General features: G+C 33.5%; 3 protein-coding genes across 3 annotated transcripts; 2 read left to right on the top strand and 1 right to left on the bottom strand.

Moving 5' to 3' along the window:
* Positions 1-24,506: 24,506 nt before the first annotated feature.
* On the bottom strand, positions 24,507-25,406 carry LOC129289227 (uncharacterized). The gene is made up of 2 exons (XM_054926017.1): positions 24,891-25,406; positions 24,507-24,818 (listed from the first exon to the last, which is right to left on the bottom strand). The coding sequence occupies exons 1-2, from the start codon at positions 25,404-25,406 to the stop codon at positions 24,507-24,509; spliced, it is 828 nt and encodes a 275-aa protein (XP_054781992.1).
* Positions 25,407-29,552: 4,146 nt separating this feature from the next.
* Positions 29,553-54,975, top strand: LOC129289422 (putative acyl-activating enzyme 19). Its single transcript, XM_054926192.1, is given in 18 exon segments — positions 29,553-29,992; positions 30,532-31,032; positions 31,839-32,000; positions 32,003-32,034; positions 33,184-33,387; positions 33,770-34,492; positions 35,992-36,647; positions 38,128-38,203; positions 38,295-38,381; positions 49,482-49,525; positions 51,314-51,422; positions 53,210-53,269; positions 53,344-53,425; positions 53,530-53,594; positions 53,661-53,720; positions 53,831-53,875; positions 54,050-54,159; positions 54,570-54,975. Coding segments are annotated over 18 exon segments (3,588 nt in total). The 5' UTR covers positions 29,553-29,646; the 3' UTR covers positions 54,796-54,975.
* A 3,630-nt stretch (positions 54,976-58,605) lies between these two features.
* On the top strand, positions 58,606-59,922 carry LOC129289424 (cucumber peeling cupredoxin-like). Its single transcript, XM_054926195.1, has 2 exons — positions 58,606-58,934; positions 59,258-59,922. The coding sequence occupies exons 1-2, from the start codon at positions 58,739-58,741 to the stop codon at positions 59,689-59,691; spliced, it is 630 nt and encodes a 209-aa protein (XP_054782170.1). The 5' UTR covers positions 58,606-58,738; the 3' UTR covers positions 59,692-59,922.
* Positions 59,923-72,089: the final 12,167 nt, after the last annotated feature.

Below are 72,089 nucleotides of genomic sequence, written 5' to 3' on the forward strand. Positions count from 1 at the left end.
TAGTAAATGAAGGGAGATTCAAAAAGGAAAAACTTTAATACCAAGGATTTTCAACTATAATCATAAACTTAAGTGGGTACTTGCAATCTCAGTAGAACTCACAAGATATGACTAGTTTTAATTAACCAATCTTACTACAACTAGCAAGTTATCACAATTCACTTAAAAAATCTCTTTTAACTAATTTTAACTTTAATTCAATGAAAAGTTCTCTCAAAAATAAACTCTCTGTAAATAATAAATTAAATACAATAGAAGCTAAAGAATTAATGAGAGCTTTTTTACAAAGTTTATCAAGAATGTTATATGAAAGAATGCAAGACCCCTACTACAAAATTGCATATAAGGATGCCTCATATAAGACGGTTTTATAAAAAACCATCCTATATCTAGCAAGCGAACTATTGGGTGCATTTTTTTAAAAATTTTAAAAACCATATAGGACGATTGTATAAAGAACCATCCTCTATATTGAAATTATAAAGGATGGCTCCAAGCTTAACTGTCCAGTATTTTATTCTAATTTTTAAATATATTTTTTTAAAAATAGAGGATGATTTTCATATTTAACCGTCCTATAAGTGGTAGCTATAAAGGACGATTTTCATTTCAACCGTCTTATATAAGCAACCCTATATCACAGCTGATACTCTGCTTCTATTCTTCGATCATTTTCGTTCTCAGCAAAACCAGAATCAATCACATTCATCATTACTCTGAGAAACCAAAACCCCATCATCATTTTCATTGGAAACCCAGAACCACAACCTACTAATCCTTTGAGTTCATCTTTTTTTGGGCTGTGAGTTCCAAACTTTGTATTTGTTTGTAACAGCAACTTCTCGAATTCAATTCATTGTAAGCTCCTTCAACTTCTTGGGTGTGCTCTATGTGTTTGTCTATACTCAAATTAATTGGGCATTTTGTCTCTTTACTACTCACTTCTAAATTTATTGGGACGATATTTGGGGAGAAAAGAGATTAGATTTATAGATTGAATGTTGGTGCGTATAAGGTGTTCAATAAAATGTTTGAAAGGAGAAAATTTCAATGTTATAAGCTCAGATTAAACCAAGTTAGTTGGTCAAACAATTCTACTTGAACTAGGCTTCATATTAAACCCAAAATTGTAGAGCTTGAAACTTAGAATTGTGCTTGTGCCTATGTATTTCGTCTTCTCCCTTCCTCCCTTATGCTTGTGCTGCAACTGCATTTAGTGTTCATTATTTTCTTCTTTTTAATTTTTCTTGTGGGCAACTTAATTCTTACTTGTGGTTGCCTTTCAAGCTTTAATCCTTACTTCCATGTCCTGCTTAGCTTTAAGCTTTATAGGTACTTTAAGTTTTGTTTTGGTTTAATTTATGGATTAAATTTTGTGAGCTTCATCTTGAATTTGCTTCTATGACTTTTTGTGAGCTTGATGTTGATTTTAAATTAAAAAATAAAGCTTGTGAGCTATAATGATTGAATTCTAGGGAGTGCATTTAAATTTTTGTACCAAATCAAAGAACTTTATAATAGAAAAAATTGCATATCACCAAAAACAATTGTCAGATGTAACTCAAAGTATAGAATATGAAGAGAGGGTTAAGTACCTAGGAAAGTCCTAATTTTAAGCTGTTATGCTATCGAATTTTTGTTTAAGAGTACTAACAACTAGTTAGCACTCTTAAACAAAAAAATATGGCCTTTAGACATACACATTTAACCCACGGGCTTGGTTTTTCCATTTTACTCTTCTCAAACTATTCATCTTAATATTCTTTTATTCATAAACTATCATTTACTATCAATTTTTGACTCGTTGAAGAGAGGGGTTTGAGTTGTTGTTGTTATTTATGATTGAATTGGGTTAAAATTAGATTATATAGCGATGAGTTTAAGTATGAAGAGAGGGCTAAGTGCCTGGAAAAGTTTCAATTTTAAACCGTTATAGTGCCAAATTTTCTTTTAAGAGTACTAACTAGTAGTTAGTACTCTAAAATAAAAATTGTGGCTTATTAGACAACAAAAAGAACTGTAAGTCAAAATATACTTAAATTTATTTTTAATAGTAGAGATTTTTTTATTAGGGATCCCCATTATTTTTAATCAAGTAGTTCATGAGTAATGCATTGATGAGTTAGTAGTTAATTTATTATCTTACACTTATAATAATTGAGCCATTCATCACATGTCCCTTAATAATTTTTTATAGATTTGAGATTATGGATAAAGAATGGATGTCTACAGATCGACGATCGAAGGAATATATGGAGGGGATGAGCCATTTTATTAAGATTGGTGTTGAGCATGAGGGAGATAGTAAGAGCATTGTGTGCCCTTGTCTAAGATGTGGACTTATAAGGCGGGTCACTGCATGGGAATTGGAAGACTATTTAGTGGTTAATGGAATCGATCAAAATTATAAGTATTGGTATAAGCTTGGAGAGGTAAGGGATGTGACTAGAACAAGCCATAGCTATGTGTCAAATAACTTTGACATAAGTATAGGTGAGGTAGATTGTGTTGAAGAGATGGCCAATGTGGTTGAAGTGAACTTAATAATTATCCTTAAATGCTTTAAAGGTTGAGAAGTGATGCAGGGATGACATTGTACATTGGTGCTGGGGAACACATGTCAAAGTTGACTGAGGTGTTAAAATTATACCAACTGAAAGCAAAAGGTGGGTGGAGTGATACGAGCTTCACAGACTTACTTTCATATTTGTATGATGAAATGCCACCAAAGGACAACAAACTTCCAAGGCGATTATGTGATGTAAAGAAGATGTTGAAATCTGTTGGCTTAAGTTATGAGAAGATACACGCTTGTTAGAACGATTGCATTTTATTTAGGAAAGAACATGAATCATTATCTGAGTTCCTTAAATGTTCAGCATCACATTATAAGGACAATGGGAAGAGTCCAAAGAAGGTGCTATGGAGATTTAGACGATTATATGGAAGTGAAGTGGAATCGAGAAATTTGACTTGGCATGAGGATAGGAGAATTAAAGATACAATGCTAAGGCATCCTGTTAACTCTTTACAGTAGAAAAAGATTGATAGTGAGTATCTTAACTTTGGAAAAGACAATAGGAACCTACGGCTTGGGTTATCTACTGACAGAATGAATCTATTTGGGCTTCAGAGTACTACCCACAGTATATGGCCAGTGATTTTGATAAATTATCTTACCTGCATAGTTATGCATGAAACACAAGTATTTGATATTGAGCTTGCTAATTTCAGGGCCGAAACAACCTGAAAATGATATAGATATGTATTTAGCTCCTTTAGTTGAAAATTTGAAGATATTATGGGAGATTGGTGTTGAGGTGTATGATGGGTGTAGGAAGGAAAGTTTTAATTTGAGAGCCTTGTTGTTTGGTACAATTATTGACTTCCTAGCTTATGGTAATTTGTCAGGGTATAGTGTCAAAGGAAAACTTGGGTGCCCTATTTGTGAAGATAGCACACATTCCGTGAGGTTAGAACATGGTATGAAGAATGTCTATTTAGGACATCACCGATAGTTACTTTGTGTTTATTACCAAAGATTAAGAAAATCTTTTAATAGAAAATCAAAAGAAGAGGCAGTACCTCTAATATTATCTAGTGATAAGCTATTTTAAAAAAGTTAAGGATTTGGATATTGAGTTTGGGAAACCTTTTACGAAACATGTTAAGATAGGTAGGCAGAAGAAGAAGTCAATTTTCTTTGAACTACCTTATTGGAGGAAGTTATATGTGAGGCATTTTATTGATTTGATGCATATTGAGAAAAATGTATGTAATAATATTATAGGTACATTACTCCACATTTTAGGAAAGACCAAAGATGGCATTAATGCAAGGTTAGACATGGTGGCTATGGAAATACAAGAAGACTTAGTACCAGAGGAGAGGGGAAGCCATACGTACCTTCATCCGGCTTCCTATACACTTTCTAAAAGAGAAAAATAAATTTTTTGTGATTTTTTGGCCAGAGTTAAAGTTCCAAAAAGTTACTCTTCCAATATTAGAAATATTGTGTCTATGATGGACTTAAAACTAGAGGGTTTAAAAACACACGAATACCATGTGTTGATGGAGACCTTTATTCCAATGGGCATACGCTCAATTTTACCGGATGGGGTGCAAGCTACAATTACTAAACTATACTTCTTCTTCAAGTCAACTTGTAGTAAAGTGATCAATCCTACAAAGTTAGGAAGCTTACAATGCTAAATTATAAGGACATTATGTGAGCTTGAGATGTATTTTCTGCCTGCATTCTTTGACATAATGATTCACTTAACTGTTTACTTGGTTAGAGAGGTTGAAAAGTGTGGCCCAAGTTATTTAAGGTGGATGTATGCTATTGAGCACACTATGAAGGTTCTAAAAAGGTATCTGAAAAATTTATGTCGACCTGAGAGTTGTATTGCTGAAAGGCACATAAGTGAAGAGGCAATTGAATTTTGTCAGGAGTACTTAAAAGATAGGAAAAATGTTGGGCTTTTAGTGAAAAGGCATGTGGGAAGGGAAGATGGGGAAGGGATAGCTGGAAAGAAATTAATCACTATTTAACAAAATCATTAGGAGCAAGCACACCTTTTTGTATTGCATAACTTGGATGAGATTTTGAGTATGTTGACAAGCACAATGCTAAACTTAGGAAGGACAACCCTAAAAGAAATAACATTGTAATTGCAAAAATTCATAACCAGCACTTCAGACATTAGTTGAAGGCTCACATTGCAGACATGTATAATGTTGACAAAAATTCGATGCCAAAAAGGGTTAAATGCTTGTCTAGGGGCCCAAATGTACAAGTCTTTTCTTATACTAGTTATGTAATCAATGGGTTTACATTTTATACTAAAGAGTAGGATGAAAGAAGCACAATGCAAAATAGTAGTGTAATTGTGATTGGTGAAGCGATGTGTGTATCCAGTAATAAAGACAAAAATCCCATGTATGTAAGAATGTCATACTTTGGAGCTATGGAGCATATTTGGGAGTTAGACTATAGTAAGTTCAAGATTCCGGTTTTTGGTTGCAAATGGATTGATAATGACAATGGTCTTCACACAAACGATAATTTAGGGTTCATACAGGTGAATTTAAATATGTTGGGTTACAAGACCAAGCCTTTCATTTTTGCATCATAAGCTAGGCAAGTGTTTTATGTTATTGATCTTGTTTCACTAGATTGGTTGATTTTGTTATTATCAAATAAAGAATTTAGAGAGGCTATCAACCGCTAGATACTACAGTTGAGGATGATCCATTTGAAGGGACGTCACTTGAATGTAATGTCATCCAAGATAGCACCAACTATATTAGAAGTAATCACAAAGATGGTATCTGGATTTCAAAAAGAAGAAAAAGAATAAAAGAGAAGATTAAAAAATTAAACCAAGCTACTAAGTTGAAAAAGGTTCAGAAGGAGACAAGGAAAAGAAAAAGACCAACTTAAACATGTGTTAGTTATTTGTGTTTCTATCAATTAATTTTATTTGTGATTTAGTTTGTATGCTTTAGTTATTTATGCTATTTGTGCTTCTATCCATTAATTTTATTTATGACTTAGCTTGTAAGCTTTAGTTATTTTGTTATTTGTGTTTCTATCAATTAATTTTATTTCTGACTTGTGTGATAGGTAAATGGCTCCAAAAATAGCTCCAAAGAGACATAGAGTTGCTTCTACTACTACTTCCCCTGTTGACGCTACTTTTCCTACCACTACTCCAGTTGACACGACTCCCACAGCTACTGCTCTAGTTGACACAACTCCCACAGCCACTACTCCAATTTACATTAATCCTGTTCACATTGAGCATGCAGACTTGTTGAACAATCCTCCCAATGCCACTTCTAGTCCTGACAATGAAGGCCTTTCTTCTATTCCCAGTGGCATGAATGATAAAGAGGCAGATCAAATGTTTAAAACAATCAAGAAAGTCTAGTGATGATGGAGACGGTGTCTAGGAGGAGGTTAGCCAGACTTAAATATTCCCTTGAATGGAATCCTAAGGGTCAACCAATAAAGGAGAACAAGCATAAATCTAATAGTTACATCGGTGTAATGACTTGATCACAGCTTGGCCTATCAGTTAATGACTAGTGTGATGTTGATGAAGTAATGAGTGAGTCGATATGTAAACTGATTGACGTAAAATTAAAATTCTTAATTAATTGATTGTTGATTGTGTTTTTAAATAGGTGGCATTTCATATAAATTATGCTTTGATTATGTTATTGAACAGGTGGCATTTCATATTGACACTACTTGAAAGAAATATGTTTTTTCATTCAGTAGCTAAAGCATATCAATAATTTCGATACTACGTGGGACTAAAATCTATCACATTGGTTGAAAGAATCAATGGTAAGGTTCTTGAGCCACTGAGAGTAATTGTTAGACAAGATCAATGGGATGCATTTGTTGCCAACCGTCTTAATAATGAGTTCCAATCACTGAGCTAGCGAAACAGGGATTTAAAGGCTAAGAATAATGATATGTCCTACTTAGGATCCCGCGTAGGTTATTCAGGCATTGAGCAGGAAGAAGTGTGTTTATATATATATATATATATTAAATTTAATAGCTTTTATTATATTAAATAATATGTAAATCTTTTTTATCATTAACTTATTATTGCATTGAATCATTCCATAGCTCACGAGATTAGGCACGGGAGAGACTTCTATTTCATGTGCCAGGCTTTTAATTCTAGCCTACACAGACAAAAAGGGCACGATTACTTCTCTACATGTTCGGGAACTTGCTGAAAAAGTTGTAAGTATAATTTTTAAATAATTTGAATATTTTAATTTAATATTTCCTTACTTAATTTATATATATATATATATATATATCTTTTACAAAGTGCCCTCTCAGAAGAAGTCTTAGAGGTGAGCTTCTAGATAATAAAGATATCTTGGAGAAGGCATTGGGCAATAAGGATCACCTCAGTCGTGTTAGGAGTATCAACATGAGTGTCACCAAAAAACAAATTGTGGGTGAAAAGAAGGCTCTAAAAAAGGATGTCGATGCTGAGCTTGAGGCATTGAAACCATAAGTAGCGCAGCAAGAAGAATTTATTGTGATAATAATAAAGACCCATGGACTTAGAAAGTCAACCTCAAAGCCTGTCCATACTCAAAAAGATAGTTGTACTGTGCTTCAGCCTTCTCCTCATCGTTTCCCAGAGGTATTTAAATTATTTTACTTTCTTAATTGTAGTCCAAAATTATTATTTCCTTATTAACTTATATTTCTTTTATGTTCAAGGTGAGGCCGAGTGTTTGTTTAGGGCCGATAGCCCAGGTAGACATATAGTTACCACGGGAAAAATGTACAATGTCTCGGGGCAACAAGGTCACAATGAGCTCGTGACGAGGGGTGGATTAAAGGGCTGATTATCAAGTCTAATAATGTCAATTACAAGCTACTCAAATAAAACTGTGAGTTAAAAATTATAGCAGATGCGGTTGGCTCTTATATTGTATGGCCCAAGCATCTCATCTGGTTAGGAATAAAAGAAACTCCACCACAAGTACGCCATTAATTTGTACTATCTTAATTCAAATTCAAGTTATAGTCAATTAAAATTGAAATTCTAATAATTGATGTTAATTGACACTTAGTCCAAGGCGAATGACCCCCCTAGACAATCAGGTCAGCTATCAAAGATTGAGAAACAATCGACCTCCAAGCCAGCACCAGTGGACGTTGCTCCTCCTTTGCCAAAGATAAATTAAAATATGCTGGTGAAGTATGCGCGATTAGCTAAGAACACGGTGGTGCAATTTGTACCACCAAATGATGACATGTATCGAAAAGAAGTTAGTGAGATTATTGACTTTGACATCGTCAATACCATCCTGACGTGCAATGAAGTCGTCCATAACCCAGTGAATATTTATGTGAGGTACTTAGTTACTCTTCCTATTCATATATCTAGATTATGATTTTTATTCATATTTACTTCTGTTAATTTCTTCATTCAGGTACTTATATGATACCTTCATCATTCCTAGTAACTTGGGATAAAGGTTCGTATTTGTCAATACCCATGAGTTCCCAAGTTTTGAAGATGGTCAGAAGGATAAGCGTTTGCAGTAGCAATCTTAAACATTGACCATGTATTTCAAGGAAAGACCGGCTTCAAAGGGGATGTTATTTTTAATTCCTTATCTTAATGGGTTAGTTACTTGGTTTTCTAAAACGTTGATTGCATTTTATTGTCTTTCTCAAATTTCAATTATAACATACATCATCCAATTATCCTAGGGGACAATAGATGCTCATTGTGATTGAGCCAGCAGATCCTAAAGCTCTAAAGGTGTACTATTTGGATTCATCTTCTTATAGTAGGGATCCAATTAACCGACCGGATATGATGGAGCTATTTAATAGGCAAGTATATTTTGTAACTAATATTTTATTTGTTTCTAAAATTCTACATTTCTAACATGTTTGTCTTTTATATATTAGGGCTATTGTGCTATATTGCATCGATGCAAATCTTTCAAATAAGAGATCATTCAAGGAATACAAGGATGCCATTGAATGGAACGTAATAGAGGTATTTTTAAATTACTGCCAATTAATCAATTGTTTTCATTTTTAATATCAATAACATATATATTTATGGTTTTCTTCATGTAGTGCCCTCGACAAATCGACAACAGTCATGATTGCAGCTACTCTGTGATGAGGTATGCTAATGACATCATCACTCACAGGTAGCCTACAATCCCCCTCCCAATATCTATAATTTTTGTGACATATTTTTTATATTATAATGAATATTAATTGTTATCAATTAACTTCATTTTTATGTATGTTGCAGTACTATCCAGATTGTGCTACACCTCATTTTGATGATATCTAAATTAATGAAGTTCTAGAAGAGTGGAGTGAATATGCATATGAAAAGTGGGTCATATCCAATATGAGGTGATAATATGTAGTTAGTCTAGGAATAGATTAGTTTAGTTGTCAATATATAGTTTAGATATAATTTAGGGATTGGTATTTCACCTCAAATTGATTGATTTATATAATTGAATTTTAAATTCAATACTTTTGATGTAATTAAATTGTAAATATTATACATTTCAATTGAGTAGGGTATATCTTCTGGGATATTCTGGAGTATTATTGAGCATATATGTTTTTGTATTGTAGAGGGGTTGCTGGAAAAGCAGCTAACCCATTTGAAAAAAAAACATGACATTAGAGGACGATTCTATTAGATAACCGTCCTCTAAGGCCTATATATTTTCAATTGTGACCAAAATTCGCACATTATATAGACTGTTATTTAAAAACCATCCTCTATTTATCTTCAATATAAGACCGTTTTATAACTGTCCTATATGTCTTAGCAATAGAGAACGGTTAAATAAAGGACGATTGACAAGTCCTTTATTATGAAAAACAATCGTCCTCTATGTCAGATATATTGTAGTGCCTTTGATGCACAAACTGAATGTTTTTAAGAATGTTCAAACTTGATATAGTTCAGTCAATGATCAAAATTCTTGTTCTAAACTTCAATTGTGTTATATATATAGTTTTGCAATGTTCAAACTATTGGAATAGTAAATGTAGCCATTGGTGACACTTCTTGTATGCAACCAGAAGATTCACATGTAAAATGGCACTTAGGCAAGTTCCAGTCAAGCATATATGACAATTCAAGTGCGAATACTAGGCATGGATCATTCACTCTCTCACATGTGAATTGGCTGGCAGAATGCTAAAGCTAATTTAGGTAATAAATCACGTGTGAAACACTCTACCTATCACACGTGAAATGGCCAGTTACAAAACCCAAGCCATTCTGGATGATAAATCATGCATGAAATGGCTAATCAAAACATAACCCATTCTGTGAGACAAATCACGTGTGGAACCAATATGCATTCAAGCATGAATTGCATGAGCGACAAATCATGCAAGTGCATAATGCAAATCAAGCTCGAATTGGCTTTAGGCTCACTTAAGCTAGAAATGTGTTCAAGTGATCAAGTAACAAATCAAGCATGAAAATTTCCTTTTAGGCGTGAAACGTCACTACTTAAAATGCAATTTAACATATTATGACAACTTAAGCATGTGTATAAAATCCTTTCAAGTGTGAATTGGAGCATCGAAACTTTATTAAGGCATTACACATACAAAGGTGACAAATCATGCGTGGACCATTTCTAATTCAGGCATGAAACATTAGGCATTATGCCTAAAGTGACAAAATCACGCGTCAGTCCATTCTAATTCAAGTATGAAACGCCATGCAATGAAAAGTTCAACTTTTATGATCCAATTCAAGTATGACTTACATCACTTTTAAGCTTGAATTAACTAATACAAGTCCTATAATGCATAATAAAGACTTATGAGCCTAAGATGATACATTCACTTTTAAAATTGACAACATGTGATTAAACTCTTATAGTTTTGACATTGAATCTAAGAGAAATAAATGATTTAAACCTGTAGATATTCTTCTTCTCTTAATTCTTCAAGTTCTCAAAGGTTTTGTCACATCTATAGATCTTTGATATCTGCACAAGTAACACATACCTCTTTTCTTGATTTTGTAATCATCAAAACATATAATTCTACATTCTCACCCTTTTTAATGATGACAAAACCTAAGATCAAAGCCTTAATTCTGTTTAATAAAATTCTCCCCCTTTTTGATGATGATAAAGCCTAAGATCAAAGTCTTAATTCTATTTAATAAAATACTCCCCCTTAATTTAGCATAGGAGTTAAGAAAAATATAAGTGCAAAATTATGAACTTGAAATTAAAATTGAAATAGCATGAATGTGAACTAAACAATGCATTTCATTGATAAATAATAAGTTACAAGCAGTGTTAGAACAATTTATCAATGAATGATTGAAGTACAATTTATTAATAATGCATTTCATTAATATTATGATCTTAGAGTGAGCCAAGGCCTAGCTAGCAAGAAGCCCAACTAAAGTGTTACAAGCATGAGTCAATTAAATCAAGCATATATTAATGGAATTAACATGCTCAATATTATGATACATGAAAATATTCACATGCTTTTAAGTTGGCAAGATTATGACAAGTATGAAGATATGTTATACTTGTCAAGCTAACCAAGATTATGGACTAGACATGAAGAGGTTGAAATTCATATGATCAAGAAAATAAAACTCAAGTTGAAACAAGCATCTCTCAATCAAATGTATCATCACTTAAAATTTTAAGATCAAAGAGTCATATAAATTTATAATTCTAGAGAGAGAAAGGTAGATAGAGAAATTTAAATCTAGCTAGAAAGCAATACAAACGCAAGGTTTCTTCCTCCATATAGTAGCTCCCTCAAGAACCTAACCTTGCATCTCTAAGTGAAGAACAAGTTAAAGCTCCATGATCATGGTCATCTTCCCTTGAAAATCACCCAAGGTAAACAAGACTTGATCCTTATGAAAACTCTAGGTTATGGAGAGGAAGATAAGAGGAAGAGATTAATATGATTTTTTATGAGATTTAGATGGTTAGAATAAAAGATATGAAGGAAAGAGAGTGAAAGCGTAAAGAGAAAAGTAAGAGAATTTGATGAACTTGAAACTTAAAAATTAAACAAATATGGTGAATGATATGAAAATTAATCTAATGACCCCTAAAAATGCGTTTTAACTGAAAATGTGATGGTTAACTTGATTAGCAAGTTGCCTCAAAACTAAATACAAGATACTAGGCAAGGTGAGGTTAACGGTAGTCTAAGTTGCAAATTAGTTAGGGTGATAATTCCAATGCTACTTTTATTAATTCTTCCAATCTCATATGTGCATGAACATAATAAGATCATGTGTTCCCTTGACCAGCCTTAGAATTCTTACCTAAATCTACCTCTTAAGTCCTCAAACCAAATTACAAGCATCTTGAAGAAGACAAGCCAAGTTAATGCCAACTTTGATCCCTTATGTGCAAGTACATGGTAAATTTATGCTTAAGGATGCCAAATTCAGATCTGAATCATGTGCCTTTGAAGCTTCCTCATATAAAGCTAAGTCTTAAACCACAAGTCTCTTCCATGCAAAGTATTGCTTAAGACAATAATATAAAATTTGATTAAGATATTTGCAAATGTGATAAAATATGAAAATATTTAAACTCTAATATCTTTTTGCATGTGTCTTCAAAATCCATTCAAAACTTCACAAACACACATGAGAAATATAAGGTGGCCATGTATACACGCAAGTTAAGTTGATTAGCCATATTGATAAGTTAACCTAAAGTGTTGATTTTTCAACCCTAGTTCTAAACGCAACTTTCAAGACCAACTATTTTGACCAAAATGAACTTCATACCAATGCACACACAAAATTCTAGATTTTCCCTTAAATTCCCAACAGAGGCTAACGAGCCGCAGTACAAGGGCACCTAGCCAAGGTGCACATGCCACTTTATGTATAAATTATAGCTTTGAGTTTTAAATTGAATGTTTTGGGCCTTATTTGAATCTCAAGCTTCTGTACTATTTTAAAACTCTAATTTGAGACTATTAAATGCATATGGGAATATTTTAAATGTTGAAAATTTTAGTATCTCATGGTAAATAGCTTAAAATTGTTTCCACCATTTGAATTTTGGAAAACTTGGTTAATTCTAATTATAATCTCATTTAATGATTGATCATATTGATTGTGGGAGATTGAGGAGGATTAGTAAGGGTGACCTTACTAGTCTAACCCAAGGAGTTACATAACACAACGGCACACAACTTCTTTTTCAATAGTGCTATAGTTTACTTGTGTTGCATCTAATATTTTTCAAATATAGGCAATAACATGAAATATTTTACCACACTTTTGGCCTAATATTGCTCCCACAGCAAAATTAGATGTATTATAAGATAACTCAAAATTCAAATCCCAATTAGGAGCTTTTAACATAGGAGGAGAAATAAGCATGGGAGGAGAAATAAGCATGCTCTTAGGAGTATCAAAGTTATATTTGCATTTTTCATAAAAAACAAAGGGCTTATCTTTTTGTAAAAGCTTTGATATAAGGAGAGCTATCTCATTAAACCACTTTATGAATCTCTTATAGAAGCTTGCATGACCAAGGAAAGATCTCGCATCCTTAGCACATGTGGGGTAAGACAAAGATGTAATGACATCAACCTTAGCTTTGTCAACTTCAATACCTTTAGATGAAAACAAGTCATCTAAAACAATTCATTTATCAACCATGAAATTACAATTTTCAAAATTCAAAACAAGCTTCTTCTCAATGCATCTTTATAAAACTTTGTCTAAAGAAAACAAACATGATTTAAAAAAGTCACCATAGACAATGAAATCATCCAAAAGTACTTTAATGCAATTTTCAATAAAATCACAAACGATAGACATCATGCATCTCTGGAAAGTACCAGGAGCATTACACAAGCCAAATGACATTCTCTAAACGTACTAAAAAAAATGCAATAGTGGTCTTATCCTGATTAAGTGGAGCAATTAGAATATGAAAATAACTACTAAAACCATTCAAAAAATAGTAATATGTCTTATATGCAAGCCTCTCAAGCATTTGGTCAATAAAAGAAAGAGAAAGATGATCCTTCTTGGTCACATCATTCAATTTTCTATAATCAATGTACACTTTCCATGAGCTTTACATCCCAGTTGGCATTAATTCCCCTTCTTAATTTCTAATAACAATAATAACCTTTTTTTAGGAACAACTTGGGTAGGAGAAATGTAACGTCATCCCTAACATTGCCAAGCACATAGAACAACATTATGATAACCAAGATTATATTAATCCGGTAAATAGTTATCACAATTTGAGGTTAAAAGTATATTTAAGAAAATGGGATAAAAAAGGATAAAGGTGCAAAAATACCTATAAAGTAGTTAGCCACGGGGCACCCAGTATCCTAAAGTGAAGAAAAAGGAAAACATACCCATAATGTTACATGGATGGGTACAAAAGTAATCAAACTGTTAACTTTAACCTAACATCGTTAACTTTGACCGTTAAATATTGACTGTGCATGTCACGTGTCAGTCTTGGCTAATGTGGATTAATAAAGGGGCAAAAATACTCACGAAGTTATTGGCCAAGAGAAAAAATACCCCCGAAGTCATAGGCCATGAGAAAAAATACCTATAACGTTACTAGAGTTGGCATAAAAGTGACCAGTCCATCCAATCTCTTAAATGTTGACCGCTTAGCTGACACTTAAGCAGAAGTTGACTATTTTTTCACTAATATAAACAAAAAATGTTCTGAGATGAATTTTTACATATATTGATTGATAATCATATGAGTACCTATAATGTGACTTTAGTAGGTGCAATAATAACCAATTCATCAAAACTCAATGCCATATGATTTATTTCTATCATCATGTATCTTGCTCCTTTCCTTTCTCCCTCTCCATTCACTTTTCTTATCTGCAAAACTTGAGATTTAACATAGTGAGATAGGTTGTACAAAATTAAAGATTGAGATTGAGCTCATCTAGTTTAACTAATTGCATTTATGATAGATTCAAAGTTTTCAAATGATGTTTGCCACTGTCGTAAAGAAATAAGCAATTTAATTTGATATTTAGTCAAAATGACATTTTCTCACATGATATTCATACAATGACTAATTAATTTCTAGAGAATTTCATCTAAGAATATTTTTTCTTTACATCTGTGAAAAAATGGTCAACTTTTGCTTAGGTATCAAATAATAGTTAACATTTAAGAGATTGGATGGATTGGTCACTTTTGCACTAACTCTGATAATGTTATAGGTATTTTTGCTTTCAGCTTGCCGCTTAATGGGTAATTTTGATATTGGACAACAATTTCGTGAGTATTTTTGGCCCTTTATTAGTCCGTATCAACAAAGACTGATATGTGACATGCACAATCAACATTTGACAGTCAAAACTAATGGTTTGGTTACTTTTGTACCCATCCATGAAATGTCATAGGTATTTTTACCCTTTTCCTCATTTTAAGATATTGGATGTTCATAGCTAACTACTTTATAGATATTTTTGCCCCTTTAACCTAATTTTTTTAAAAGATTGTTTGAGCTTAAACTATAATCTAAAACTAATAAATAAGATAATAGAAGTAAGAGAAATCATCATGCTTAAAAATAATAAGTAAAATAAGGTTTTTTAGCCACAAAGGTATAATGCACCGTAGTGTAGTGTACTGTCTGCTGTAGCAATCTGCAAAAAGGGAAACATCCCTCTTTGTGCCTCGTGTTGCAGTGCAATGGACAATGCACCATGGTATGCGTCCCTTGTCATGACAGCAAACTACTATCATGATAGCTCTCCGAGCCAACTTTCAAAGCACGTCATTTTGTTGTCTGACGTTTGATTTGAGCGATTCAAGCGGCCATACGTAGCTCTTGAAGCCATCTAGTTATTGGCACCAGTCCCACATCCAAACATTAAGCCAAATGAGATTTAGACACTAAACCTAAAATGGCACATTGTCTTTTAAAACCATAAATTAGGTGTCCAAACTCCCAAACCAAATGCCAAAATCTTGGAACTACTTGAACTAACTTAAATGGACTGTAAACAACCCATATAAACATTGAAACCATAATAACAACAATCCATACAAGATTTGGCCACCAAAACCTTGATTTTAATATAAATTCCACTAGGGGTAACAACATCACATAACCAATCCAATGGCCAATATAACACATGAATTAATACAAAACTAACACTTGCACTAGTATCTCAACCTCTCATAGCCAATACAACACAATTAACACATCCCAGGTTGAGATACCCACATTTTATAACAGGAATCATGCAAGTACGTCACAAAATATATATATATATATACATGTATATATCTACATATCTATCTACATGTACATGTAGATATATACATATATACATATGTATATATCCTAAGTTGGCATATGTATCCAATAATCATTACAGACCAAAGTAAATGAAAAGGACTATACAATCTAGCTATTCCTCTCAATGCTCAATCGCACCTTCCTTTTCCTTGCCCCTATCAGAGCCTTCACTTGTAAAATGTAAGCACGAGATGAGTTGAGGACTTAGTAACCAAATAGTCTCATCAACTACTCGTGTGTGAGGACAGTTTGTGCATATGTGAAGTAGCATAATAAAATATGTAACAAGTCACATAAATCTGCACATACAACAATAATATGATATGCATGATCAACACACTACCCTTCTTATGTCTTCCGATTGAATTTAGGGAAAATGATAATAAAGTCCCAAAAGATCAATTTTATACCAATTAAGTCCCAACAAATTCTAAAAGGCTAATCAAGTCCCAAGGTCCTTAAGTGGTATTTTGATGTCGCAGGAAAAGACCGAAACACCCTTCTTCAAGCAAAAGCTCTTTTTCTTCTCTACCTGAACGAGTCTTAGTATGCGACGCGAAGCTCTGTTCTCTGGGTCTGCATTCTTTGATCCATATGGTGAATGAGGGCTTGGTTGGGCCAAAGGAAAGTGATTTTTCTGGGGGTAGCACATATAGCCAGCAACTGAGAGTTGAACACTTGAAGGAGAAAGGGAAATGTTGGCAGCAGTGACAAGGTGAGGGAAAATCGGTGGCGAGGGCCAAGATTTTGGCGATAACGACTACGAAGAGCCAAGGGCGAGGTCTTTTCTGTTAAGGTTTGGATTTATACGCCTAAATTGTATTTTTTGCCTTTATTATTTATTGGGACTTCAAGACCTAGATCCCTCAGCTGGGCGTTCATTTTTTTCTGGTGGAAGCAGCTGAATCCCTCCCTCTTTCCTGCTCTGTTTCAAGCTATTAGAGGTGTGTGTATATGCATGTTCAGTTTTTCTTTTTTCCTTCCTTTTCAATTGTTGAAGTCCTGCTTGTGTATGTGTATTGGCTGATTGGCTAAAAGTTTGGTCTGCTTTCTTCTCATGTATGTAAAAGATTGAAGCTCTCCTCTTCCCCTTCATTGTAAGCCACTTGCTGATCCACAATCGTGTTATCTTAATCTCGCATAAGATATTGAACACTATTTGATGAATTAAATTGCAAGAGCTTAGCAAACAAATGGTCAATGACAATCAAAACACGGACTGTACCTTTAACTATTATCAAGAACAAGACAATGCTGCCTATGACATTTATTTAAGATAAACTTTCCCAATTTGATATAAATTTAGAATCAATGGCTGTCTAACTCTGAATATTTCCATTGACATGTTTTACATGCCCAAGAAATACTAAAATATCATGAAGCAGGTAAACCTGAAATTTATGGTCACTATTTTGTGCCAATGCACTTGCAAGTAAACGAGTCTGTTCCAGTGCAGCTAAGTTTAGAATATTTGCACCTCTCATTTGATCTGCAGATGACAATAGAGATTGCAGAATGAATGGTAAAAGCTTACTAGTGTTAATCTTTGATGTTATTCTATCATGATAGTGAACTAAATTTGGTTAATAAAAGTAAAAGCTTGAGAGTTGTTGGAATTGCTTAGTTGTTCATCTCACAAATTTGTCAATGATAAATGCTCTCAAGTTATTTGTAGGAAGGCTTGAAAGAAGTTGATGAAAATGAGATTGTTTAATTTTCATAGTAGAACCTTGAGGAGTTATCTATGTTACCTAAGAAAGTTTATGTTTGTACATAAATTGTAAAGTTGATCTACCTATTGAAATTGTGCAACATCTGAAGGGAAATTGTTAGACAAAATGATAATTAAGATTTTTTTTAAGTTTGTAATAAGAGTTGTATTAATGATGGTGGTTAAATGCTTACTAGTGTTGTTGATTATTTGGTAGAAGTTGTAAAAGGGTTATTGAAGATTAAGGGATTAATGGGAAATTTTAGGAATTAACAAAGATTTTGAATATCGATTTTTAGTTTATTATAAGAAAGAAAATTTATAATGACATAAATGTGTTGGTTTATATGCTAGATTAATTTGAAGTACCATTGGAGCAAGCAAGAATGTAATGACCCTAAAATTTTAAATTGAATAAAATTTTCTCGCAATAAAAATTTTATTTGAATAAGTTTTATAACAAGTAGAAGGGGGCAATTTATAAGAATTTATGTTCAGAATTTTCTCAAGGATTCAAGTTCCAAATTTTTCTGAGCAAAAGTTCAATTTTAAAATTAAAGAAAAATATACACACATCGCTTAGGTCTCTTTTTGAATCTATCTTCACACACCCTTAGAAATCGAATGCCTATGAGGATGATCAAGAAAAGAAACTTCCATTCTATCGATTTGACCATGAAGAAATTTACCTGATCTGAGTAGACTTTGGGTAGTATGAATCCTCAATGATATTCGAAGGAATTGGGCACAATGGGCTGAATGACATTATTATAGTTGTTCTCTTTGGATATTACATTTGTGTGGAGCAATGATTTTCATTTCAGTGTACAATTTACTGATGCTTGGCTATGCAAATCTGTTGTGCTTCTTCTTTGCAAATAATTTTTCAATCCATGGAAATGCTGACAATATTTAAGTTCTCTTCACCAATGCATGCAAATATTTTAATGTTTAATGGGTGGAAATAAATTTCAATCTGCTTCACTTCTTCTGGGCAATTCCGTACAGATGTATCTTTATCAATCTATGCTATTTTTTCATGAGTAGTTTAGTGAATTTATCTTCCTCTTTCTTCTTGGACCCAGCCTCTCCCCCCACCAACATAAAAAAAAACCCTACCCCCCGGGGGGGAGGAAACATCCCTCCTCCATTCGAAAGGAGGGTCTAGTCCCCACCTCTTTATTTGGTGTTGACTGGCAACATCAGGCCATAAAACGGCCAGCTTTCAACAGCATCACTCCCACTCCCTGTAACTTAAGGTGCGTTTTTTATGCCTGTTTCCTGTGAGTGTTTATCCTACTGAAGATCCTTTTTTGGATTCAGAATTTAACATAAAAAGAAATAGTTTTGGGAATTTATTGCAAAAAGAGACATTTTTTTAGCTGTCAAAGAAAAGAAGGTAATTTTCTAGGTTTTGTTAGTGCAATCTTTATTGCCCAAAACTTGTTTGTGTTTTTCTCAATTTCTCTTTGCAAAAGTTCAGCTTCTCTCTTCTTGTGGACATGCATGTTTGTTGTGCCCTTTGACCATGAGCAAAGTTGCTAGGCTTTATTAATGAAATTCTGCTTGTTTCTGCTTACTTTCTTTCAATTTATTAGTTTAATTTTAACCAGTATTTTTTTTAGGACTTGCATCGGTGATAATTAGGTGGGAAGCTTGTTTGTTAGGGCACAAAGAACCAAGAAACTATAGACAACAAGAAAGCTACAATAAAAAAGAAGTCTGGATATGACAATTTTAAGAAAGAGTTTCTTAAAAAAATGAAGGAAGATTCAGTGGTCTTATAGAAGCCAATAACTCAATGAGAGAAAGTTGGCAAAAATTATCAAATGTTGAATAAAAAAGATATAGAAACATGGCTTCATTAGATGGACGAGGCAAGGAATTAGCATCTTGTTCCACGGCAACAGTATCACTAACTTGTATTTATTTTAAATTAATGAGGTTTTTTAGTATGATTGTTATGCATTGTATGGTGTTATATTATTCTTCTTGGTTTGTAGGTTTCATTTAATACACGTTGCTCTCCTAGCCAATTCAAGGAAGTTGTGGAATACATATCCAAACATAAAAGGTTATGTACTAAGGTCAAGAAAATGGGGTTCCAATCTCTCTTGGATTTTAAATTTAACAAACTACCCAGAGAGTTATGTGAATAAGTAATTGCTGCTTTTGACACACCAATCTCAACACTTGGAATTAGAGGGAAGAAATTAAGTGTTGATGGAAAGGATGTGCACAGTATCTTAGGTGTGCCTTATGGTGGGAAAGCTGTTTTTTTAGATGATGACAGCGAACCATGTCAAGCATTAAAGAAGAATTATCTTGGCAAACCCTTTACTGAGTTGAAGAGTATGGTAATATCTGGCAAGGCTGAAAAAAATTTTGAAATGGTGTTTTTGTTATTCACTTTAGGAACATTTCTTTGTCCTACAACAAGTACAACTGTTAGTATGAGGAGTATTAAAAGTTTGAGTGGGAAGAAAAATGTTCAAGAATATGATTGGTCATCTTTTGTGTTGTCGGAGCTTATTAGAGAAATTTTGACTTATAAGACAGCATTAAAGAGTGGATGAAAGAAGAAGAATTTAGGAGGATGCTTATTTTTCTTACTGGTATAGTCTATTTGAAATCCTTCTATATTTTGTTCCAGTTTATTTGTTATTGATTAGATTATAATTATCCTTATGGTGCAAATATTTTTCATGCACCACTTTCCATTAGGCCTAACACCGTCAATAGATGGTGGAACACCTGTGATGCATTTGTGGAACCAACACATGGTGCAAAAATGGGTTAAGCTGGAAAAAGAAAGCATCTACGGTATTCTTTATGGTGGTCAGGCTAATGAAGTGTCTGAAGTTTTACCTCCACTTGCAACGATAACTCACCCAGTATATAAATGTTTATAATTTATTATCTATGTTTTAGTTTTCACTTACTTAATAAGCTTGGTGTTGAAACTTAGTTAGGGTGTGAGGGAGATATACGAAGACTTTTTGTAATATGCCAATACATTTGCAAGTAAAGTGCTGAAGTTGCAACAAAGTCTTAACCAACTTTAAATATCTAATAGTAAAGCTATCATGCGGGTTGACGAACCAAGCGAAGAAGAAGTAGAGGAAGAGGACTATGGAGATAAAAATAAAGCTGAAGAAGATGATGAAGATGGAGACAAGGGTGAAGATGAAGCTGAAGATGCACATGAAGCTGGGGATGAAGATAGGGATGAAGATGAGGATGACGATGGACATGAAACTGCAGCTCGAGCTAGATCTAAAGAAGATGAAGATGAAGGCTCCGATAGTAAGGAAGAAAGTGATAAAAGATAAGATGGTAAGAAGAGGAGGAGAACAAATGAAAGCCCAATGGTTCAGAGGTCTGAGAGGAAAAGGGTTAAGGTAAATTGGTCACCTTTTTTGAAAGAACCAATATAAGGGAGAATTACAAAAGAACAATAAATATATGAATATTGCACTAGGCAGACCAATCAAGCAGAGGGTGAAGAGTAAGTAATGTGATATTACTTTTCGATAATCATGGTGCATTATGATTGATATAATAACACATTTTTTTGGTAGGTGTGTCGTTGAGATGTACGATTACTACTTAAATAGGGCCGAATGCCAAAGTCTTGGTCCTAAAAAATGAATAAGTACAGCAGTATGTCTAATAGTTTTAATTCATTAGTTGCTTAATTAGATAGCACATTGAGTATTGGATGTGATCCTTTTAGGTCATGAGCATGGTCGCAAAAGTAATGGTTAGTAAGCAACTTCGTGAAGGGAAGGTATGGAGGTACATATTTGATTTAGAATTTATGGCCACCCTAAGGGATAAAAAGTTAAGATGGTCTGTCTTTGAGGATGCAAAGATGCTCATGCCCGATCAACTTGGATATAACCTTAGAAATTGTGATTACCTCTTCTTGCCCATGCTTGTGTTCAATCACTAGTTTTGTTATTGTGCTGATTTGAAAAATGACAAATTTTTCATCCTTAATTCATTGGCTGGTAAGTTATTTAAAGAGAAGAAGATGATGGCCGGATTTATGGTATGCTTTATTAGTGCTTTTGCATAACTACTTTAGGTTACTTAAATTTTTACATGGGAATGGTTATCTAACTCTAGAACTATTTATAGAGAACTAGTATAATTGAATTGTTACAAGCATGTGACCCGGAGAAATATAGAGAGGATTTTCAGATGGAGATGATATTTGAAGAACTTCCCAAATAGAGTAATGTGTAAGTAACTATCTATGAAAACAACTACCTTTTAATGTATTCATTTCTAGTAGACAATTTGCCTTACCTTAATTGCTCATATTTGTAGAGATGATTGTGGGGTATATGTCATAAAGTACTGTAAAGAATGGGATGGTAGAAGAAAAAAAGAAGGACTGACCATGGAGGACTTTTCAAACATATGTGTATGTGATCCATAATCTTTCTAATTTTTTTCTTCCAATTATCAATGTGAAACTTAAACTTTCTTTATGTTTTTTTAAGAACAACTGAGACAGTTTAGGGTGGATGTGATGTGGTGGCTAGTAAATCACACGAGAAATGAAGTAAGAAACGAAGTGTTTGCCTCTGTCTTAGCAACTAATCGACCAAAGAGGTTAAGAAAGAAGTGTAGATGAATTTTTAATCTGTGACATATTTTCATCATTAATCTTTGATGGGTGTGATGCATTTGCCTCGCTGAAGGTCCTGCTCCTCATCAACGTTCACCATTTTGATTTTATAGAAATTGCCTCTTCTTCAATTTTTTCCCTCACGTGTTTTAGCTGAAGGTGGACTTGTAATTTGTACAAGTGAGGACATGCTCAATTGAATTTGAAGCTGTATCCAAATTTTAGGGCTTATAAGAATATTTTACCAATACATTGCAGGGCGTATAAGAATAGAATTTTTGGCTACAAAATTAGGTTGGCCTTTGTGGGATATGCTTGATTAATTTTGTATCCAAAACATGTTATTTGATAAAATTTGGTCACATGCATGCATTTTACCTAACTGAATTATGATTTTATATAAGCAAGATTGCCAACACCTTCATTTAAATTTTATATCACAGGTACTAATTAATACTTATTATTTTCAACAAATTAAAATAACATGTATTTCCTACCAATTGATACAGCTGGGCTGCTATTTATATTACTTTAATCATATGGTGATCCAATTTAATGTAACAAATGAATCATGCAATTTTTTAAATAAAACACTCGTTGTGACTATCAAGCAAGCTGAACAAGCAACCAAATCAATTATATATAGCCAATGTCGCAAATGTGTGTCAAAATTTTAGGTGGGGTAAGTAATGAATTCTCAACAAAGTTATTATTTTAGGACAAAGCTCCAGTAATTTGCAAGTGAGAAACCAAAGTTTGCAATGCCCTTAGAAAGAATTTGCAACTAGTACTCCAAATTTTGGATCGAAAAACTATTAAATTTGTTAAAGAGTTAACTCCTTTACGACAAAGGTCCAGTAATTTGCAAGTGAGAAACTAAATTTTGCAATGCTCTTAAAAACAATTTGCAATTGGTACTCTAAATTTTGGATCAAAGAACTATTAAATTCGTTGAAGAGTTAACTCCTTTAGGACAAAGCTCCAGTAATTTACAAGTGAGAAACCAAATTTTGCAATGCTCTTAGAAACAATTTGCAACTGGTATGCCAAATTTTGGATCGAAGAACTATTAAATTCGTTGAAGAGTTAAATCCTTTAGGACAAAGCTCCAGTAATTTGCAAGTGAGAAACCAAATTTTACAATGTCCTTAGAAATAATTTGCAACTACTACTTGAAATTTTGGATCGAAGAACTATTGAATTCGTGGAACTATTTTGTAATTTAGACACCAAATTTTGCAAATTTCTTACGAAAAATTGGCAACTCGTACATGAAATTTTGGATCGTCGAACTAGAAGATATGAACTGTTCATGTAAGAAACATGTATTAATTCATCTAATACATATGCACATATCAGCTGTCCACATACATAAAGGCATGAACTTGGATTTACAAATAAAGGGTTGCTATGTACCAAAAAAACCCCTAATACTACCAATATATATCTACATAAACCTATACATGTCAACCAAATCCAAGTTGATCTAGTCTCATGTTATAGAAACATCAACTTGGATTTACAAAACAGGGGCTGCTATATGCCAAAAAAAACCCCTAAAACAACCATTATGTTTATGTCACCCAAATTTAAGTTCATGTGGTAACCTATTTATAATAACATCAACTTAGATTTGGATTTCTACACCTCTTCCTCGTATGACTTGCTTCATGGCAGCAAGAACAATGATAAACCTTCTTTTGTTGATGTTGAGGCTCGATCCTCACATGACGAGGTCTGCCAGCTAGTCAAGATGTTCTAGGAGGCAGCAAAAAGGTTTAGTTCATGAGCTGAGACACTGTCAACGCATTTGGCTTTGGCATGTCATGGGTCTCAACAAGATGCATAGTGCCACTGTATATTTTCTCTTGTGAGCTATGAAGATAACATTCCTCAACATAGTTATACATATTACCATGCACTTCTTTAATGGCTGCACAAGCATGTGCAAGGAATGCCAGACATTTGCCAAACTTTGCATGTGCATTCCCTTAATATCAGATTCATACATATATCTCCACACGGTGTCCGAACCAATGCAATATGTGAGCCATGCAGCTGAGCTATCATAACTTCTACCCTAAAAATATTTTGCTTCAACTTTGCTTCAACATTGGGACCAACTATGCTTTTCTACTTACTCATGGCTGCCTTACTTGCAAAAAATTTCTTGCTCAACTTGTCCCTATGCTCATTTATAAGAACACATATATTATGCCTCCTCTCCTCAAGAATCCATGCATTGAATGATTCGGCCAAGTTGGTTGTTATCTTATCCCATCTTCAAAATGGGAACAACGATAGTGCCCACCGATCAACATCGCCTTGATTTTCAACCCATCTTGCTAATTGTGGAAAGAACATCCTCAAATTTCCCATGGCTATATGAAATTCGTGCTCATGCCTTGCATAGGCAATGTAATCAAGCAATAGTGCCTCTTCTTTATTGTTCCTTCCCATTCCCCTATAAACTTTGTTAAACTCAGAGCTAAAATTTTCCTTAACATGTCGATAGCAAAATGCATGTCCATCACCACCAAATATGGCTCTAACAACACCAATAATAGCATTATTTCTATCAGAAACAATGGTTACCTGTAGCGAACCAAGGATATCTTTAATATTTTGAAGAAACCAAGTCTAATCATCATGAGTTTCACTCCCAACTATTGCAAAAGCTAATGGAAACAACTCATTATCGGCATCGTATGTTGAAGCTGCCAGTAAGGTGCCTTGATAAGGACTACTGAGGAAACATCCATCCACATATAAAATAGGCCTAGCCCCAAGCAAGAATCCTTTAATGGAACAACCATATGCAATAAATAAATGTTTAAATCTATTGTTCTCAAAAGCCACCCATTTTGCTACAGTGTCAGCATCAATCTCCATTAGTCTATTACACAACCAAGGAACAAGCATATATGATTGGTTAGGAAGCTCGTTTATTTCCACCAATGCCCTCTCTTTCGCTCTTAAAGCTTGACGATAAGTTAGACTTATGCCATAGTCTCTATATATGTCAGCTTTGATTTCATTGGGTCTTTTTTCCACATTAGACCTTACTACATCATCAATTATAGACAAAGTCAGTGTGCACCTTATACTGTAAGAAACTTCAAGGTCTTTTTGGGCAGAATGTGAGTGCTCATTCTTGAAAGTTGTTACACGAAGTAAGGGCATAGACTTCCTTAATGAATATGCTGTTATCTTCCATTGACATCCTTTTGCCTTGCAAACTGAAATTATTTTATTTGTGTTATTCTTCACAAATTTATATTCAAACCTGTGTGCAATACTATACTTGTAGATTGCTTGTCTACAATCATTAGCACTCACAAAAATCTGTCCAGGTCCTACTAGCAAATCCTTCCACTTTATTGCATTTAGCTCAGGCATTGGTGTTGGGATACTTTGTATTGCACATGGTAGAACTTCAAGATCTTGTATAGCATGTGAATTCTCAGTTGAACATCATACTTTTCATTTTCATTCAAATCATGTTTATTACTACTATCTATATTTATATTAGCATAATATTAATTATGTAACTATTAAAAAAACTTACCCATCAATTGAATCTCTTGTTGCCTCTGTACTTTGTTGTATATTCCCAATTATGTACACATGAGCAAAATTATCATTCAATTTTATTAATTGATTTATCCCTTCATCATCTTTAAGGTCTAAAAGAGCATTGCAATCAAATTTTACTTTGTACTTCAACTCTATTCCATTTAAATCACAATTCAAGCATGATGATATCAATCTAACAAGTCCTTCAAGAGACATTCCTTCTCTAATCATTCTTCCATTACAACTCCCCCCATCATAATGCATTGTCCCATACATATCTTGTACAATATCTCCACTAAAATGAAAATAACAAAAAATTTCCTTTACACAACTACTTTTCATCGTACCCAATAATATCAACCTACAAGAAACAAAATAAAATGTAATAATATATCACTTAGAAATAAGTTACTTTTGACATAAGTGATTTTCACATCAGTTAAACAGTGACAGTATTCCATCTTAAAATATGGACACTTGATGATAATTTCTTACACTTTCAGTTGAAAAATGTCGAATCTTCATGCCAAATATTTTATAACGTCAAATAAAAAAAATTCTTTCATGTTCAGTTGCAGAAAATGTTCCATCTTTTTCCTTACGAAAGCCATTTTACAAGAAATCAGACCTTCATGGAGTAAACCTTTTTATTCAGATGAAAGGATTTGCAAAAAAAAAATACCTGTCTACACGCACCAGCACAAAACCTTAAGCTTCATTGAGTCAATTATTAAGGCAACTCCACCTCTTCCAAGCATAACTCTGTTTCAGGAATGGGTACTCTTCAACGTACAGCTCTACCTCTTACATGCACCTCTCATTAATGGCGGGAAAGAAACAAATCGGGAGGGAAATGTTGGAGATGATGAGTGTACATGTTATATTTACTCATAGGGGCATTTTCATCATTTTCTTTGTAATTTTGATTGGGGAAAAATAACATGAGACTTGATTGGCCTTTTAGAATTTGTTGGGACTTAACTGGTATAAAATTAGTCTTTTGGGACTTAATTGTCGTTTTCCCTTGAACTTATGGGTTGACAACTCGATAGGACCAAGTTCATGTAATTGGATTAGCTTAAGCTCACCATTACTAAGAGATAGCCCCGACCAAAAGCACATTCACCCCTTATAGACCATAAATTCTCCTTGTCCACAAATATTAGGGATTTCGATGTCCAATCTACCTTATGTAGTACTAAGATTTCTAAATAATATAATACTAAGCACCGGGGCCTCCATGGTGCTAGTGTACCATATAGATTTTCAAACAATGTCTTAATAACACACTAAGGTGAACTTCCACCCTTTTACAATAACCATGCCAAACATGCTTAATGCATCCAACACATATTTGTAACATATCAATTATCACGGATTCTTATTTTTACGTAAATAATAGAATTTCACAAGTAATTATACATAAAAATAGCATTTAATGTCCAAATACTGAAACATTAAAACAACTTTTTATTCCACTTCACATAACTTTAAAATCATAATTTCATATTATTATTATAGTAGTAATACCAAACCAAAGTATCAACTTTGAAATCTAACATACTACTATCTAAACACACAAAATGGGAGATTAGACAATCTGGTTATCTCAACCTTTTTATCATTAAAAGGGTTATTGTGGTTAACTAATGTCTCTACATGTGTCTACTAACACCACAATGCTTAGTCAGAGGCTAACCTATAAGATTAACCCCTTAATTGTCAATTCACACACCAATCAACCCCTTCATAACACAAATTTAGGTACTTGTTACATCCAAAACCTCCATTCAACCTTAATAATTTTGACAACATACTCCATTAATCTTATTTAACATAGAAACACATGGATAACACCATTACATTACCTACATTACTCTTAATTATTTAATTTCTACCTAGGGTTCGTCCAAACCCTAACCCACAACTCCTAACCATTAAATAGTCTATAAATATAAGTTTGGAAGCTTGATTTAACTCTCCAAGACCTTAACTAAGGCAATAGATTCGGCCATTAGCAAAAAAAAAAAATGAAATCACAGCTCCACAATACCCTAATCATTAGAAAAATTCGAATATAGGGTAAGAAAGAAGTGTAGAGGGCTTACCTAAAGCTAAATCCTGCCCTAAATGTTTCCAAAGTGATCCTAAGGTCAACCCCTAGCGCCCACCAATTGTCTCCCATCGCCTCCTCGTGTTCTCTCTTTCCTACTTCTGATTTTCGTTCTAATTCGTGAATTGATAAATGCAAATATGTGTACATGCATTGCGGCGCATTGATGCATCCACTGTGGTGCTTAGCACAGAGAGCCCCTTCACAATTTGAACCTCCCTCCATACCACGGCCCGTTCGTACTTTGATCTAGTCCTTTTCTAAAGTTGTCTAAGGATCTAAAAGCTATATTAGTCTCCCAAAAACATCATTAATCAAAAATTCACCTAATTTGACTAAAATACCGTTATAAACATTGGAAATTCCCAAAGTTGAAATCGAGGATGTTACAAGAAACCGATTCACTATCAATACTAGGATAAATGCTTTCTGCACTAAGTAATCTCATAACTTCCTTTTTCACAACATCAAGAATCAAGGGGTTCAATCTTCTTTGAGATTGCATAATGGGTTTAGCATTTTCTTCTAAAAAGATTTTGTGTGTGCAGACAAGTGGATTGATCCTAGGAATGTCACCTAATGAGCACTTAACAACAAGTATATTTTTCCTAAGTACATCTAGCAAAGCATGTTCCTCATGCATAGCAAGAGAGTTAGAAATAATAACAAGAATGTTATTCTTCCACTTATTCAAAAAAAAGTGATATTTGAATATATGAAAAAAAATCACATACGTGACTCTTCTTTCATGATATGCAACCGCCTTTAAAAAATGTAATTTTTCTTCAATTTATTTGAATATGCAGAAGTGATATTCAAATATATGCAAAAAAAAAAAAAATTGCATATGCTTCAATCTTACTTTAAAGCTCAATAAATTGCCACACAAAAGGACATTATTTGACATATTAACACTGAAGGACTTTGTATTTAGTGTTGACATGCAATAATTGATAGCAAAAAATCTTGTGTGAAATATTGATAGTGAAGAACATTACTCTATTTTTGCTTTTTGGTTTTAATATAGCAAGGGCATTTACGTTATTTAGCCTTCATCAATTAGTACCAGTGAAGGACCGAGTTTAGAATTCAACCCAACTCCTTCCTAGCAAATAAATTTGTGGTGAGGTTTTTTTAAATAATTTTTCCTAGCTGTTATTATTTACATTTGACTGATAAACAAAATTTACATAAAAATAGTCACTTTCTATTTCATTTTAGTTAATAGTCCAACCAAACAATCATTTCCTAATGCATAATATAGCCATTAAGAACAAATATGTTATTTTATCAAAAATAAAAATGAGATACAAGTCTCTAAAAATTAAGTAATAATCATATCATTTTGTGATAGTCAATTGTCATTTGCATATTTTAATATAGTTTTTTTGTCATTCATGCTAAATAAATAAATACTATTACTTTTATTTTAAAGTATAAGATAATTTTAAATATATTTTATTGTCTTAAAATAAAAAATAATTTAATAAAAATAAAATTTTATTAATATTACTTCTAACATGAAAAAGAAATAAAATGATTGTGATGTAAGAATTAAACATATAAAAAAAATTTTAAAATTTCATAGCTTTATTTTTTAAAATTGCGGGAATAATGGACATAAATTCTCGCAAGATCGTCGCTTCAAGCAAACTGTTCGTGGTTTTCCGCTACCAGTTCACCGTTTTCGTCCTTCCCTTCTGAAACTCCTAACTAGCAGCCAATGAGCCAATAATGATGAATGACGAAAACACGGAAGAAGAGACGATGTATTGCTGCATTTCTCACGAGTTCTTCCGAGTAGCTTCAGCAAACCCTGACAAAATCGCAGTAATCCATGCTTCCGGTGTTGCCCAAGTTTCCAAGGAACTTCGTGAAAATTCTACTTCATCCTATTTCGGCGGAGATATTGTTGAGTCCTTAGACAAGCTTGTGAAATCGGTTTCTCCGCCTATGTACTTTGGGGACTACTGCTACACATACTCTGATTTGTTGAAGGCCGTTCACTCCCTTAGCTCTCGCCTCCGCTCCATCCTGCTTGGTGGGGATGATACCGATTTGATCAGACCCAAAGCTCAAGGTTCACTCTGTTTTTTTCTTGCCCTTCTTTCATTTTCTGTACTTGAGTAGTAATCCATGCTTGGTCCATGTTATGCTGGGATAATTTTTTGATTCACGTGATGAAGTTCAATCAGTTTTTTTCTGCGAAGTAGTTGTAAGGGATGTGAATAACTTTAAGCTTACTTAAACGTTAGTGGCAACTTCGCTCTTTAGGAGTTTTTGGCAAACGCTCAGAAAAGCCACGCTTGATTTGTAATGCTGCTAAATACTCGCACAACTCACCACAATCAATGCGCAAGGACTAATTTGGGTGCATACGAATAACGCTGAGTCTATCACTTGGACTCATAAAACCATGGACTCTTATCAGCCATTGAAAAAGGAATGTGCTGCCTTTTTTTTTTTTTTCACCAGAGAGAGAGAGAGAGAGAGAGAGCGAGCGAGGATTGTGCTCGATTGTTCAAGTACCATTTCTTTTGTTTGAGTATATTAGTAGTAGTTAAATATATGCAAGAGGTGATATCTAATACTGCATTCATTTCCCATGCCCTTTTACAGGCAATGATGATGTCAATAGTAGAGAAGGAAAAATTGGTCAAACACCTGAGTCCTTAGAAATTGTCATGTCTAGCGCAAAAACAGTGTCTTCTTCAATAACAGAGCACAGACCAAAGATCGTGGGAATATATATGCCACCTTCGGTAGAATATATTGTTGCTGTTCTCTCTGTTTTGAGGTGTGGAGAAGCTTTCTTGCCTTTGGATCCTTTTTGGCCAGACAGAAGGATACAATCGGTTGTTTCTTTTTCAAAAGCTGATCTCATTATAAAGTCCCGATCTTCATTTGGTAAAAGTAATTTAGATCAACCTGATGAATCACATTGGGCTGTACATTTGAGCAGTTGTCCTCTTTTAAACTTCTCTATGGAAGAAAACCTTCCAGAGTCTCCAGCAGATTTTTCATGGCCTTGTGAAAATGATAAAAAGAGATCCTTCTGTTATCTGATGTACACTTCAGGGTCAACCGGAAAGCCTAAAGGAGTATGCGGAACTGAACAGGGTAATGTGTTACTTGGTTTAGTGATTGTGAATGTTATTTTATGATCAATGCATGAGTTGTTTACCTTTAATGAAATAAACTGTGGTTTGTGCATCTGTCAGTTTACTTTATTATGCACTGCACATGAAAAGAGACCTATTATACTTTACAATTATTAACAATTTCTTTTTTCCCCCTTTAATGGTATTTTCTGTATGCTGGACTTAAATAAGGTCTATTGCCAGCCATTTTGGGATATTGAGGATGACTGGTTCTAGAAAATAATTCTTTCTAAAGAGAAAACATGGTTACCGACATAAGAGAAAAGGGATGGGAATGATGATGAGAGAATAATGGATGAATTTCCTTTTTCCTTTTTGCACATGCGAAATTACAGGAAAGATGATGACTTGTTTTTTTTCAAATCTGTTACTTCATTAACTCCCTTCCTTGGGAAGACTTAACAAAATGGAGCTAAGGAGACTTGGAAAACAAAATCTCAAAAAGGGAGAATTAATGACCTTAATGACCTTGCTGCCCTTATCTTTTCCTTTCCATTCATTTCCCTCATTCCCTTTAATATGAAAGTCCAAGCATAGTCTCATAGCCTAAGCATGCTTCGCAGTTGTTAAAATCTTTGTTTGACTCTCTAGGATTTGTTCTTCCTTGCTACTCTCCATATTACTCTTTCTACCATTCTGCTTCATTCTTTTTCCTTAGCAGCTGTTTATGACTTGAAGGATGATTTCTATTACATTTTATCCGACAGGAAGAATATTTCTTTTCTAATATGTATATAATGTCACAATTTCTTACGCTCTTTTTAGGTCTTTTAAATCGATTTTTTTGGATGCAAAGAATGTATCCACTGGATGGGCAAGATTTACTGTTGTTTAAGTCATCAATTAGCTTTGTTGACCATCTACAAGAATTTCTCAGTGCTATTTTGACTGCTTGTGTGCTGGTTATTCCTCCCTTCTGCGAGATGAAGGCAATGCATACTGTCTTATAGGTTTTCTACAGGTATGATGCTGTCTGAGTCTTTGTGACTACAGTTTGCGTTATTGATCTTTTATCATTCCTTGACTTGTCACACAATTTGTAAATACTGTTGAGCTGTTGATTTCCTTGTAAACCAATACTTACAAGTGTTGCCCTAATTGTTGGCCATTCTTTAATAATTTTTTAACTTGTTGCTCATTCTGTGAGAAATGCTGCAATTATGATAGTCCTATTCATCCAGTATTTATTGTGCATTGCATTAGGAATTTTGGGAAAGTAGGGGACAAAAGTTTGGAAGAATAGAAAGAGACCATACAATATATTATTGAATTACTCAATTATGATTTCTATAACATTGGCCTCTCGTATACCCTTCCACCTTTTACCTTTGGTGCGCTAGTACCTAATTTCAATTGGCATCAAATCCAAGGTTAACTCTTCCCTTAACCTGTAACACTCCTAAATTCTGAATGGCTTTTTCACACTCTCTGACGTACTGCAAATGCAATCCAATTGAAGAGAAAGACACCCAAGGAAACAAACCCTCAATCATTGAGTCAAGAACTGAAGTAACCAGCATTTAACCTGACAATGTTCTTAGCAGATATAATGGCACAGGTCCCTGCAATTTTTGACCTACTTTCCATGAGTGACCTTCTTGACCTCCTAGCTGGTCTCTAGCATGTTTACTCACTAGGGCCTCCATCACTAGACAATCTACCTCCTTTTTACTAGTGTGAATGTCTTCAGGGTCCAACTGTTGCGTACTCTTTGCAACTGCCAAAGTTGCCCTTAATGCTTCGGCTGCAACTTCCTTCAAAGCAAAAACAGGCAGACCAACACCAAACACTTGCCTATGGTACCAAATTACCACAAGTTTCATGGTACTTGGGTCACCATCAACTCAATTGCTTAAAATTGTGTCTTTGGGGGACCTAAGTTTGTGGCTATATTTTTATAAAGATTACAAAAAAGGTCTGCTAAAATATGAGAAATGCTTTCATGCAATTTTCTGTGTGTATACTCTGTTATGACTGATTTGTATTTCATGTAACATTTATTTTTGGGAAGTATTGTTATTCTATTTAGCTTTATCAGTTTGTAACGATATTATTGTTATGATCTTATCTTATTGCTTTTCTTCACCCATAGTATTAAATGCTTTTGTAGGCTTATTGTATTAGTAGGCTGACAGCTGTTCCATCACTAATGAGAACAATACTCCCTGGACTGCGAAATCATGCTGGCATGCGGGTTCAATGTTCATTGAAATTGCTTGTGCTTAGTGGTGAAAATTTTCCTTTAACCTTGTGGGAGATGCTTTCTACTGTCTTACCATATACATTTATCTTGAATTTATATGGAAGTACTGAGGTGAGGACAGATGAAAATCTCTCTGGTCTGAGATTTCTGTAAGAATATTTATAATTTGAATTTTCTATTTGTCTTCCTGATTCTAATACTCTCATGCAATGCACACTTTGCGATAAATGTTATTGTTCCATGTGTGGGAAGGTTTCTCATAAATTATCCAGCTGTGCTGTTTTCATTGATGATTTGATTCTTACATACAAAAATGACTATATGCTTGCCATCTTTGTTCTGCATTGCTTTTGATTTCCATATTTTAATGTATTTTTTTTTCTTTTGCTTTATAATAATTATTATCAATGCCATCTTCCTGGGCTATTTCATTTTGCATCATTATCATATTTTATTTAATGTATTTTTTTTCCTTTTCTGTTTTGTTGTTAAGGTCTCTGGTGATTGTACATATTTTGATTGCAAGAGGATGCCATTAATCCTGAAGTCAGATATGCTATCAAGTGTGCCAATAGGTGTGCCTATTTCAAACTGTGATGTGCTGCTTATTGGTGAAAATGATGCATCAAATGAGGGAGAACTATATGTTGGTGGTTCCTGCATTTCTAGAGGTTACTATGCTGTGCCTAATTTATTGTCTGAGGACTTTGTGGAATTGCCTCAAAATTATGGCTCCAGAGATTCTGTTGGTAGTTATCAAAAGCAATTATACTTTAGAACTGGTGATTTAGCCAAAAAGTTACAAAGTGGTGACTTTATATTTTTGGGAAGAAAGGACCGCATTATAAAAGTCAATGGACAGCGTATTGCTCTGGAAGAAATTGAAAATTTGCTCAGGGAACATCCAGATATAAATGATGCTTCTGTAATTTGTCAAAATAATCAAGGTGAACATGTGCTTCTGGAAGCATTTATAATACTAAAAGAGGCTGAAAGGCCTGGTGAATTATTAATGCCTTCAATCAGAAGTTGGATGATCAATAACCTTCCCTCAGTTGTGGTTCCAAATCATTTCATCTTTATGGAATCATTTCCTCTGACTGCTAGTGGTAAAGTTAATTATGAGGTTTTGGCGCGTTCAACTTTATTTACTAAGCATGTTGATAATAAGAATGGTAGCATAGGATGCAGTGACCTTCTACGACTCATCAAGAAGGTATGCTTTTATAGTTTTGCTTAACAATCTATCTTTGTTCATCAAATAATACAGTTTATTCTCTGGACTTTTTCTTCACAAAAAAGGCAAAAGGAAAAAGGGCATGCGTAGAGGAGCAGTCAAAAAGATGAACTTGATAGAAAATTATCATAACAGTGAGATTTCCCAGAAGTCTGTGAACTAATAATGATAACAAAAAGGAAAAGATTTCAACTATTGCAGGTGACAAAATAACAAAATAATGCTCTGGCTCCTTTAAAAAATCACAATACACCTTCTCTGTATCAATTATACCCACCCTAGCTTCCTTCATCAAGATCAAATTGACCCTAACACTTCCCTTAACGATGAAGGCCCAGGTTATTGAAGTGCATGTGTACATGACTACACAGGGCACGTTTTGTAGAGGGTTTATGAAGAGAGTGGAGGATCCATACAAATTTGTCCTCCTCATGTGATTCTTGTCAGCTTGGCCAACAATCAACTGCAGCACCATTTCATTGACCATAACTTTGACCCTCTCTGCTGACACAACAACATGACAGATGATCCCTGTTCTGTCTCTATCTGTAACGGTCCCTCCTCCCATCATTGGAAACTTTTGTTGTTTCATACTACCTCTAGTCCTGTTTACAAGACTTTTCTAGTAGCTTTTCAGGGTCTTTATAATAAGACCCTTTACAAAATTGGTAAAGCATTTGTTATTTTCTCCCAAATATGCCCTCAATAATTATAACCCTCTCTCCTACATGGAAGAAGTATATTTGATTTAGAAATAGAGATTAAAGACTTTAATGAAGGGTAATTTTGGAATCTTATAGTAGTTTATGATAAAATTAAGAACATTAACTAATTTTAACCACTTTTTTTAATCTGTGTGATTTGGTTGAAATGGTCTTAAAATAGTACCAGAGGCAGTATATATAATCAATTTTAGTATTTTCAGTTCTCCACTCAATTCCTTACTTTTCCTCCCTTCATCAGTTCATCTGGCATATAATTTTTAACCTTTGATTACACTTTTTTCCTTATTTGATAAGTTTTTCTAATTAACTCATATAACATTTATTATAAGATCATTATCCATCTTTGTCATTTAGAATGATTGTCGTCTAGAATGTTTTTGTTCAGTAGTTTTCACTCATCATTATATCCTATAAAAAACTGCAAGTTATATCTAATTTTTATTCGTTGTTCTGAAAATACATGTTTTGTGTGTGTGTGTGTGTATCACTCTCCTGTGCATATGCACCAGTGAAACTACTCTAGTATGATTGTATGACACTAAAATAAAATAATTTATAGTCTTGTACAATTTCCCGCATGAAATGTTATTGCTATGAATATGACTTGTAAATCTCTAAACTATAAACTATGTTGAATCATTACGCGCATAACAAGTTTGTTCCCTTTTAAAAATTTCAAATCTATGCTTCCCACTTTCAAGCAATAGTTCTCTATGCGGAAATGAAGGAATTGATTCATAGTTGCTTTAACAGGCATTTTGTTATGTTTTAATGGTAGAAGAGTTTTGCAATGATGATGATTTCTTTAAAATGGGCGGGAACTCGCTTACTGCTGCGCATGTTGCTCACAGTCTGGGGATTGATATGAGACTCCTTTATGACTATCCGAGTCCTTTTAAGTTATGCATGGCTCTTCTGCAGAAGAAGGGATTATGTGCTTTGCATAAAGACCTGGATAATTGTTCAAAATTTAACGTTGACACACAAAATCTTATTTCTTCCAATCTTTCTGAAAATGCTGATTCTCTTCTTCAACCAATGGGCATTTCTGATGGTGATGGCAATTGTTCTTTCCCTTGCAAACGTTTGAAGAGGGATCTTACCATGGACTTTATTACATCAGGGGGTGATGGGTCTATCCGTTGGTGTTCTTCCTCAATGCTTTTATCATGTTCAATTAGCCGCTGCAACAAGGTCTTGTTTAAAAAGCAACCTGGAATAATTGATACACATCAAACAACTTGGTCTCTGAAAGTACCTAGAAGTAAAAGGGGTCATATGAAAGATTTGTGGAAGGTTTATATGGAATCTTGTGTTGATGCATCACCAATGCTTGTGTTTAGAGGCTCAGACATTTATTTGTTCATTGGATCTCACTCGAATAAATTTCTTTGTATTAATGCCAGAAGGTAAAAAATTGTAGTTTGTTAACTTGCTTTTGTCTATCATTGCTATTCTGCTTCTTAATCATAATGAGTTTTAATGCATTGGTTTAATCTCTAGCTTCTGATGAATTATAAAATACCTGCAAATACTTGCCCCCTTAATCAAATTTTCTCCTATCAGTACGCATTGAATGATCACGATTCTTTGTGAACTTGATTTTCTATGCCATGAAAATGTGAATCTCAGATAACATCTGCTCAACTTGGATGACCTAGCTTTTGTTACTAGCTTGAGAATGCTGCAGAGTTCTTTTTACCTGAAAAGATCATGGAAACTAATAGGAAACTTGAAAAAAAAGAAAAGGAAAGGAAAAAATTCACTCATGTCATTCTATGCTCTTACAATCTTTTAAAATTAGATTGGAATATTCAATTGCTACTCTCATCATGATCTCTTCCAAAATTTTATTTGCACAGTCTAAAAGGGGTTATGTCTAAATTGGACCAGACAAGAATTGACATCTCTGTTTGTTTGGTCTATTCCCATAGGAACTCTGCGATCTATTTCATGGTGGTTATGAAATCTATTTTGTGTAGATAGTCAACGACTGTTGAGTTGTAGGTGGTTGCTGCATATTCACTGATGCTAATAATGTAAATGCCTTATATTGTTACTGCTACGTACTTGATGCTATAACTATTTACACTATATTTGGTTTGAGGGGAGGATAGGGGAAATTTTAATCCATTGTTTGGATGGAAAAATGGGGGGGAGGGGTCCCTCCCCTCGTTTGTCAAGAATACAATGGAAATTTGCCTCCCCTCCCCTCCCCTCCAACTTGGGGAGATTTGAAGGGTTTCCTACCTCCCCCTCCCATACCTCCCATCCCCTTCCCTCACCTCCCCTCCATTAAAATCCCTGCCCTCCCTTCCCCTCCCCTCAAACCAAACACTAGTGAAATTATAAAGAATTTGTTAACAATGTAAGTGTCTTATATTTTCTTCCAATCTCTTAAAACATCACTATAGATTGGAAGATTCAACTAGTTTTGTCATGCCATCTAAAATTTAATTCTCACAATCCGAAAAAGTAAAATCTAGATTAGACCAGACAAGAATTGATATCTCTGTTCGTTTTGCTCCATTTCCATAGCCTGAGTCTGTATTGCTGCTTGAATTGCTTGTAAAATTTTGTATTGCCATGTCCTTCAGTTTCACTTTTTTTAGCTGATTAATAGGAACACGTCTGTCCTTCAGTTTCACTTTCTTTAGCTGATTAATAGGTATGCTGCCATTTATTTTATGGTAGTTATGGAATCTATCCTCTACATAGTCAAATGCCTTTTTTTAGTTGTGTGTAGTTGGTGTATATTCACTGGTGCTGACAATGTCTATGTCTTCAATCATATCATCGTGACTGCATACTTATGCTTGAACTATATAGCGAAAGTATGGAGAATTTGTGTTCTAGCACTGCTGAAGTTATACTACATAATTTGTTTAGTGGTTCTGTTCAGTGGGAGACCAAACTGGAAGGACGGGTTGAATGTTCTGCAGCAATTGTTTGTGACTTTTCGCAGGTTGGTTTTTATATGTGAACATGTCAAGTTACTTTATTGGATAGGATTTACAGATTCTATCCATTTGTTCTGACATATTGTATCTCTCTAGGTGATTGTTGGATGTTACAAGGGGAAAATTTACTTTCTTGATTTTTCCAATGGAAACATTTGTTGGTGTTTTCAAACATCTGGAGAGGTATCTGGTTTCCCTGCTGTATCAAATTGTCTTTTCTTTCTTGTATAAGGTTTCCTAGTTTGCCTTTAAACTTTCAAGCATGTCACAAGCATTATTTTTATGTAGAATGTTGACACTATGAGGATAGGAATATCATTCTAAGTCACTGCAAAAAAGAACTATGCCTAGGAATTCAGTAAAATGAAGAGAAAGAATGTTATATTGCTTTTAGAGCATAGAACAAGTAAATGAACTGACAAAATGGATACGTTTATTGAAACACATATAATTATAATATTGTAAAAAGTAAAACCAGGATAATCCACCTTGTCTTGTTTTCTTCATGATTTTCTAGTAGATGATTTAATGGAATCTCTCTTCGTTCTTTCTCCCAGATGCTTTCTTCTTCTTGGTGATCATTTTTCACCAAATAGGTGCATGTCAATCCAAATAAAATTGTATATTGATTACATTTTAAACTTCTATGTTGTTGAAGAATATTATATTCTGTAAATCCTTGTAATTATATCATAGGCATATATCATAATGAGGCAATTAATTCCTAGAAGCCTCTATCGTTTATAATGGGAGATTATTCTGGTGAATAAAAGTGAACACGTCTACTCATTGTCAAATTTCTTTGATGGTATCAGAACATCTTCAAGTTTTCTTTGCTGCTTGGTGTACGCTGTACTTGCATTGAGTAGGAGTTAGGTTGATTAGCACTCACTGCCTGCCTAGGGAGGACCAAAGAACTCTAATAGGTGTAGCCCAGAAGTTTGGTGACCACTAGCAGTGTGAGTAAATCCTGTGTGCCACGGTGCCACCTCCAGATTCTTCTCCAGGGTCACATGCTAGCATTTGTAGGTGTGTGAGGTTTCTCTATTGACAGCATTCTTCTTCAGCAGCAACAGCTCACTTCCTGTCTGCCCCTTTTATTTCTCACGAGTAGGTACTCCATTCTTTGTATTCCCTAGCTACCTCTGCTCATTGCCTATGTTCTAGACCGTTTTGAGCCTGTTTGGTCTCTATTTGGTTGCCATTTAGGGGGTTTTTTGGCTTCCAAATTTCTTTCTCTGATTTTAACTCTGTTTGACTATTTTGCATTGAGATTGGCACTGTTTCTGTTCTTCTGTTTTAATCTTCTAGCAATTGTCCCTAGTGTGAATGCCCCTTTGACAATGATCATACCAACTTTTACTGCTTTTCTAGCTATTAATGTTAGTTGGTGGTCTGGAACTGTTATAGGTGTTTCCGGAGTTTCGTGAGATGTTATCCCAGCACCTTCATAGGCCTGTCCATTACTGCTAGGTGCTCCTTGCTAGTTCTTATTCCTACTTTCTTTTCTCCGGACTTCAGAAAAACTGCTTATAAAGTTGGAAGAGGTCTAATGGCAAGAATCTGAAGTTATTGAGCCGAATAACACTTGTATATTGATCAGAAGGTATGTACAGCAATATATATATAAGCAAGACTGATCATATCTCCGAGAATAAAGGAGACAGAATCAGAGGAGAATATCGGGAAGTGAATTGCGTAAATCTCTCTATTATAACTACCCAATATCTCTCCTAATAATAACATATATTTACATCAAATAATTACTATTTCTAACCACACTCCCCCTCAAGTTGGATCATAAATGCTAATCATGTCCAACTTACTAATACAATTATCAAATGCTGGTTTGTGTAATCCCTTGGTAAGCAGATCTGCAGCTTGAAGTTTAGTTGGTAGGTAGATGAGGCACACGACTCCTTCCTCAACTTTTTCCCTAATGAAGTGTCTGTCAATTTCCACATGCTTGGACCTTTCATGTTGGACAGGATTTAGCGCCATACTTATTGCAGCTTTGTTGTCACAGTAGAGCTTTAATGGAGGAGCAACTCTAACATGTATCTCATCCATGACTTGTTTTACCCATAATACCTCTGAAATGCCTTGAGCCAATGCCCTCAATTCTGATTCAGCGCTGCTCCTAGAGACTACTCTCTGTTTTTGGCTTTTCCATGAGACTAGATTTCCCCATGCAAAGGAACAATATCCTGATGTTGACTTCTTATCCTTGTATGTTCCTCCCTAGTCTGCATCTGTATAAATTTTTATGGATTGTAGGTTTTGTTTTTTGAATAACAACCCTTTTCCAGGTGTTCCTTTCAAGTATCTCAAGATTCTATACACTGCTTCCATGTGCCTCTCCCTAGGGTCGCACATATATTAGTGGGCAACACTTATTGCAAACGCTATATCTGGCTAAGTGTGAGAGAGATAGATTAGTTTCCCAACTAACTTTTGGTATCTCTCTTTGTCCACTGACTCATTCTTCTCTTCTTCCTCTTCACAGTCATCTTTTTCAGATTCAATCTCATCTTCCTTCTCTTTTCTCGATTTCGCCCCTTTTTTCTTGACCATGATAGGTGTGTCTGTAGGTTTGCATCCTAACATACCTGTCTCAGTAAGCAAATCAATGATGTATTTCCTTTGGGACACATGGATCCCTTTCTTTGACCTTGCAACCTCCATACCCAGAAAGTACTTCAAATTCCCAAGGTCCTTCACTTCAAATTCTTTTCTAAGAGCCATCTTTATTCTTTTTACTTCCTCCTTGTGATTGCCGGTGACAATTATGTCATCAACATATACTATGAGAATACACCTTTTTCCTCTTTCCATTTTTACAAACATAGTATGGTCAGACAACCCCTGTGTGTACCCTTCTGCCCTCAAGACTTTGGAAAATCTGTAAATCTGTCAAACCAAGCCCAAGGTGATTGCTTTAAACCATACAATGATTTTTTCAGCTTACACACCTGATTTGTTCTCCTTGCCTCAAAGCCTGGGGGTAACATCATAAAGACTTCTTCCTTAAGATCCCCATTCAAGAAAGCATTCTTAATATCTAGTTGATGCAAGGGCCAGTCCAGATTTACAGCTACAGAAGTCAAAATTCTGATTGTATTTAGTTTGGCCACGGGAGCAAATGTCTCCTTATAGTCTAAACCATACGTTTGAGTAAACCCCCTTGCCACCAATCGTGCCTTTAGCCTGTCTAAATTACCAGCAGCATCATATTTAGGGTTAAATACCCATTTACACCCCACAACTCTCTTTCCTTTCGGAAGTTCTACTATCTCCCATGTGCCATTCTTTTCCAATGCATTCATTTCCTCAAGTACAGCATTTTTCCATTCTGGAATGCTCAATGCTTCATACACATTATTAGGACTCTTCACTTTGTCAAGATTAGTCACAAATGCATTAAATTGTGAAGACAAGGTACGGTAACTTACAAACCTTTGAATAGGCTGCTGTGTACACATTCTAGGTTGCTTTCTGAGAGCTATAGGTAGATCTAACTCTTCCACTTCCTCCATCTCAACTACCTCTTTTGCCTCAGATTCTTGAAAGAGATTTTTACTCTCTATGTTCTCAGTCTCAGGAGCCCATCTTAGTTAAGATTCTGGCTGTACTTCAGGCACAACAGTCTCCCTTTCTCGCCACTTCTTCCTTGAATAAGTGATTGGTGTCTTTTCCAGTGCATTTTCTGCATTTTTATGATGCTTTGAAGGACTTTTCACCTTAGTTTCTGACCTAGGAGACTGGATTCTTAGTTCGGTGGTATGAGAGACAAGAGATTCAAAATCAGTATGGTACTGAGATTGAGGATTTTCTGGGTTTGGTTCTGGAACATAAAGAGTTTCTGGTTTTCTAGAATAACAGGACCTGAAACATCTTCCAAATGCTGAAAGTCACTCCCTCTCTCCCCCTGAATTGAAGCATTTGGGTAAAAGGGTTCATGCTCAACAAAGGTAACATCTCGACTTACGTAGAGTTTTTTAGTATAAGGGTCAAAACACTTATACCCTTTTTGTGTTGAGGAATGACCAAGGAAGAGACACTTGACAGCTTTAGGATCCAATTTTTGAGAATGGTAAGAGTGAACATAGGTGGTGCAACCAAATATTTTAAGAGGTAGGTCAGTGGCAAGATGAGTGATGGAGTGAGATTCTTTGAGTTTCTCAATTGGTGAAATATAAGAAAGAACGCGACTAGGCATGCGGTTGATTAAGTATGTTGCTGTAAGGATGGCATCACCCCAGAAATATTTGGGAACGTTATATGTGAATAATAAAGCACGAGCAACTTCTAAAAGATGTTTGTTTTTCCTTTCCGCAATGTCATTTTGTTGAGGGGTGTTAGGACATGTGCTTTTATGAACAATTCCATGGTCTGCTAGAAACAGATCCATGGTTTTATTGAAGTACTCAGTCCCATTATCAGTATGAAGCACTTGGATTGTGGCATCAAATTAGTTTTTTATCATAGTATAGAATTTAGAGAAAACAGAGGGTACAGAAGACTTATCTTGTAATAAGTAAACCCAACACATTCTGGTGTGGTCATCAATAAATGTAATGAACCATTTTGTATTAGTACGATTAGTAACACGAATAGGACCCCACAGATCACTATGGATTATGGAAAAAGGACGGGTAGACTTATATTCCACAGGTTTGAAAACAGATCTGTGATGTTTAGCAAGTTCACAGTCAGTACAATGAAATGAATTTTTATTGGCTAGAAATTCTGGAAACAAACGACATAAATACTGGAAATTTGGATGACCCATTCTCCTATGCCATAACATAAGATCCTTAAAGTCTTTATTTTTTGAGGTAGATGCAATATTGCACTGGATTCGAGACCAAAGACTACTCACGGTAGATTCATCAAGATAGTAGAGACCATTATGCTCCTTAGCACTGCCAATCATCTTCCCTGATGAGAGGTCCTGAAATATACAATGAGTAGAACAAAATTGAGCCCAACAATTAGCTTGTTTAGTCAACTTACTAATGGACAATAAACTACAAGCCAAGTTCGGTACATGTAAGACATGTTCTAATTTCAAAATTTCAGAAATAGCGGCACTTCCTGTCCCTGCTATTGATGAGGAAGACCCATTTGCTGTGCTTATTGTTTCATTTCCAGCATTAGGAGCATAGGTGCTGAATAGTATAGAATCTGATGTCATATGGTCCGTTGCCCTAGTATCAACAATCCATTTGAAGTTATTAGTAGAAGTAAGTAAGGCGTGATTACCTTTATGGGCCATAGATGCAGTATGATTTTGTTTCTGCCTTTTTTCATTCTGCTGGAGCATACTGAGCATCTCGAGCAACTTATCGAGTTGTTCCTTATCAATCTCAGGCACCGGTGGGGTTGATTCTGATTTATCTGGTGGTACATCATGAGAAGTCTGATATTCTCGTGTCTTTCCTTTCCTCAGCATCCAATCGACTGGTTTGCCATGTATATCCCAACATGTCTCACGAGTATGTCCAGTCTTCTTACAATGGTCACAGGTCACCTTCCCTTTTTGGGTCTTCTGACTCGTGTCATTGCTCTTGCTCACAAGTGCAGCTGAGTCCAATGCTGGTTGAGCGGAAGTAGGCCCTGGAAGCATAACTTTGCGTCTTGAAGCTTCACGACGCACCTCAGAGAATACTTCTCTGGTTGATGGAAGCGATGTACGACTCAAAACTCGTCCCCATACATCATCCAAAGATTGGTTTAGACCGGCAAGAAACTGAAATACTCCTTCATTTTCCATCTGCTCCTTATACCGTGTTGCATCTTGGCTACTTGACCACCCTAAGTCTGTCATCAGGTCCAGTTCCTGCCAAATAGCATTAAGTTTCAACCAGAAGGTTGTGACATCACGCTCCCCCTGTTGCAGCGTCTATGCCTTCGTTTTAAGCTCATATATGCGAGCCAAATCCTTCCCATCAAAGTATGAGTCTCACACAGCCTTCCAAATTTCATGGGCTGAGGGAAGAAACATAAAGCTTTGCTGGATTTCTGAAGCCATGGCATTTATCAACCACGATGATACCAGCGCGTTTTCAGTGTGCCACTGCTGAAACTCTTGCGTCCTGGATTCTATTGGAGTTTTTGATGAGCCGTCAAGATAGCCCATCTTCCCCTAAACTCCAATTGCGAGCTTCATGGCCTGCGCCCACATACAGTAGTTCGCACCATTAAGCTTCACAGAGATGAGATGCACTGAGGACCCTTCATGGTTGGTAGTCGATCCTATGAGACCACCCACCTTGCTCGGATCGATCTTAGAGGACCCATCATCAGTCGATATCAGAACAGTGTCAGTTGGGTTCGCCTCGCTCTCGGTACTATCTGCTTCGAAGCTCTCGGCGTCGGATTCCACTGGAAAGTGTCGCGGCTCTGATACCATGAAGTTATTGAGCCGAATAACACTTGTATATTGATTAGAAGGTATGTACAGCAATATATACATAAGCAAGACTGATCATATCTTCGAGAATAAAGGAGACAGAATCAGAGGAGAATATCGGGAAGTGAATCGCGTAAATCTCTCAATTATAACTACCCAATATCTCTCCTAATAATAACATATATTTACATTAAATAATTGCTATTTCTAACCACAGAATCCTTACCTGAACATTATCAAAACTCATTTAGATCCTTCAGGAATATGTAGATGCGCCTCTTTTCTACAACTTTTTATATCATGCAGCTTCTTCAGCTCAGCTTCAGGTGTGTGTCTCTAATTGGCCCAGTTGCTGCCAAAAGTTAGGCAATTTACTAAATACTGATTTGCTGGCCTTTTTCCATGTTTTGTGTTATGGAAAATAGAAAAGAAAGTAGAAAAGAGTGTGAGAAGAGTAGAGAGAAAAGAAATAAGAGAGAGAAAGACAGGAAATAGATTCTGATCAACTAATCTCCATGAACGTCCATAGACCATTTTACAAGAGGGAATGTCCTAGTATTTATAGGACTCTAGGAGATGCTGGGGAAAAAAATAAAAAAATAAAAAATAAAAGCCGGAAAAGACATAATTACCCTCAACAATTATTAACTACCTAAGGAACATGCTGTATATTATTTTTTGTATCATTTTACCTCATGAATAGCACATTTGATCTCAAATATCTACTGCACTTTCTTGGATTGAATGTGCTTCTTCAGCAGCATCCTAAATTTCAGCAATTGTTTCATAGTGCAATGTTCAGCTCCCTAGACTTGGTGAGCGATGCCATTATTTGATTATTCTTAGCCTTCTGTGTTTTATATTTCGGATCAGTTGAGCCTAGCATTTTATTTCATTAGTCAAGTTCCCTTCTCTCCCACACAAATGTACCTAATGACATGCCTATGCCAAAGTGGGTAGTTGTCCCCTTGAGTTTATGGCCTGTGATATTGCCCCTTGATTTTCTTGAGTTGTTTGCATTGGGATTTGGGTGTAGCATTGGCAGATCTCTAAAATCTATATTTAGGCATAAGGTTTGGGAAGAATATAGGGCTGAATTTCAAAACAGGAAAAAAAAAAACTGCAAGCAATTTGATTAGCAAATGGTGCAGTACCAAGCGCCATAACTTTTTGTTTTCCTTAAGTTCATAGAACAAACTCTGCCTATGTTTATAGTTGGTCTTAAGTTTGGGTAAAAAAGAAGGGTTGTGTTAGGTCATCAATAGCCAACGTAAAACTTTGTTGAATGTATCATGAACATGGACAATAGACGTTATAATGTTAATGCTAGGTCGTTGCCCGTAAGTAATGCGCTGCAAGGCTCGAGTACAGTGATAAGTGAGTTAAAGCTACTGCATCGGCCCTCGGATGTAGTTTTAAATGAGCAAGGGCTACCTCGTCATTTTGGACATGCGTGGCTAAAGACGTTAGTCTATGAGAGCAAGATTAGATTTCATACTTGGAATGTTGGAATATTGAATTTAAATCTGTAGAAGTTGTAGGGGTTATGATTCAAAGGAAAATCAATATCTTATGCCTGCAAGAAACAAAATGGCGTGTTGAAGAAGCTAAGGATATTTAAGATTTTAAACTTTGGTATACAGGAAAAGTAAGTGCACACAATTGAGTAGGCATCATTATTGATAAGGAGTGGAAGAAGAACGTTGTAAAAGTTAGTAGAATTGGAGACAGAATTATTTCCTTAAAAATGATAGTTGGATGTGAGACTGTTAATATTGGTAGTGCTTATGTGCCTCAAGTCAGGACAAATGCCAGTCTTAAGGAATTATTTTGGAAGGATCTAGAGGGGTTGATTCAATACATACCACAGAGTGAAAGGTTTTTTATTGGAGGAGACTTTAATGGGCATGTCGGGAGGGAGGCTGGTCAATATGCAAGGGTGCATGGTAGTTTTGGTTTTGGAGAGCTAAACAATGAAGAATAAACTCTTCTTAATTTTTCATTGGCGTATGATTTTAAAATTGCCAACACCTGTTTCTAGAAGAGAGATGAGCATCTCATCACTTACAAAAGTGGAGCCTCAAGGTCACAGATTGATTTTCTTTTGGTTAGGAACATAGATAGAAGACTATAAAAATTGCAAGGTGATTCACGGGGATACTGTAACGACACAACATAAGGTCCTTGTCCTTGATGTGTGTATTATGAGTAAAATTCAAAAAGGCAACAAGTAGTAGCACCAAGGATTAGGTGGTGGCAATTAAAAGATGAGAAGCAAGATAATTTCAAGCGGAATTTTTTGGATAAAGGAATTTGAAAATCTCAGGGAAGTGCTAACATCATGTGGGAGGATATGGCTAAAAAGATAAGGGAGGTTGCAAAAGTAGTTTTGAGAGAATCAAAAGGTTATGGTTTGGGAGATAAGGAGTCTTGATGGTGGAATAATAGTGTATAGGATAAAATTAAACATAAGAAAAACTGTTTTAAACTCATATATTTGTGTAACAATGAGGAAAATTAGGAGAGGTACCGTATGGTTAAGAAGGAAACTAAGAGCTCTGTGAGTGAAACTCGTTTTAAAGCTTTTGAAGAATTTTATAAGAGCCTTGAAACGAAGGAAGGAGAACGAAACATTTATAAGATTGCTAAGAGTAGAGAAAGAAAATTAAGAGATCTAGAATAGGTAAGGGTATAAAGGATGAAGAGGGAAGAATTTTAGTTACAGATAATGAAATTAAAAATAGATGGGAGACTTACTTTTTCAAACTTTTCAATGATGGAGAGGGTTCATCTAATAACTTGGGAGGATTTAGTAACCTATGAAGGAGAACAAAATTTGTCATTCTATCGAATAATACGTGATAAGGAGGTAAAGGAAGTTCTTAAGAAAATGGCAAATAGTAAAACCAATGGACTTGATTGTATATCTATTGAAGTGTGGAAATATTTAGGTGAAGAAGGGTGAGATGGTTAACTAAGTTATTTAATGTGATTTTACGGTTCAAGAAAATGCCTAGCGAATGTAGGAGGAATACATTAATTCCTATTTATAAAAATAAAGGAGATATTCAGAATTGTACTAACTATAGAGGGATTAAACTCATGAGCCACACAATGAAATTGTGGGAGAAAGTAATTGAGCACAGGTTGAAATTGGAGACAAGTATTTCTGAGAATCAATTTGGTTTTATGCCAGGTAGATCAACTACAGAGGCGATTTATCTACTAAGGGGATTAATGGAAAAGTATCGTTGTAAAGATAAAGATCTACACATGGTTTTTATTGATTTGGAAAAAGCTTATGACCGTATACCAAGAGAAGTGCTTTGGAAAGCGTTGGAAAAAAAGGGAGTACGGATTGCTTATATTAAAGCCATACAAGATATGTATGAGGAGGTAAAAACTAGTATAAGAACGCCTAGTGGTCAAACAAAGGATTTTCCTATAAAGATTGGATTACATCAGGGATCATCTCTGAGTCCTTATTTGTTCAACTTGATTTTAAATGTTTTGACGGAACATATTCAAGAGGAAATCCCGAAATGTATGCTCTTCGTGAATGATATAGTTCTTATGGCAGAGACAAGAGAAGAGATTAATTGCAAACTTGAGTTATGGAGGAGGACATTGGAGTCGAAAGGTTTTCGTCTGAGTAGAAGTAAGACGGAATATTTATATTGTAAATTTGGTAAAGGACTATTCGACAATAATTTGGAAGTGAAATTGGGAGATCAAATTATACCTCAAGTGGAAAAGTTTAGATATTTGGGAGCCATTATTCAAAATGATGGCGAAATCAGTGAAGATATTTCACATAGAATTCAAGCTAGGTGGTTTAATTGGAGAAAAGCTAAAGGAGTTATTTGTGACCGTAAGGTGCCTAATAAACTTAAAGGAAAGTTTTATCGCAATGCTATCAGACCGGCAATGTTATATAGTAGTGAATGCTGGGCTTTAACGGGACAGCAAGAGCATAAAGTTGGAGTAGCAGAGATGAGAATGTTACGATGGATGTGCAGACATACACGTAAAGATAAAATTCGAAATGAGCACGTATGCGAAAAAGTGAGGGTGGCACCTATTGAGGAAAAAATGGTAGAAAATCAGTTGAGATGGTTTGGGCATGTACAAAGAAGACCAAGGGAGGCACCAGTGAGAAGAGTGGAACATATAACTTTGAGTCCGATTAAGAGAGGTAGAGGAAGGCCTAAGAGAACACTCTTGGAAGTTGTTGAACGCGATCTCTTAATTAATAATATTCCTAAAAGCTTGATAAACGATAGAGCATAATGGCGTCTTGCAATCCATGTAGCCGACCCCACCTAGTGGGATAAAGGCTTGTTGTTGTTGTTGTAAGAGGGGTAGAAGAAGGCTTAAGAGAACACTCTTGGAAGTTGTTGAATGCGATATCTTAATTAATAATATTCCTAAAAGTTTAATAAATGATAGAGCACAATGTCTTGTAATCCATGTAGCCGACTTCACTTAGTGGGATAAAAGCTTGTTGTTGTTGTTGTAAGTTCATAAAACAAGATACATAACATAGGGACGATTATCAAAAATTATAATATGATATTTGGATCCCTTAAAAGTCAGAACCTAATTGATAAAAATTAAATAATAATAGTAAGGTAAAACAAGATAATTCTAACATAAGTAGAGCCAATAAATAAAGAATAGATTATACATTACATTTTCAGCCCTATATATGAAATTTTTAAATTTGGGACATTTTGTTATATCAAATATCCAGTTTGAAAACATTACAATAGTCACTTTTCATTTGTCTGACCTGATTGTACTTCTTTAATACATTTACAATTATTTTTATTCAAGTCCTAATGCTAATTATGTTTGAAATCATTAAGGTAAAATCACAACCAGTTGTAGATACAGCCAGACAATTGATATGGTAATTTTCGTGCACTTCTGAATTATAATTCAGTTCACATATGTTATTTTGTGTGATAGCTTCATATATGATATGTTTCATGGGTATGTTGCTATGTTGTGTAAATTTGACCAAAAGAATTTACAAACTTTGCTGGAGCAATAATGGTGAAACTAGAATTTTTACAGTATAACAAATAGAATTCAAGGTTTTCATTCTTTCTAGAACATGATGAACCCAGATTTAAGTGGGTCTTTCCTAAAAGTAAGAAGAGGGCCAATTCAAGTAAGCAATGGGGAAAGGCTTATGTAATGAGGAATCTATAGGAGGCCCATAAGAAATTAGTGATAACATGGTGGAAAAAGGACAAAATGAGAACTTAGATGGAAGCAACTAATTTTGTTCGTAAGTACATGAATAGAGGTATTTTGATTTTTTTTTTCCAAGTTGTTATGTTGGGGAGCTCAGAACTTAGTTGGGTGTAGAAATTTTATCTTGGGGAGAACCTGGCTTCTTGAATGCCAAGTTTTTTTCCCCCTTTCATGTTTGAGTCTCAATGGAGTGGGTTAACTTAAAACCCAACTTTTGAGGTTTTCCAATTTACTGGAGCGACCAAGGAGTATGGGTAGTACTTTCGTTGGCAAGATTCCTGAAATTTAAGGGGGAGGTGGCACTAGGAATATAGGTAGCAAATTTAACATTCCCACCACCCCTACCACTATAGTAGTAATAGTAGCAATGGGAGAATTTGGCAGAACCTGAGAAAATAACTAGAGTGTATTGGGACTCTGTTTTAGGATGAAGAGAAATTCGATCATACCTGGTAAAATTGGAACCTCAGATTATTGCATAATATCCAAATAAAATTTTGCTGGCCACACTGTTTGGCTCTTAAATCCCTTCTGAATCTGAAAGCAATCAAAACAGAAGCAAATTTGGGAGAAAAACATATCAAAACAAAACAACAAAGGGACATTGCATTTGAGCTTAATAAAAATTCAGAGGGGAATTTTTTCCAAACAGGAGAAAATAACACAGGGATGTCTCATTTGAACTTAATCAGATTTGAATTTTTAAGTTGCTAATGGGCTAAAATCAAGCCCACAGCCAGAAGGTGAAAAGTTGTGGTCTGGATTTTTACTTTTAGCATTTTATGGTCTTGATTTTTCTAGCTGCACTAAATGTAGTTCTTTTAATGTATTTATTTGGTGTTGTTGGAATGTTCTTTATTAAGGATGGAAATGTAATTTTGTTCCTATACTTGGAGGATTGTTCCGAGGCTATTATTTGAGACTCATGATCAGAAATGTAAAATAACTCAAGATTCATTTTGCATCATACCTTTGTAAACTTGATTCTTTTATTCTCTATATCCTCTGAGTGATGAGGTCCCTTGCATACATTTATCTCAAACGTGATGGATTGTTTACTAAAACCCAGGGTTAAGTGCCGAATATCTCTTTCCTAATGCTAGCCCCAATTTTGCTAATGTTCATTGAGAGATTCTGGTAAAAAATGTCATTATTGTATGATCAGTTTTGAGGGTTTTTTGCAAGTTACCGAATGTTTATATTGTCACTCTCACTTTTCATAATCTCATTTTCCTTTTCGTTTTGGAGTCTCTCAAATAATAGCTTTCAATAGCAAAGATACTTTTGGTTTGAGTTGGTGACCTTTTCAAACTCTAATATCTTGGTTTTTTATTTGTTTTTTAAGGACATTTCCCTCTCCCTTTTCTGTCACGCATGAAACAACATGAATGTATTGATCATCTTAATTATTGGTTGACTTTTCATATGGTATATGCAGGTGCGGTTCGCATGACCATAACTTATATGCTCTTGATTACAAAAGACATTGTTGTGTCTATAAGCTACCTTGTGGAGGTAGTATATATGGGTCGCCTGCAATTGATGGGGTACTGACTTGCCTTTGCAATTGGTACTGCGTTGTCAGTTTGTGTGATTGGTACTGCGTTGTCAGTTTCTGTGATGAATTTTATTTCAGTTGCCTTATCTTGTATTTTACTGGTGGCCGGTATTGTTAGCTATCTATCTATATGCAGTCTTATGCCTTTTTTAAAAATTATTATAATTAGGGTTAAGATGCAAAATTATCCATAAAGTATTTTGTGAAGAGCTGTTGGCATTCTTAACTCAAATGTGATGCAATTTTACCCATCACTTCTAAAAAGGGGTGCAAAAAACTCCAATCCTTAGTGAAGGCTAGACATCCGTTAACTAAGATTGTGGATCCGTCCCACATGTTGTGCCATGTGAAAATGGATTGGAGGCAAAAATATCCATAAAGTATTACATTGTGGTGCAATGCTCCCATCAATCCTAAAAAATGGTATAAAAATCTCCAATCAAAAAATAAAAAAATCACGCTTCATGGCTACATAAACACCCTTTGATTCAAAATTCATCTAGGTGTTTAACCCCCTCAAAAGGGAGTCAGGGGAAGGGACGAGCTTGGCGACTACAGAGGGGGGGGGGAGGAGATTCAAACTAACTTGGGTAGCAGGGAAAATAGGGAGTCAAGAGGCCAGGTAGCATTCAGATGGTTTTTGAATCGGAGTGTTATCTGGATCTTGCTTTGTGGCAAGATGAAACATTATGCCTAGGGTTAATTTCTGCAAGTTAGGACAAATTTGAACGTATGTATTTCCACATCTGCACTTCATGTCAAATAAAATATCAATGTTTCTGACATTCACAATAAACATTAGTTAACGTGTGCTTTTGTTACAAATTGAAGATTTTAGCACAATTTTTTAGAATTAATGGGCAAAACTGCATCATAGTGTAGTATCTTATGGATATTTTTGCCCCTAACATGTATACACGTGATTCAACATGTGGAACGCACAACCCTAAGTTAATGGATGTCTAGCCTCCATTATGGATTGGGGATTTTTGCACTATTTCTAGGTTTGATAGGTAAAATTACACCATACTTGAGTTAAGGATGCTGATGGTTCATCATTGAATACTTACGAATATTTTTGCATCTTAAACCATATAATTATTATTTGACTATTCGGTAAGGAATGAGATAATAATATCACAGGTGTTGTGGATGATTATTATTTGAGTAGTGAATTAGTGATTTATGATATGGATAATAGTTCATTAACTAGAGATATTTGGTATTTTAATTAATTTAGATTATTAGGGTTATAGTTTAGAATTATTTTTATCTACAAGGTTAGGTTTGTCTATGTATTGGTTGCTTTGTAATTTGATTCAATAGACCTCTGTTTTATGACTCAGATTTATAACGTATAAAAAGCTTGTATTATCTTTTAAGTATGCATAACAGATGATTTTGTCCCCCCCCCGGCCCCTACCTTTTGGCTGTGGTGCATATTATCTTTCATTCTTTCTATGTGGCTTTATGAATGGAGTAGGTATTTTGACATAAATAATGAGATACTTTGCTTCTAAATTGATAATATTGATGAAGAGTAAGGTTATTTTCTGCTTTTCTGCTAGGCCACCACCAAAGAAGTAAAGTTCCAAGTTACAGCACAATAATCTTTCTTATTTACTGACTTTTGGCAGCATAGTATTTCTTCACTTTTTGCACTGGTCACAGGGTCCGAGTTTTAGTGACTTGCTATAAATTCTTTTTTATACGACATGCAATGATATTAGTGAAGCAAAATTTTCTTTCCTACTTATTATGCTACTCTTCATCCAGGTTCGTGGTGCCCTTTACGTTGCTTCAACTGGTGGCCGTGTGACAGCTATATCAATTAGGGTATGGTGGATCGAGAATTCTTGAAACATTAGATCATCACTGTCAACCTGAAAGGTTCTTCTATAAATTTTCAGGATTTTTCATTTAATACTTTGTGGCTTCAAGAGCTAGAGGTCCCAGTTTTTGGTTCTCTGGCCGTCAATCAGAATGGGATAAGTATGTGTTGTTCCTTCTTTCGTTAATGCAGTCAGCTTAAGCAATTAGCATGGTAAAGAAACTCTCTCCTTCTGCCAATATGATTTTCTGCGTTTTCATTGCAGTTATATGCTGCTTGGTAGATGGCCACGTTATTGCATTGGATCCAGATGGGTCCATAATTTGGAAGGTATTAATCTCATTACTTTAGCAATCCAAATATATGCTACCTGATATTGGGGTGAATCTTGACCAGAAAACAACTAATGGTCCAATATTTGCTGGAGCATGTATATCCTCTGCTCTTCCATCTGAGGTATATTATTTTCTTCTTGGATTTTGCCAACCTGATTATTGATCTGTTTTAACTATTTGCAAGCCTAATCAATCATGGTTAAGTGTTTTATTTTGTTCATTCTGCCACAGGTGCTTGTTTGCTCCAGAGATGGAAGTGTGTACTCATTTAAACTGGTAAGAGTGGCGGATAATTGTTTGACTCTATTTTATTATCTTATAACTAAAGCAAGGCTTAGTGAAGTCTGAAGGGTTTTGCCTCTCTTCATTGGCACATTGCATCGTCTAGGAAAGTACACAGTAAAAATGACAACTTCGATAATTATTAGTTGCATTTGTCGAATTATCCAGGATAAGGGCGATCTACAATGGCAATACAATGTTGGAGATCCAATTACTGCATCTGCCTATGTTGATGAACACTTGCTGCTCAAGTCTGATTCCTGCCGTTATTCAGACAGGTAAATTGTATTAGTATATTTTATTTTCTTCAATGAGAAGAAAACAAAAATTGTTAACTATGAAGCACTGATATTTAGAAAGCAATAAACTTGGGTACTTAAACATGTATACTTAAGGAATGCTTTTCCAATTAAGGTACGTATATTTTTTTTCCTCATGATTTACCCTTTTCATTAATAACATTTTTAGGGATTAAAAACCACTACTAAAATGTGATTGGAAAGTATATTAATTATATAATCTTGGGCATCTAAATTTTCTCTATTTAGAAATTGAAGCCACATGTTGTCCAATCCCTGGTCAACACTTAGATGTAACACATCAAACCAAACTGCACAAAAGCATTATTTGTGCTTTTGCATTGCCGGTGTCACATAGCTAGTTCTGTTAAATATGTTTTTCTTTTCAGGTTAATTTGCATATGTTCCAGTTCTGGAGGTATACACATTCTTAGAGTGAACTTGAATGAAGTTGAAGATACTGATCAACCAAGAACTAGTATGGAGGAATGTGCCAGGATAAATTTGGAGGGAGATATATTCTCTTCACCTGTAATGATTGGTGGCAGAATTTTCGTGGGATGCAGGGATGATTACTTGCATTGCATTTCTCTTGAATTTCCATCTGACACTTGAATGATAAAGCTTATTATGTATATAATAATTTTTTTTAATTTAATTGTTGCCAGTGATAAAGTCCTTGGGGTAAGGTTTTTTTTTTTTTTTTTTAAATTTGGTGTCCAATTCTGTGATTAAAAATCCTTCATGGTGTTTGTTACTAGTTGGTAAATGCCAGTGCCACAGAAAATTTCTATAGTCACAAGTGAAAATGGAAACTTATGAGATCCATTTTGTATTCCCTCTGTGGTAAAATATTTTTTAAGAAGTTGAATGTTTAAAAATATAAAGTATTTTTAATATTTTTAAGTGTAATTATTGTATTTTTAAAAAATATATTCATAATAAATAAATTACTTTATGTTTACTTCAGGGTGAAACATTTTATTTAATAGGGATAAACATGAAAAGATTATGTTAGTTTATTTGGATAAAATTCAGTTAAAAATGTTTTACATTTAAATTAAGGTATAGTTTTGCTCTTAAATTATTTTTGGAAGAATAATGTTGCCCTTAAATTATTCATCCTAGCAATGTTATCCCTAACTTAATCAAATCAGAGCAATGTTGTCTCTGTCATTAAAATGTCTGTTATTGTAGTTAGTGAAACTTGTTTTTTATAAGTTAAGGTATAATTTTATCTTTAAATTATTTTTAAACAAGAAATGTTGTCCTTACTGTTTAAAAATTATAAAATTAAATAAAAGTAAAATTATAGTAATTTTAAATAAAAATAATATTAAATGTATATAAAATAAATATAAGAAAAATATAAACTACAATTTTAAAACTTGTCAAATATAAGTAGATTTTGATTAAATTAGATATGAGTAGACTCAAAAGTATTTGCATTTTCATTTATAGCTATTGACATCTTCCAAAAAAAAAATGATCTTAAATTATATTTTATACATGTAAATTATTCAAAAATAAAGGCGGCTTTTCATAAAATCTAATTTTTGATTTTTTTTCTATTTTTTTAAAATTTTAAGCTTTTTTTAATAATATATTTAAAATCATCCAATTTTTTGAAAACTACTTTAATTCTTAATTTAACTTCAATTTTTAACTTAATAGCGGTATAACTTTTGTCCAATCCAACTTAGTTATGAAAATAGTTTTTTAGTCTGAATTAAATCATTAATGATGGCTTTAGTCGATAGTTATAGATATAAATATAGATATTTTTTACTTTACTCAAACATAATTTAATCAAGATCTACTTATATTTGACACGTTATAAAATTATAATTTATAACATTCTTAATTTATGATATTTTATTAACATACTATAAATTTTTTTATGATTATTTTATATATACATTTAATATTATTTTTATTTAATATTATTATAAGTTTCTTTTATTTTATGATTTTTAAATAGTGAGAACAACATTATTTTTTTGAGAATAGTTTAGGGACGACATTACTCTGACTTAATTAGTTTAAGGACAATATTGCTATAATGAATAGTTTATGAATAACATTGCTCTTCCAAGAATAATTTAAGGGCAAAATTATATACTAATCCTTTACATTTTTTTAACAGAAAGAGTACTGTATTTATAAAATGGGTTTAAACAAGAACTCTTTGAACCTTCTGTCACTTTATCTCTTTCACGTTCTATTTGATTTTGGAAATCATAATCATTAAAACAGTTCGTGTTCAACATAGGATGTGCATGAAGAAATTGTGTCTGACACTGGACACGAGCATTCTAGGTACTCCTCAAGCCTCTGTCAATGTCCGCGAATGGCCATAAATAAAAGAAAAAATGATAATAAAATTTTTTCAAAACATATAAATGATAATTTAATTTTTTAAATATCATAATTTTTTAAAATTTTTAGAAACTTTTTTATCATGAATGAATTCATATAAATTATTAAATTGTCTTTATTGAAAATAAATAATTCATAAGTTTTGTTTAAATATTCACAACTTTCTTTCTTATATTCATAACAATGCAACAGTAAATTATAATTTTACATATTAAATTCTTTATTTACTGCTGTATTGTTGTGAATATAATAAGAAAAGTTGTAAATATTTAAACAAAATTTGTGAATCATTTATTTTTAACAAGAGTAATTTGATAATTTATACAAATTTATTAATGGCAAAAAGATTTTAAAGACTTCGAAGAAATTATAATATTTTAAAAAATTAAATTATCATTTATATATTTTAGAGAAATTTTTTTTTGTCATTTTCTCTAAATAAAAGGCTTGGTGCCTGCAGGCGAACACAAAAGGTGACCCCTTTTTATCCCTATTTCACTTCTTATTTCATCCTCAATCATACCTTACGCCTCTATCCTTCAATGGTCCCATTTAGACAATCTAAATCCCGAACGAAAAAACACAATTCAGACTTAAACTACTCTAATTCATCTATGTTGAGAAAAAATAAATCTAAGATGTTAGAATTCTCTTAACCTAAAAAAAAAAAATGTTTGCAAGATTTAACACAAACAAGAAAATAAACATACCAGATAATTTTGCACCTAAACTACTCTTATTTCTCAAGTTTAATTATTTGAGATGAATCTAATTGGTATTTTTTAAGCTGAGACACAAGAAGATGATGTGCACACTAGATAATTGTGGGGTATTTGATAGATTATCGGCCCAATTCTCTCCAAAATTTTAAAGACCATAAACAAGAATTATCTACCAATGGTTGTTATCAGTATGACTCTCAAGAATTCATGATTATCAACCAAAAATTCCATTGGTATCTTCATTTTATTGGTATAAATCTTTTGCCAGGCTGCCAGCTATAAAAAATAAGAAGTAATAAGTAAAATTAAAATCTAAAGAAGCTTAAAATCCAAATTGTTTACTTACAAATGAAACTAATAATTAAATGGTATTTTTATTGTTAGATAAAATTTGAACCATGAATCGTATGTATTTCTTAACTGTTTGTTGATAGAATTTATTTTGTAAAATTTTCTCATTTCATTTGCCTGCAGAAGCCTCAACCTACTTACTACACACCGTCAGACCTCCACACACGCACACACATTACTAGAAATACCAGAAATATGGGTGATCTTCTTTCAAATGTTATTTTAGAGCAAACAAATATATTATATAAAAGTAAAAGGATTATAGTACAACAACATTTTGAAACAACCAAGGAAAAATAAAAATAAAATGCGAACAGAAATAATCATCGTCTAAAACCCAATGTCAAAGTGAAGAAAGTGAGTAAGGAAGGAAGAGATGTCCAAAGTCACAGCATGATTCTGGTTCTTATTATGAAGTTGATCCATCATAATAAGCTTCCTCTAAATGCAGTTAAGCCTCAAAGAGGTACGAAATTGATTGAAGGGAGATTGTAATTTTTGTAAAATTTGAAAATCCACCATAGGGATGAATGGAAACGTATGAGATGAAAAAATTGAAATATCTTGATTTTGCTTCCTGATGATGATACCATCTAAGAGATGTGCATCCAACTAAAGGAAAACCAAACAACGAATATTCTTCCCATGCTTTATTTCCTTCATCTAAATAGTCCAACCTGTAGAGTTCCACTAACAAACTTGAGAAAGCAAAACGCCTTTGAAAACTCTTACCTGATTAGATGGATGTGTAATGATTCCCAGATAAATTGATTGGTTTCTATATAACCCATATGAAATTGAGCATGATAATAATGGATCTTCTTTAAATTTTTAACCCTGTCAAAAGTGCAAACAATTCGGATAAGAACTCTTTGACATTTTGTGACATAATAAATTTGATAAATAAATGTGGAATATGTTGATGCCAAGGTCCATGTGGCCCCTGAACAGGCTTGTTTTGTCAAACTGGAATTCGCAATATAGCTTTCTCGGAATTTAAAATCCTAAAATTGTTTTCTTCAGTCCCTCCTATAACTCATCTCATCTTAGAATCATCGTATCCTCATCTACGCGGAACCCACCTGATTCCCACCTCAGCCCCGGCCATGGTGTCGCCGACAACCGCGGCCATCGTCACCGTCTTTGTCCTCTTCATCTCCGCCGCCGCAGCTGCAACCGTGTACACCAACCATACCGTCGGCGGCGCCAATGGTTGGTTCTTCAATGCCACCACCAACACTTCGGCCGCTAACTACTCTGCTTGGGCTGCTAGTCAAACCTTCAACCTTGGCGATTATCTCAGTAAGCTCAAATCTCAACCCCTTTATTTTTCACTCCGAACATTTTGCTGTCTTTACGGTGTCGTTTTATCTGGCAAAATGTTCTGTTTGATTGCATAGAAAATGGAGGGAAATGACTCAATAAGACAATAACATGAAGTACTTGCCAGATTTTCTTGTTCGTAGCTGGAAAAATTTTGAAACTAGATGAAATATTTATCGGTTGATGTACATTAATATGAAAATTTTTCTTTCACTCTTTCCAAGACCAAACAACAGATTCAGCTTTCATTTTCCTTTGTTATTCCTAATTTTCTCTTTATCTTTGGCCTGATCGATCATCAGTCTTCAACACCAATTCCAACCAGACCGTGATTCAGACTTACAACTTGACCACATACCAAAATTGCACAGCAGATGAATCCGACAATGGAACCTTCGTGTACAACGGTGGCGCTTCTCGTTTCGGCGAGGCGTTGGACATCGCTGTTCCGTTGACCATAGAGGGTCCCAACTACTACTTCTCAGACGCCGGCGACGGCGTCCAGTGCCAACAAGGTATGGCCTTCGAAATCAATGTCAAGCACGGCCAAGGCCTGCCCCCAAGTCTCAACCAGCCCCCGCCGCCGCCGTATATTGAACCTCCGGGTCCCAATACGGCAGATTCTCCGCCGATTACGGTGGCGCAGTCTCCAAACAACGCGTTCACTGCCCAGGCTAACGTGCGCCAGGTGTTTTGTGGTCTTTGTGCTGCACTGCTATTCTTTCTATTCCATTGACTTGGGAGCATTATGAGTGATGTTTGTGGGTGACTTGAAAATTAAAATATAATAAGCATGCTTCCTTTTTTTGGCCAGCAACAGGCTTTTTTTTATTTTTTTATTTTTTTGGGGATTACCTTGTGGCTCCTCGTGATACATTTGACAGTTGCTCATCACAGAACTTGTGTACTGGAATATTTATGTGGGCTTGTATGTATTCTCCTTTATTTTGTCGAAAAATTTCACTAAGGACCCATTGACCATAAATATTAAAAAAGGATACCCTAAAAATTTTGATATCTCATTGCAAGGCTAGGGCTCTAGTTTGATATTAAATTTTAAAGCCAAATCACAATATTACCCCTCATTGTAAGAAAAAAGAAATGTTAAAATTTAGTTAAAAGAAGGCAATGGAAAAGACAGACGGAAGTGTGAAAACGCTTTCTCCCTCTTATTCTCCCCCTATCTTGCTTCTTTCAAGTGTTGGCAATTTGTTTGGCTTTTTTTAACACTTCAATTTTATTTCTCAAAGTGCTTGTACTCGTTCTTTTTCTATTCATAAAAAGATTATGAATCTCATGAAAGTCATTGAAAGTAATTTCTTGATTTGTGAGTGATTTCTTTGTAGTTTTTACTCGAGCTATCTTCAAAAAATCAAACATAAATTAAATTGAATTAAAGATTTGAAAGTTTACTAAGAGATTAGGTTGAGGGTTTTTGGTTAAAAAAGTGTTTAAGAGATCATCACAGAGGAAATTTGGTTTTGGTGAAGAGATTGTGATAATCAAGTTGAGAGAATATGAGTTTCTTACTGGTAGGATTTCAAGATATAGGCAAGAATGAGAAGAGGCACACTTATAACACAGAGTCATATCGAAATGTTACCAATTTACTAGTATGAAAAAGTAGCCATTGGAAGTAAATTTTAAATGAATGGATGAGATTGAAAGATCAAGACAAAAGAAAACATACTTGTCATTCCGGTATGTCTCTAATATACTAGTATGTATAGTCCATATAGGTATGTACTAGTTCTACCAGTATGAGTATGGGTTTCTATATCACTATCTTTTATCATACGATATGTTGTGTTGATACACTTATGAGTTATTCATACCGATATATACTAGTTCTAATGGTATGAGTGTGAGTTCTATAACAACCTCTGTCATACTGGTATGTTGTGTCAATATCAATGAGTTATTTATATTGGTATGTATTAGTTCTAACGGTATGAAATTGGTTTCACCTAACTTAAAAAATTTTAAGTGACTTGTTTGTCACCCTATGACATCATGTTAATTTTACTACCTCACTTGTTCATTACAAGTGTGGATTTCTGTAATAGCTTTTGTCATATTGATATGTTGTGTTGATACTGATATAAGTTATTCATACCAATATATATTAATTCTATCAGTATGAGTTTGAATTTCACCTAACTTAAAAAATTTCAAGTGACTTGTTCGTCACCCTATTGTGTGTAGTTCATGACCCTACGGCATCTTGCTAATTTTGCTATCTCACTTGTTCATTATAATATTGACTTGAAAAAAATTCTAAGTGTTGGTTGATTTCATATTTGAATGACTTATTCATCACCCTACTTTATGTGATTCATTAATCTATAGAATGTTATTAATTTCTCTACCTCACTTGTTCATTGCAACACTCTGAGTTGATATAGAACTACATATTTATAGTTTATTTTTCTTGTTAAATGTAGTTGTAAATGAACATGAACAACTAATTTATTCCTATCCAATAACTTTTTTTTATATATACACAAAAAGAACAATTCCAATGAATTTCATGACAAAAATAACATACTAAAAGTTATAACATTGACATTGTTAATAACTGGAACAAATAATTAAGCTTTGCCTCTTCTTGGCATTGTTACTTGCAAGAAGTTGCAGCACAATATTGAGTTTAGAGTTCTTCTCACGATTCTTATCCAATGGAGTTGCAAAATTTCATGTGAGCTTCTCTTCTCAAGATTGACTCTATCATTAACTTACTGCTCTGTCCACTCTTTGACTACTTTTACATCATAGAATCTGCCCCTTTCAACCAAGGGAAATTTTTGTAGAAAAAAGATGTACAAAAACAAGTCAAACAATGCAAATAAACAACTATAGTGAGGGGATCAATAGCTAAACATTAGGAAATGAACAAGTCTTCATACATATCATTAACAAGTACACACAGTAACCAATGTTTCTTATGCCTTTAGGATGACCTAACTTCAACAATTGTTGATATTTCTCTATCTTCTTGCTCAGCTTATCCAGCATAAAAGTTGCCCAATCAAATTTGTCCCAAATGTTGCCAATGAACTCTAATACTTCCATTAATTTATTGCTTACAAATAGACTGATAGTAGGACAAAGTAGAGTACTAAGCATATAATGTATGAATAAAGCCTCAAATTTGAGTAGGCTACTTAACAACTATTGTTCAAGCAATAAACAACACGACTCAACTAATTCTAACTTTGCTTATTTATAACAATGTACCTCAACTGAAATTTTGCCTAATTTTTGACCAAGATTTCTGATAGGAGATTAACTTTCATAATATTTTCCATTCTGAAACAAAGATTTTACCAACGACTATTGAAATTAAAAGACAATTAACTTACATCATTGTGCTTCTAGTAGTTTTTTCGTAGTTACCTACAGTTTTTCTTCCATCAAATGCTTGATAGAACCTTCTTCTATGTCCAAGATGAGGAGAGAACAACACCAACCAAAAGAAGTTATAAGGTCAAGGGAGATTCTTGGCTAGGAACTCTGACAAACTTGAAAGTTTGGGAAGCTTACTACGTGCCTTGTCATCTTCTATATGGTGTTTGCAAGACATGTTTGCAATTTGCAAGACATGTTTGAGTTGTATACAGTTTTTTCCTTTTTCTTACAATAAGGGTAATATTGTTATTTGGTTTTGAAATTAAATATCAAATTAGAGCCCCAGCTTTGCAATGAAATATTAGGATTTCTGAGGTCTTCTTTTTAATACTATGATCAAGGATCCTTAGTGAAATTTTTCCCTGTTTTATTTTGACAAAATATGAGTAATAGTATTTATTAGCTGTTTGTTGGGAAAAAATATATTTATTTGTTGTTTGGTAAAAAAAAAGGCATTATTTATATTCAGACGTGGATGAGAAAATGGTTGAGCACTACCTATGTATTTTTTTTTGAAAAATGACAATTACATATTTTGAATTATTAAAATTTTAATAATAGACTATAGTCCTTACTTATAATAAATTATATTTTATTAATAGACTTGAGATTCATAATGGATTTTATAAATTTTTAATTAACGCTACAAAGATTTTCAAGTTTCTTTTGTTAATTTCCCAACTAATAGCAAAAAATCACAAGTAATTGGCTTAAGATTTATAATGGACTTTCATAAATGCTATAAATAATTTCAAGTGTATTTTGTAAATTTTTCAAGCAATTTATCTATATATTGACAGTAGAAAAATTACAAGTGATTAGTTTGTGATTTATAACTGATTCTTGTAAATTCTCTCATTATAAATAATCCTAAGTGTATTTTCTTGATTTTCTAAGTGGTTTTATTTGTATATTGACAACAAAAATTTGAAATTCACAATTAACTCTCATAAATTTTTAATTTTTTTCCAACTAACATTACAAATAATCCCTAATGTATCTTGTTGATTTTCCAACTAACTATTCACATTTTTTAATTGCAAGTAAGGATCATGGTCAGTTATTCAGATTTTAATAACTCAAGATTTGTAATAGTTATCAATATTTTTGTGGGATCCCTAATTATCATTTTTCCTTTTCTTTTAGAATTTAGATGGGTACACATTTACAATGTGAGGTTATAAGAGGGATTAGACCCACAACTTTCTACTTATAAGAGAGTTTGCATGCCACTAGGTTATAAAGTCACTTGTGGCCTGTGTATCTTTTATAAAAAGAAAATCAATGAAGACCAATAAAGGAACTTAATGGTTGAAAAGGATTAATAAATTCTAAATTTTCTCTACAAGATTCAATAAGGCAATAACTAAAGCCGATTATTCAAGTAGGTTGGGTTTATTTATGAAAAACTCAATTCGGGTAGGGTTTATTTAGGCTAGCTCGAACAAGATCAAACTTATAAAAAAAAACATATAGTCAAGCAATTATCAAATCTTTTTCTTTTTTAAAAATATTAATTTTTAATTTAAAATTAATTATTTTTATTATAATGAAAAATATAAAATATACTTTATATATATGTATATATATATATTTTAAAATAAAGTATTATTCAAGTATTCACTTGGGAGGCCAGAATAGGCCCAAACATTATTACAAATGTTTTATTTTACTAAGCCCGACCCTAAATTTTTCTAGACTTATTCTGTTAATCTAAATTACCAATTCTATTAAGAAACAAACTAAAAATAAGTTTTTATGAGAAATGAGAAAAAAATATCATTTCTTTTTTAAAAAAATCCCCGTCATCAACAGCTAGGTCATTAGAGTGTTGAAGACCAACTAAATCTTCAAGATGATGGAGGGGGTTTAAAGTTTAAACTCACAAAATTGCAAGCCAAAGTTTGAATTCCTATTGGAAGAGGTGTCCACATATTTAATACTCAACTGTGCCATTGCCATAGACATGATTGCTTTTAATAAGAGAATACATGTTAGCAATCAAGAAAAAAAATGTTTAAACTCATAAATCCTCAATTCAATAAGAAATATAAAATCATCAATGCTATATATATATATATATATATTAAACTTAGTTTTCAGTTTTCAAACCATTTACTTATAAAAACTTAAGTCAAGTTGTCATTTCATTAACATTTTCTTGCCAATTTATTAAGAAGAACTAATCAATAGAGTTTAATATGCATAAGGTTACTCATATTTACTTTGCATATTAAACATTGTTAAAAAATTCTGTAAAATGACAACTGAATATAATTTTACTAAAATGACAAGTTCATTATTTTTTATGAACAACAAGTTCACTTATGAATTTGCATATTTGTCAATTTTTTCTTTCATTCCAATGCTAATTAGCTATAGATATCAATAAATTGTATCTTAGAAGCATGAATTAGAATCTAAAAGAATTTTTTTTAAAAAATGTATGACTAATTCAACAATTGATTCCATTGATTCATATAAGTTCTCTGTTTCTCTAGTTTTCTACCATCTCTTGTCTGAATCATAGTTTAACTAGTTGAATTGGTAAACCTGATTTGGTTTTTAGAAAAATGCTTTATGCTCAATTATATAAACTTAAGGTCTTAATTGTGTCATACTCCCTTCGTTAAAAAATGTAAGGTATTTTTAGCTGAATTTCACCCTCTAATGAAGTAGTTACTTGTCTTTAAACTAACATCATTTTTTCATATCTATCCCTATTTAATAGAATGTTTTACTCTAAAATAAATATAAAGTGATTTATTCATTAAGGACACTTTTAGAAGAAAAAAACGCAGTGATTACACTTTAAAATACTAAAAATGTCTTAGCATCCAACTATTAAAAATGCCTTACATTTTTTAATAGAGATTCTATCTTCCTTTGGCTGTCTGTTTTCAACTCTAGAAAAACCATCCCTTGAATTAGCAAAGATACGCTAAACTTCTTCAATATGTGCCTTAGGGTCAAGAATGCCATACTTATTACCTTCTGGGTAGGGATAGTAGAGACTAGAGAGAGAGAGAGACTCTCTCCTCAAAATTATCCTAATTAATTTTTCTATCTAGTTTATTTTCAAGTCATTGTACTTTCCTTTGAAAAAACAAAAACGAAGCAAGAAATAGGAAAATTCAAAATTTTTAAAACAAAAATTAAAAATATAAAAATATAAAAGTTTGGATTATTATATAGCAATGCATTTCGCAAATCAATGTAATTCACAACTTTTACTGTTAACCAAAATAAATCATTGTAAATCTACAATAATTCATCCACATCTTTTATTATAATAGTTGATAATTGACAACTGACATCTGATACTAGTGGCAGAGCCAAGATCCTGGGTCAGGAGGGGCAGTGATGGAGCTAGGATCTTTAGTAAAAGGAAAATATTTTTGTCTCTTTCAAATTAACTATTTCTCTTTTCTTCTTTCTTTTTCTCTATTCTCTATCTAGCTTTCAATTGTAGATTTGTAATTGTAATGAGTTAACAAAAAACATTCACCCAATTTACTCTTAAGTTTTAAATCTTCATTATTTATCATTGCCTTTTTTTAACTAGTCCCTGAGTAGTATTCAAGATGAGGAGTGAGTCTATTTAGTCATATTAGATTTTTTTTCTATTTTTTAAACGATTAATAAATAATATTGGTATTTAGGTATAGTGAAATTATGGGCTAATATTCACAAGGTTAATTTAAAATTTTTAATAGATCTAGGCTAAAAAAGTAAGATTGAAATGGTTTAAAGTTCAAAATATAAAAATAAAGGGGTGCAAAGTATAATAAGTAAAAGGTGCAAATTACAAAATATAAAAATCTATACTTCCAAACATGTCATTTTTTCCAAGTGATGCCCCCCTCAATTACATGTGGCTCCACCACTGTCTAATACTCCCTTCAATCAATATTATGAGTACTTATTTTTTAAAGTACCATGTTAAATATGTTTTTGGGCCTTTCAAAGGGCAATTGATAAGATTTTTTAAAAAATACCCATAATTAAGGGTGTAATTAATAAGATTTTTTAATTAATACACCTTATTAGATAAAGGTAAACATGAAAGTAATATATAATCTTAAAGACAACTAACTAATTCATTGAGGATGTAATTTGGTTAAAAATTTCTTTTAATATTAAACAAAGGGAGTAGTTGATAATTGTTGTGTTTGAATGAAAATTAGCACTCTAGGCCTAACTAGGATAATTCACTAAGACCAGTGAGGGAGTAGACATGGCCCATTAGCAAATCACCTCATACATATAAGTGGGTGACATGTTTTAAGAGAAGGATTGATAAATGATATTGCATTATTTGCATATATTTTAGGATGATATTCTCACATTATTGCATACTTTGAGGATTAATTCTTGCATAATTAGGCATTTTTAAGTCTTGAGAATCATTTAGGGTTCATTCTATATTTTGGTCATTTTAACAATTTTTAGGATATTAGCTTAGTTTGTGTCTTTTGTCTTCCTAATATCAATGGAACAAGTTTGAGGTTCAAATTCATTCTAGGTTGCAAAGAGATATCAAAAGAAATCTGTTATTGATTGTTCCAAGACAAAGATATTAATATTAGGTTGTCATATTTTATAACCTAAGAGCTTGGAAATGGCATTGTATCTTGCAATTGGCTTTGAATGTTGATTTGAAATTTTGCACACATGCTTTAATCACTCTTGTGTGTATAATTGCAGATGCAAACCAGGATTTGGATGAAGATTAAATGGCCAAAAGATTGAATTATAAGACAAACTACAAAGTTAGAAGACCCTAGAGTAATACATATGGAAAAGTTAATTCAAGAAGCTTCCATAACTTTAGGCATGGAGGACTTCAACCAAGAAGTCCTTAATCACCATTTCAGAAGTGTTAGTGAGTTTTGATCAAGTGTGGAAGCCTCTAAGAAGAGCTACAAGTGCACTCAAATTAATTTAGCTTGATTAGTGGTCACATGCATTATTTAACTCCCTAACCAAGTTGGTTAAGTAGTTTTAGATTTATCTTTAGTTTTGATCACCTAGAATCCACTCTCTTTCATTGATTTTACACCCTAACATGCTGACCAAGTGATATGGACGTGATTTACAAAGTGGACTCACTTAAATAACATTGTTTCCATCACTCATGCATTCTCTTACTTCACAATTCTATATTTGACTCTATTTCATTTTCTCTTCATTTCCAACCACGATTCTCCTCTTCTAAATCAAGGTTTGAAGCTATGGAAGCTATTTAAAGAGGAATCTTTACATGGATTATAAAGAAAATCACCATGAATAGCTAGATCTTCTCAAAGCTCTTCAAGGAGATGGAGCCTATGCTTGAGTTTTTTTTAACTTTGCTTTTCATTTCATTTTTTTTTGTGATTCTTCTCATCTTCTTCTTTAATTCTTTCATTTATGTTCTTGATGATTCAATTTAGGTTTTAGTTATCTCATCTTGGCCAAATTTCTTATTTAAAGAAGAAGAAGATATATACTTGATTCTTGAACTAGTTGTGCACTTTATGTGTTTGTGTTTATCTCTCAAGGTTTTAATGAATGAATATGAATTTTCATTTCAATTTCTTGCTTTTTGGACATGCATTAGCTATTATTTAGGTCTTAAACTCTAGTTGATATCATAATCTTGATTGGTTCAAGGTATTAAACATGATCAAGGCAAGAGTTAAGGCTAGTTTCAAGAGTTAAGTCATAGATTGGCATAAGTCTTCAAGGTATTTGTGAATTGGTTTAATCACTTGTGCCTAGCCCTAAAGGTCATTTAAGAATCTTCATATGTCAATTGAAGGGAAGGAACCAAATTGAATCAAGTTAGGAAGATTAGGATAGTATAGGTGGATTCATTCCTTAGAGAGCTACTTTAAATGCTTGGCTGAACCTTCATCATTTTCCTTTTATCACATTATTAAAAATCCAAAATTATAGACACCCCAAACTTTTAATTTCATTTGAATTCTCCTCTATCAATAACTTGTTATGGTCTATGAATTGGTCTTGATTGCCATTACTTCCTTCTATGGCATTAAGACAATTTAGGATGTACTCTCTTCTACATTCTAGTTTTTCTTTGAAAAGCTTGACACAACTTAAGTCTTTTCAATGAAGTCACAGCCACTCTTCCCACTTCTCAAGATTCTCACAATAACATGAACGATGACTGTATCGAAAGCCTCTGTGCCTCTATGATTCAATATAACTGATGTCCCACAAGTACTCTATCCCTTTTAGATATTTATTTTATGGAGTTTTAACCTGGACTTGTATATGGGCGATAGCAAAGATGTTCCCTCTCAAAGTCAAAGACTCAATTAAAGGTAAAGATGTCAATATCCTTGCAATCTTTGAAACAAGAGTGACTGGGATAAAAGCATATGAGATTTGTAGAAAAATTGGTTTTTCTAATTGGCTTAGAGTGGAAGCTATGAGGTACTCAGGGTATTTGGTTGCCCTAGAATTTTGAAGTTGTTGGTGTTGATTCTAAAAAACTCTTTCATGTTTCTGTTAGAAAAAAAGGTGTAGATTATTTATTTTGGTTGTCTTGTGTTTATGCTGAAACTACTTATCATCTCCAAAAAGCTCTTTAAAATAAGTTAGAGCAATTAGGAAATTTGATGACTAAGTCATGGCTTGTTTTGGGGAATTTTAATTCTTACTTGGGTACATAGGAAAGCAAGGGGGAGCTACCTTTAATGCTTTGTCGATTAAACAATTTAATGAAGGAATCCACAAGGTGAACCTCTTGCAAATGGATATTATTGGTGATTGGTACACCTGGGAGAATAATAATATTAAAGAAAGAATATATTGGGCATTTTCAAATAGTAGATCTCTATACTTTTTCAAATTTTAAGAGTGCATTTGGGAGTTTACGATTGTATGAAAAGGAATGGTTATTAATAGAATGAAACGGAGTAGAGTAGAATAGAACAAAATTTTCTATTGTTTGAAAGTTTTACGATGAGAAAGAATGGTTTTATATGAGTATTTTTTGAAAATTATTATAAAATGAATGGAACGAAATGGTTTGAAACTTTTTTTCCAATATTATCATATGACTAAAGTTAAAGAAAATAATAATGTCCATTAAATAATTATAATATTTATCCAAAAAATGTAATAATAATTAAAATTAATGGTTAAACAAGATACCCAAAAATTAAGAATAAAAAAGAAAGCAAATAAAAGAGTTATTTAAGAAAACACTCTTGTTGCACAAGAGGAAAACATAATAAAGTCGTAGTGTTGAAAGGCACGACAGATAAAGATGGCAAGAGTAAGAGAGATATGATGCGAGATAAGGCTATATATTATGCCTAAATGCTCGATCAACCTAGCCTTGCTTGTAGCATTAGGACACATGAAGAGAGGCATCAATAGGGGTTAAACCTTGCCTTACTCGAACATGTGCAAGTTTTTTTTAAAAAATTTTTTGTAAATAATATTTATCTTATGGAATTATTTTTTATTAAAAATTATCATGAATTATATTATTTTTATGATCTTTTAAATATTTTTTTATCATTACAATTTTTTAAATCTCTTTCAATATTTAAAATTTATTTTTAACTTATTATTATGTAAAAATAATTGGCAATTCCTGTTCATTTGAACTTTTAAAAAATTACTTTTGATTCTAATATTAGTTTTATGAAGAATATATTTTAAATAATAATAATAATAATATTTTTTCAAGGAAACACCATTAAAAAAATGGAATTTAGCAAGGGACAAATCTCTCACTAAATGCCATTCTTCCTATCTAAATTGCTTTTTAGCAAGGAATTTTATCCCTCGCTAAATTCATAGATAAAAAAGGATTCACTAGATTTAACGAGGGATTGTATTTCCTTAGCTAATTAGTGAGGGATTCAATCTCTCACTAAAAATAGCAAGGGACTGAAACTCTTGCTAATACTGTTCAAAATTCGATAACTTTAGTGAGGGATTAGTCCCTTACTAATCCCTCATTACATATACTTATATTTAAAAATAATGATGCCACATCACCTATCATGTGTGCATCAACTTGCAACATATCACCAACAACTTTGTGCCTCGTCAACTATTATATCACCTACCATCTTGTGACCCATCACCCGCCACATATGTGACAACTCATGACATGTTATTATTTTCCTTGTGCTATATCACTTACTCCTTACCATGTTATATATTTATTATGTTTATGCTAAAGTCAAAATTTGAACTCTTAACCTCATACTTTTCAAGCCTTATGATCTCCTTCTTTGTCCATTAAATTGAAAGGTATCTATAGGCATTATATGAAAAATTAAATATATATTATTTAACTACATAAATATATCAAATAATATATTATAAAAATACACACACACACACACACACACACACACACACATTAAATTTTATTTTCAATTATTAATATGTTAAAATTATTTATATTTTATTTAAATTATTCTTTATATTATATTATATTTTTAATAAAATATTACTTTGTTAATGAAAATCAACTTAAAATAAAGAAAATATTAAATATTAAATAGTTTTATTATGAATATTTTAATTAATTTTGAAATTTAATTTTTATTTTTAAATGAAAATAATTAAATATATAATTAAAAGTAATTGTCAAAAGTTAAATTTTTTTTATAATAATTAGCTAGGGATAGAATCCCTTGCTAAATTCCTTGGTAATTATCTTGTTTTAGATGGAGATTGGCAGTCCCTCTCTAATTGTGTTATTTTAGAGAGGGATTGATAATCTCTCGCTATTTTCCTTGCTAATTTTAAGTCAAACTACGAAATCAACATCCCTCACTAATTTCCTTGCTAATTTGGTATTTTAAAGAAAAATAAATGATCCCTTGGTAATTTACATTTTTCTAGTAGTGAAAAAATTTTTAATATATTTTTCAAAAAATACTTGTAAAAATATTTTCAGGCTAATGGGGTTAGCCTAGTGCCCAAGTACACATCAGGCTAGGCACTGAGCTGGGGTAATACTTGGCTCGACTCTACCCATGTGTAACCCTGATAGGAGGTGAGAGAGATGATTGGAGAATGAAATTACCAGATGAAATTTTTTTATTAGGATAAAAGGTTAGAGGTAATTTTGTAAATAAAATAATTATACTATGTCACTCCATCCTTAGCCCTTAATTTAAGGGGACAAAAAATATTGAGCTATGGATAGCAAAGGAGGGATTTAGAGGCCCTTCCTTGCCATTCCATCCTTCTTTAGAAAAAAAAAAAACTCACAAACAATGGCTTATATCTTTTAGTCATCCTACTCCATTTCATTCCACCCTAAAAAAAAAAAAACTCACAAACATAATGTAAAGCCTATCATTTAAAATGATCTGGGTCTGACCATGACCTTTGTTCATTAAAAGCCATGATTGTAGTAAAAATGATAGATTTAAAAATATTTTCAAATGCCAAATGGCTTGGCTTTTAGAGGAGGGATTTAATGATATTATTTCTCAGAATCTGACTTCAGGTACCTAGAGTGAGAAGATAAAAAATTTTAAAGTGGCAATTGCCAATTGGAACAAATGTAGAATAGGAAATATTCATATAAAAAATAAAATACCTCCTTAGAAGACTTGAAGGTATTAATGATGCAAGATGTAATGTCCACCTTGACATTGCTAGGACACAGCACACAACTCCAATATGATAACCATGTTGAACCCTAGTTTTGATAATTTCAAAAATATAAAGAAGTTGTTT

Source organism: Prosopis cineraria, unplaced genomic scaffold (genome assembly GCF_029017545.1).
Source record: "Prosopis cineraria cultivar Desert tree isolate PC_DT_omini unplaced genomic scaffold, ASM2901754v1 PC12, whole genome shotgun sequence".
NCBI lineage: Eukaryota > Viridiplantae > Streptophyta > Magnoliopsida > Fabales > Fabaceae > Prosopis > Prosopis cineraria.

Coding starts and splice junctions, on each gene's coding strand:
- LOC129289227 (XM_054926017.1), bottom strand. CDS start 25,406: ATGCCCTTACTTCGTGTAACAACTTTCAAGAATGAGCACTCACATTCT. Junction 24,819..24,890: donor TTCCATTAGCTTTTGCAATA/GTTGGGAGTGAA, acceptor GGTTCGCTACAG/GTAACCATTGTTTCTGATAG.
- LOC129289424 (XM_054926195.1), top strand. CDS start 58,739: ATGGTGTCGCCGACAACCGCGGCCATCGTCACCGTCTTTGTCCTCTTC. Junction 58,935..59,257: donor CAACCTTGGCGATTATCTCA/GTAAGCTCAAAT, acceptor ATCGATCATCAG/TCTTCAACACCAATTCCAAC.